Source organism: Solanum dulcamara, chromosome 7 (assembly GCF_947179165.1).
Source record: "Solanum dulcamara chromosome 7, daSolDulc1.2, whole genome shotgun sequence".
Lineage (NCBI taxonomy): Eukaryota > Viridiplantae > Streptophyta > Magnoliopsida > Solanales > Solanaceae > Solanum > Solanum dulcamara.
In genome coordinates this window covers 77,904,066-77,957,474 of record NC_077243.1, presented here as the reverse complement: position 1 = coordinate 77,957,474, position 53,409 = coordinate 77,904,066, and the positions used below count along the sequence as shown (strand labels likewise).

Genomic DNA, 53,409 nt, shown 5'->3' with positions numbered 1-53,409 from the left:
TGGAATTGAATAGTCAGTGTATATAGTTAAACTATATTCAACTTTTTGAGTATATTATAATGCATAATAAGTGTATAAATAAGATATATTGTATAGTTAGTGTATATATTTTTTTAATGATTTTTGACTATTTTTATGAAAATAAAAAATATAACTATTTTATTATAAACTAATTATTTTATTATATATATTTTAAACTATTTTTTTTTCTAAAATAAAACCATGTTTTTAGCTTGGAAACTTTTTGTCCTTTTTCCTTTGTGGTAAACAAAATTTATCTTTGAAAGTAAAATAAAAATAAAAATTACTATCTTGAATAAGAATTTTGCAGTGATTAAACCCCATCAATCGGCATCATTGTACCGCTTCCATCCTCCGCGAACCACCGTGGCCATCGCCTCTTTCTTACCGGCGTCAAACTCAATGCCATCTTCCGGTGCGGCGGTTGATCCATTTATAAAGAGTTCATCATCGATACCTAATCCCGATGTTGAAGAGGATGAGGACGACGAATACGAAGAAATTGAGGTCGAAGAGGAGATTGAAGTTGAAGAAGAAATAGAGGTAGAAGAAGAAGAAGAGGTAGAGGAGGAGGAAGATGTACAAGGTGAAGGATCAATTTCATTAGTGCTTTGTGTTATCGATTCTAGTATGCTGATATCTATGTTGTTAATCATTATTATTTTGAAGAATTAAAAGATCAAAAAACACAATTAAAGTATTTCGATTTCTTTGAGTTAGAACTATTAGTTGTGCGAGTTTATAACCTGAGCTATCACCAAAATGTTTAAGTGAACAACTGATAATTGAGGTGTTTTCCATAAACATTTGGTGATAGTTCAGTTAGGAAACTTACACATTATAGTTCAGGTATGAATCTCAAAAAATCAGAATGCTTTAGGTGTGTTTTTGACCTTCACTCTTATTTAAAATAACATTTGGGTATATGCTTTCTTGCTATTCTTAATAGTCTGTATGCTTTTTGCTTGCCTGCTACTTCATTAGAAGAGGTAGAAGAAGAGGAGGAGGAGGAGGAGGAGGAGGAGGAGGAGGAGGAGGAGGAGGAGGAAGAAGAAGAAGAAGAAGAAGTACAAGGTGAAGGATCAATTTTACTGAATGTCGATGATAAAAAAGGTTAGTGCTTTGTATTATCAATTCCAGTATGCTGATATTTAAGTTGTTAGTCATTATTATGTGAATTTCTTTTAAAAAACAATACTGGGTATCTACTTTTTTGCTATTTTAATTGTGTTTATGCGTCTTTGCTTTACTTCCCTGCTATTTCATTAGAAGAGGTAGAAGAAGATGAGGGGGAGGAGGAGGAAGAAGAAGAAATACAAGGTGAAGAAGAAAAAGGTCAAGGATCAAGTCTACTCAATGTAGATGATCAAATAGTTTAGTTCTTTTGTGTTATCTGCTGATACTTAAGTTTTTAATCATTATTTTTTTTTTGAAATAATACTTGGCTATCTACTTTCTTGCTTTTTTTAATTGTTTTGCTACTTTCTTGTAGAAGAGGAGGAGAAAGCAGGAGAGGAAGAGGAAGTTCAATATGAAGAAGGGAAAGTTCAAGGATCAAGTCTGCTCAATGTAGATCATCAAAAAGGTCAGCTCTTTGTGTTATAAACTCCAGTATGCTGATATTTAAGCTGTTAATCATTGTTATGTGAATTCCTTTTTTGAAATAATATTTGGGTATCTACTTTCTTACTATTTTAAATTGTTTTTATGTCTTGTTGCTTTGCTTGCCTGCTATTTTGCCGAGTAGCTAACTTTCATTGTCTTTCTGGTTGTTTTTCATTTCAAGTCATTGTAATTTTGTTAGAAAAAATGGAACATTCATATCCTTAGGGAGAGAAAAGCGTGTCTTCTACTTTGACGTCTTATTGGGATTGCTATTTAAGCTCTCATTCAAGCTTATTATTTTTCATACCTTCCCCATTTTGATTTGTGCCCTTTTTTTGGTGTGTGTGTATGTGTGTACGCGCGCCTGAAGGAGACTTAGAGAGCCAATGACAAAAAACGTGCAATAAGAATATGCATTATTTTCCTTTTTTATGAAACAAATCAATTTACATTTAAAACTTGCCTTTCTTGTGACTAGTCTCTGATCTACTGTCGTTCTATTTAATGCCATTACCCCTGCCACATATTTCTCTTTTTTTGAGACAAGGGTAACTTTGCATTCACAAAAACTCATCATCCAAGAAATGACGAGGAAGAATCTTACACCCACCAAAAGTGTGGGAATTCCTCCAAGAGGACTGCAAAAGTATGAGAACTTTACAAGTTACCTATGAAATCAACTAGTGCTACTATGTCCTGCTCCCCCCCCCCCCCCCCCCACAAACTCTTGTTTACACCAAAAATACAGTAAGCGAGGACTCTGACTCTTTATCTTCTGAGTGTTGCTACTCTTGCCTTCAAAACATTTGGTATTCCGTTCCTTTCATAGTGTCCACCAGATACATGCTCAAAGAGTCATCCACCAGGTTTCCTTTGACCCTCTACTGCCAATTCCTTTCCAACTGTTAAGCAGCTCAATAGTGGACTTTGGCATCACCCAACTAACTCCAAGAATACTGAGGGCATTTTGCAGTGCAGGAACAGATGACAGTTGCTCTCCACTTCTTGATTACACACAAAACTTCTTGAACAGGTTTGCATTCCTTTTCCTTGTAGCACTTCATGAGTTAGACATGCTCTCCTATTTGCCAACCATAACAAGAGGCTTTCAGGGGGCTTGTGACCTTCTAGATTTGTTTCCAAGGCCAAAAGCCTGTAGTGGATTGACTGTTATTCTTCTTCCAGTAGCAAGGTTTAACTGTAAAAATCCCTTTGTTGTGGAGCAACCAAAAAGGTTTGTCAGCTCCATTAAGTATTCCAGGAAACATATTCAACAATTGAAGGAGTTTTGCAATCTCTGAAACTTCCCAGTTTATGAGAAAACCAAATTTCATCCTTGGGTACTCCAAACTTGTGACACTGAAGCATAATTTGTGAACTTAGGACATATAATTGAGGAAACAGAGTTCTCTAATTGTTTTCCCCTATCTGGAGTTCATTCCAAAAATCTGTTCTTACTCCATTACCCACTTTAAAGGAGATTTTAATATAGAATTGTGGCCACAAGCTTCTGATGGACTTTCAAACACAACCACCAAAAGTACCTTAAACCTCCTCAGTTGACCATTGGTTTAGCAAAACATATTTCTCAGCAATAAATCTTCTCCATAGAGCCCTGTCATCTGTGCAAAATCTCCAGAGCCACTTCTGCATTAGGGACTCATTCTGAATATTAAGGTTTTAACCCTAACTCCCCCTGTTTCCTGCTGAGTGTGAGGGTATCCCATTTAACCAGATTGTACCCTCACAAAAAAGATCTCCTTAATCTGTTAATCTGCTTCTCTATACTCTTGGGAATCGGGAACAAGCTCATCATATAAATAGGGAGGGCATCCATTTCAGATTTGATGAGTGTCAACCTACCTCCCAAAGATAGATATTGGCTCTTCCACCTTGATCGTTTTCTGCCACTTCTTTCCAAGACTTACTCCATACCTCAATCTCTTTGTTTTTGGCTCCCAAAGGTAAACCAAGATATTTGGTTAGAAGGGGAGCCATCTGGCATCCAAGAGTATCCGCTAGCAGTTGCAAGTTGTCCACCTGATTGATTGGGTGGATAAAGCTCTTACGCCAATTAACATGCAATCCAAAAATGCCTTCAAAAATAGTTAGGATAGCTCTAAGGTGTCTGATCTGAGATATATCTGCATCAAAAAAAAACTAGTGAGTCATCAACATATAGTAGGTGAATCACAAAAACCCTTGATCCACCCATTCCTCTTTGCCATTCTGATCATGTGGTTTAAACCCTCCATGGCTAAAATAAAAAGAGAAGGTGACATGGGATCTCCCTGTCTGAAGCCCTTTTGTGACGGGAAAAACCCTTCACTACTACCATTTATGATGAGGGAGAATTTCATAGTGAATATACAATAACTGATCCAGTTAATCCATTTGGTACCAAAACCCATATCTTTTAGGACTTTAAGAAGGAAGGACCAATTCACATGGTTATAAGCCTTCTCAATGTCCAACTTGCACAAAATTCCTGGGGTCTTCTGTCTCACCCTAGAATCCACCAAATTTGGCTAGCAGAATTGCATCCATAATTTGTCTGTACTTCAGAAAAGCCATCTGACGTTCATCCACTAGCTTTCCTATGTTAGTTTTTAACCTTTTAGTGATAAGCTTGGAGATGATCTTGTAGACTCCTCCTATCAGACTAATTGGCCTAAAATTCGTAAGCTCTTCTACTCCTGCCTTCTTTGGTATGAGTGCTATGAAAGTGGCATTTAGTGGCTTCTCAAAAAACATAGCTCCTGCTGCTACCAATTCCTCCCAACATTCAAGTTTCTCACTTCTAATGTGAGGAGCATAAACTCCAGTGAGAAACCATGAGAAAAAGTTTTGAGCAGACTCTAATTTTAGGGTGATAGAGTAGTGCCCTATTTCAACCAAAGGACCGCTCTAGATCTTGCTATTCCACATTATCAGAATTCCCCCTGCTTCCTTCAGCTTTAATGAATTCACATCTCATCCACCTGCTTGGCCAAAGCATTCTAGCAATGCCCTCTACATCTTTGTGGTTTTTAATTTCTTGAAAGCAATAGACATATGCTTTCCACTTTTGTAATGAACTCTTAACAAGATTCTTGTGGGAATTATTGTTAAGTCCCTTTTCATTCCAGGTAATAAGATTTACTTTCATTTAAAAGTTACTCAAAGCTCTACCCCTATTCCCGACTCCATCAACTTCTTCATTAAGGCTAGATCGAAGATTATTTAGCTTGTTTTTCCCAATTCCCTCGTTCTTGGCGTTGTAACAGCTTTCCCTTGTTCATTCTTATCTAGAATAGCCTTCCTCTCATCTATCCTCATGAGCAAGTCTAATGTTTCTTTTTTCGAACCCTACAAAAGCTACCCGATACGTGTTGCTCAACTCCAAGATATGGGAGTTCACCCAATTAGAGGCATCCGTTTGTGATTCTCTTTGTCCCCCATCGTTAAAGTGGCCACTGGTTCAACATCGTGCACCCGTTGTAATTGCATGTTGTTCCCTACTATTTCCGACTCTGTCGGCCCCTCGCAGTTATCTCTGTTCTCTGAATGATCAACCTTATCTATGATTTCGATGGTCTTTGTATTGTCCCCTGTTTGCATAGGAGGAATCTCCAGTATCATAGTTTCTTTATTCATACTTGTAGTCGTTACTTATCTGTCCTCCGACTCCCAACCCCTACATGCCTCTAGAAACTTGGATGCTGGAGCTTTGATCTCCATCAGACATTTGGAGGGCTGGTCATATGTATAGAACCAATTTCGGGATTGGTCACAGTATGAAAGATCTTTGAAATCCTTGATAGTCTGGAAAGGGAACCCGAATCTAGGCATACTAGCAGGGCTTGACTAGAATCGTAGAAAGAAGCTGGGAGAAAGACCCAAGTGCAAGCATTGAGTCAAAAGCCCATTGAATCTTCCTAAGTTATGGAAGTAAATTGTTAGGGAGGGAACTTCTCCTTTGATCCTCGTATGATGTTTCTTTATCATTTGAAGCACCCACATGATCCTCACATGCCTTTAGTGATTCAGTTGAAGGGCTAGGAATAGCCACTGGGTGTTTTTCTTTAGCCGAATCATTTGAGCTTCTATAGTTTTGAATATATTTAAAAGCACCGGCCCGGGTTCCTCTTAAATGATTGAACCCCCATGTCTCTCCAGTGTGGCTGCATTGTTGAAATGTGTCTGCCATATTTGTTGAAATTTCTTGCTCAAAAGGTTTCAGAGAAATCTTCTCTCTTTTTCCATCTTCTCACTGAGTTTCCTTTAGTTAAGGAGGCTTCTTTCAGTCTTTGGACTATCCACATGATAGTTTTCTTGGTAAACTGAGTCCTAGTAATGGAGTTTCTGCTTCTCTCAGTCCAGTCATACCAATCCGCAGCAGTCCTTGATAGTCTTGCAAGATCATAAGACTTGAAGCCCACAACAAAATAAATGTTGTTTTCCACCAGAAAATAGAGGAAATGGGTGTCTATAGAAGGGGGAGAGAGAGGGAGGGAGAAGAGAAGAAAGAGGGGTTGAGATCACCAAAGGGGGAAGGAAGTTTCAGAGAAGACCTAGGTCATTACCTCGATGAAAAAGGTTTTACTTTCTCTCTCTTACTTTTTGCATGTTTCACACCCCTGTCACATATTTCTTTGCTTCCTTGTCTACAAAGCTGCAATCTATTATCGTTATCTACTTTGTTCTCTCTGTTTTTTCTTCTCTGCCATATTCGTGATAACTTATCCAATTACAACTTTAACTGCCGATGCATCTATTTATCAAATCTCATCGGCATGATGTTAGACTCTTAAGTTTTAACATAAGGAGCGGGAATCTGGAGTGCGTTCGGGAAAGAAGTGAAAGAAAGCCGACAAGGTGGAAGAGTCGAGATTTATCCTTGGGAGGTAGACTACAACAACAACAACAACCCAGTGAAATCCCATAACGTGGGGTCTGGGGAGGGTAAAGTGTATGCAGACCTGTCTCCTACCAAGGTAGAACAGTTGTTTCCGAAAGACCTTCGGCTCAGTAAAATCATAAAAAAAGTTAGATAGGATAAGAAGTAAAAGGCGTTATGGCAAAGCAAAATAACGAAATCAACCCGGATAAAATAAAGCAAATCAAAGTACAGAAAGTAATAGATAATAACAGAAATCAGGCCATAAGGAATTATAGTGCGCTAATACGCCTACTAAAAAGGAAGAATAACGAGACTATGAACTAGCCTTCTACCCTAATGTGGGTCCTCCACACCCTCCTATCTAAGGTCATGTCCTCGGTAAGTTGTAATTGCGCCATGTCGTGTCTAATCACCTCTCCCCAATATTTCTTCGGCCTACCCCTACCCCTTCTGAAACCATCCATGTCCAACCTCTCACACCTCCGCACTGGGGCATCTGTCTCTCCTCTTCACGTGCCCAAACCATCTCAGTCGCATTTCCTGCATCTTGTCTTCCATCGAGGCCACTCCTACCTTGTCCCGAATAGCCTCATTTCTAATCCTGTCGCTCTTGGTATGCCCACACATCCATCTCAACATTCTCATTTCAGCAACTTTCATCTTTTGAACGTGCGATACTTTAACTGACCAACACTCCGCCCCATATAACATAGCCGGTCTAACCACCACTTTGTAGAACTTGCCCTTAAGTTGTGGTGGCACCTTCTTGTCACGTAGCATACCGAAAGCGAGCCTCCATTTCATCCACCCTGCCCCAATACGATGTGTGACATCATCGTCAATCTCCCTGCTGCCTTGCATAATAGACCCAAGGTACTTGAAACTACTTTTCTTTAGGATGGCCTGGTCACTATGCCTAACTTCTGTGTCAACCTCATGCGGTGTCTCACTAAACTTGTACTCTAAGTACTCTGTCTTGGTCCTACTCAACTTAAACCCTTTAGACTCCAAGGTCTGTCTCCAATCCTCCAGCTTAGTGTTAACTCCGCTACGAGTCTCATCGATCAAGACTATGTCGTCCGCGAAAAGCATACACCATGGCACCTCACCTTGAATTTATTGCGTCAATCCATCCATCAGCAAGGCAAATAAAAACGGACTAAGAGCTGATCCTTGATGCAACCCCATCACAACTGGAAAGTGCTTTGAGTCGCCTCCGACTGTCCTTACCCTGGTTTTGGCACCCTCATACATGTCCTTGATCACCCTAATGTATGCCACAGGTACACCTTTAGCCTCCAAACATCTCCATAGTATCTCTCGTGGCACTTTATCGTAGGCCTTTTCTAGGTCGATAAATACAATATGCAGTCCCTCTTCCTCTCCTTATACTGCTCCACCAGTCTCCTCATAAGATAGATGGCTTCTGTAGTTGAACGTCCCGGCATAAATCTGAACTGGCTCTCTGAAATAGACACGTCTCTTCTTACCCTCATCTCCACCACTCTTTCCCACACTTTCATAGTATGGCTTAGAAGCTTGATATCTCTATAATTGTTGCAACTCTGGATATCCCCCTTATTTTTGTATAGAGGGATCATTACGCTCGACCTCCATTCTTCGGGTATCGTTGCCGTCTTAAGGATGACATTAAATAACCTAGTCAGCCACTCCAAACCTACCGAGCTCGCGCTTTTCCAAAATTCCACAAGAACTTCGTCAGGTCCGGTCGCTCTTCCCCAGCTCATCCTACGAACAACAACCTTAATCTCCTCGACTGTAATACTCCCGCAACACCCAAAATCGTGACGTCTCCCTGTATGTTCCAAATCTCCCAACACAATCTCTCTTTCCCCTTCTTCATTCAAGAGTTTATGAAAGTATGACTGCCATCTCTGTTTAATGAGGGTCTCGTCTACCAATACTTTTCCATGCTCGTCCTTAATGCACTTCACTTGATCCACATCGCGTGCCCTTCTCTCCCGCGCCCTGGCTAGTCTGAACAATTTCCTATCCCCGCCTTTCTCTTTTAATTCAGCGTAAAGACGTTCAAAAGCTGCCGTTTTTGCCGTCAAAACCGTCGACTTCGCCTCCTTCCTCGCTATCTTATAAAGTTCCCCATTCGTCCACTTCTCTACCTCATCCTTGCTTTCTATCAACTTCGCATACGCCATCTTCTTTGCTTCCACCTTCCCTTGCACTTCTCCATTCCACCATCAGTCCCCTCGATGCCGACCACGACTACCTGTCAAGACTCCCAACACTTCCTTTGCTACAACCCTAATACAACTAGCTGTCCTATCCCACATACTGTTCGCATCCCCGCTACTATCCCAGGCCCCCATATCCTTCAATTTGTCTCCCATCTCCAGGGCACTAGCCGTGGTCAAACTCCCCCATCTGATCCTAGGTCGTTCATCCCTGACCCTCCTCTTCCTCGTCATCTTGATCCCTAAATCCATCACCAAGAGCTTATGTCGGGTTGTAAGGTTGTCGATCAGAATGACCTTACAGTCTTTGCACAGACCTTTGTCATCCTTCCTAAGGAGTAAATAATCTATCTGAGTCTTAGTCACCGAACTACGGAAGGTTACTAAGTGGTCCTCCTTCTTTGGGAAACTCGAATTGGCTATCACCAACGTAAAAGCTCTTGCGAAATCCAAAAGTGAAACTACTCCTCCATTTCTGTCCCCGAAGCCAAAGCCTTCATGCACATGATCGTACCCTCCCGCAATAGACCCAATGTGCCCATTGAAATCCCCTCCTACAAAAAGCTTCTCAGTAGGCGGTATGCCTCCTACTAACTCGTCCAAATCCTCCCAAAAGTGCCTCTTATTCTTCTCGCTTAAGCCCGCTTGCGGCGCATAAGCACTAATAATGTTCAACGTGATCCCTTCAACGACCACCTTAATCGACATCATCCTATCAGTGACTCTCCTAACCTCCACCACCTGGTCCCTTAAATCATTGTCTACTAAAATGCCTACCCCATTCCTATACTTCGATCTACCAGAGAACCAAAGCTTATACCCGTCTACCTCTTTAGCTTTAGAGCCTACCCATTTGGTCTCTTGGCCACAAGCTATATTAATCTGAGAGCAGTAATCACAACGACAAGGGCAGAAGCAAAGTGTAAATCTTGAGATCAGATAGGCCGGGGGTTGCGCCGATGGATTTTCACGAAGAAGAAGAAAGATAGATCTTTCCTATTATATTGATTATCTCAAGCAATAAATACTGTAAATAATATTATATACTATTTCTTTGCTCAATTTCTACTCCAGATCCTGCCAACAACACTGAGGCTGAGGGAATAAACAGGAAGCTGGAAGTATAATGCTACCAAGTCCCAAGATTCAGAGAAAGCAAAAAGCTCCGTCCGGAGCCTCGTCGGAGAGAGACAGAGATCTCTAGTAATATACCCTTAGCGCGAGATGAAGAATTCACCGTTGTTACGCGGAGGATCGGAGATGAGAACCTGCCAAGACTGTGGTGGGAGAGAGAGTAAATCAATAATGGATGCCCTCCCCACTTATATGATGAGTTTGTTCCTTAATCCTTATACCAAGTAGAATTGAGTAAAATTCAACAAACTGAGGATAATTTTCTTACGGGCTACGACAAGGTAACAAGGAGAAACTCGGTTACAATCTGGTTAAATGAGATTAGGTGACACTCAACAAAAGCCAAGGAGGTCTGGGTATAAAGAAGCTAAGTTTACAAAATACCAGTCTGCTACAAAAATGGCTATGGAGATTCTGTAGTAAGGATATCACATTATGGTGGAAAACTATTAATAGACTTTGGCCTCCTTTCAACACCAATTTGTCCTTTAAAATTGGCGATGTTATGAAAACAAGCTTCTTGAATGAGCATTGGATTAGTGAAGAGAAGTTGAAGACCCTTTTCCTAGACTTATACATCTCAAGTTTGCAACAAAATGCCATTGTTTCTCATGGAGCCCCCAAGGATGGGACCTAATCGTCAGAATGGCCCTTGAATGACTGGGAGGTTGATAGAGTAGTAGGTCTTTTACATGTATTGAATACATTCCCATGTATCTCCATACATCCAAATAAGCCAATCTTGAAGCTACACAATGAGGGGGTTCTCACTAGAGAATGAATAACAATCAGACATTGACAATAGTTTGTCCTTGGAAGTCGATTTGAAAGGTTAATATTCCACTCCAAGTTTTCTGTTTCACATGGTTGGTGATCACTTGTGGGATTTCACTGGGTATGTTGTTGTATGGTTGGTGATCAGGAGAGCCTGTCCAACCCATGAAGTGCTACAAAGAAGAGGTGTACAAATTTGCTTAAGGTGTTATATGTGTGGACAAGAGGCAGAGTTTAATGGCCACTTATTCATACACTGTAAAACAACTATAAGTCTGTGGAACATGATGTTATGTATACAAGGGGTGAACTAGGCAATGCCCAAGACTATTTTTGAAGTGCGGAATACTGGGAAGGAGTTGGGAGAACCGGGTCCAAGGAAGACTGGTGGAAGAGTATTCCAACTTGCATCTGGTGGACACTATGGAAGGAAAGAAATGGAAGATGTTTTGAAGGGAAAGTCAGTAGTTTCCAGAAGATCAAGATGAAATGTCTCAAGTCTTCTCTAATTTTGGTGTAAACAAGATATGGCGGGGGAAGTAGAAAGTTTAGTGGATTTCATAGGGCATCAGTAAAGTTCTGTTTAGGATTTTTTTCCTGATGATACCCCATGGGTTGTAAGTCCCACCTCAGCAGTTTACAACCCACCTCGGCAGTTTATGTGATGAGTTTCTTGTATGAATATACAATTACCTTTCTAAAAGAAAAAATGCTAGACAGATATGGGAAAGGTCATTTGTTCCTATTGTTTAACTTGGTCACTATGTTACTCAAGATAATATAGATCAGTTCTTACCTTAGAATGTCAAATTGTCTGCTCTATAGCATCTTAAATACATAAAGAAATATGTGGAATACACTACAATTAGATCTTTTGTGAGTTTATGAATAATCCAAGGTTTCAAGATAATATAGGTACATATGTTTGGAGGAGGGTAGAGGGGTTGGTTCATTTTTACTGAGTTTTGAACCGTGCGTCACTGACACTTGAAAATTCGTCGGTTATTAAAAAAGAAAAAGCATAAATACGCACGTAAGGGACAACCTAACCAAAATATTGATGATCATTTTACCATTTCGTGCCGTCCATTTGTCCATCATAATGGAATAACCAAACTTAGGCCATTGTACTTTATGCTCATAAACAATTTTATCCACTTTCTTCACCTCTTTTTTAGGTGAGTAACTCTTACTTCATGGAAGGTAAGAGGCTTCATTACGGGGGCATGTTGTCCTACTGCTTCAATGAATTTATCAAATGATTTGTAATTAGCACAATTAAAAAGGGAGCCCCGTATCGTACATCCATAATGCAAAAGCACTTACCGCGCCGTAAAATTTTCTTGCTTTCATCAAATCCCGCTCCCTTTTCAAAGCCTCCCTTTTGTTGTGATTTTTGTGAAAAGTAGATATTAAGAGGACATTTCGTCATATTCCGCCCCCTGGATGATGCACTTCCACTTGAAGACATCTTTTGAGTTTTTGAGGGAGGCGTCATTTCACCATATTCATCCATATCATCATCAATATTAACCACAGGTGGTTCTTGCTACCTCACCTGAAATTTCGGATCACACGCGACTTTATTTTGCACATAAGCCCTTATTTCTTCTCTAATTTCTGCCGGACAACTTGGACATATTTTTACATTTTTGTTTCCACCCATCAATTGTTGCTTGTGTCGAGTAATACCACCATTATAAGTAACTTTACAAAACCTACATATAACTAAATCTTTTGTTGGTCCTTGCATACCATAATTCCATCCAATATCCTCCTTTTTGCTAGTATCAGACGCCATTGAAATCACTATCTATGGACAAATTATTAATACTATATTAATTAGTATAAAACTAAGTTGAGTAGGGCAGAAATAAATATAGAAGAATTCAATTTTTTTTTAATAAAAAATATAGGCAGATCAGCAGCTCCAGTGACCAGTCTCCAGGAAAAAAAAGACAGAGCTTAATAGAGAGTCTAAAACAGAGCATTTAAAAAACACCGTTGTGCTCTGCTCACTGCTTATGAAAGAAGAAGAGAAGAAGAAGAAAGAAGAAGAGAAGAAGAAGAAAGAAGAAGAGAAGAAGAAGAAAAAAGAAGAAGCTGACTGCTCGAAGCCGAAAAGAACTGAAGAAGAAAGAAGAAACACGAACTGAAGAAGAAAGAATAAGCTTACTTGTGAAGTGCGAACTGGAGAAGGGGTCGCGTGTTGGAGAAGAGGGTTGCGCTGCAACTGGAGAGAATAAAGGCAGTGTAGATCGCGGAAAACCCAAAACTCCAAATAAACCCTAATATTTCTTTTTAATTATTAAATCAGGGCTTTTTTTAAAAAATAAATAAAAAAGGCGGCGCCTATAGCGCCTCTCCTAGTCACTCGCATGTCGCCATTTTTGCGCCATTTCTCGCCTTTTTGATTCTCGCCTCGCCTTGCCTGTAATAGGCGAGAGTGCTTTGCCTCGCCTCGCCTCGCTTCGCCTTTGGTGAATGGCGAGCACCCTTGAGAACACTGGTACTTGTATACCTTGTTTTTTTACTTGACATCAGTAAAATAATTAATTTATAAAAGAAATTCAGAATATAAGAAAGGACTCTAAAGCATGGGAACATAGACGTGATCATGCACAACTTGAAATTGAGAATAAGCACACATTTTAAATTAGGGAATATAACACCATTAGTATGATATTTTTATTTTTTTGTTTAATTTAACATGTAGCTTGAATTGATATTTATAAAACAACAAATTTTGAAAAACACATTTCATCTTAGCAATGTTATAAGGTGGTATACTTCTCATAAAAATATAGGGGCTACCAAACAATCTAATATAGGAAACAATCTGCACATTTTGTATGAATTCAGGAAGGCTGATCTGTAATTCGAGGATACAAGTCTGAGGAGAAAACAGGATCTTCATCAACAGTCCAAATATATTATTATATTTGGGTCTTTTAATACAAAGGTCGATTCACTCAACAACAACATACCCAGATTAATATCACTCGTCTGCTGAATTCAGTAGAAATTTCTTTTAACCTTACGTGTGTGTTGAAGAGTCTTTATCTCAAGGTGTAGGGTTGATCCAGGAAAAAAGTAGTCTAGAATCTTCTTAAAGTGTGTTTTGTGCTGATGTTCTCATTTTGGGATGCACTAAGTTTCCTGTGTCCTTTGTCGATCTGTTAGGATTTCACAACTTCTTTTTCTGTTTAGACTGACTTCCTAGGGAAATCATCATGGAGGTTCTGCCACAAAGAGCTTGGTTGTGTTTTATGGTGGAGACATTTACATTGGCAAGAATCTTTATTGATATATTTCTTCCTTGTAGATGGTACCCAAGTTCTGGAGCCTTTGGCGCTTGAACAGCTCTTAAGATCAGGCTTTTCCACTCAACAAGAACCTGTAGCAAATTTACCACAGCATACCCCTTTGATTGAAGGTGCTAATGACAGTTGCAGAATTTCTGATTCAGATGGAACAAGAGAGAGGATAGATGGTGAGAACTCTTATTATATCATATGGGAACAGTGGTTAGTTTTGAAAGAAAGATATTTGTGTATGGTATTCTGCAGACTCACAGAGATCATTTGGAGCTCTTGCAGGGAAAAGAACCCACATAGATTCTGATGTTCAAGCTTCTGGATTTGAGAATGGTGAAACAAATACAGAGGGAATCCAGTCTTTCGGTCAAGAACTGGATGCTGAAACATTGACTGATGTTTCTGGCAAGGTGGCTATTGGTGTTCAGTTTACTGAAGGAGGTGATCAAGAAGCTGTGGGCGATTTAAAGCAAACATCACCAAGGTTTTAGTTATACTGCCGATTCCTTGTTCGATATTTTTTGTTGTAGTTGGAAGTTGTGGTTTTATGCTGCTTTTGAATGCCTCTTACTGGAAGTTCTTTTCTATATAGTTTAAGTAGAACCAAGTTTGATAGTATCTAGTCTTTCCAGGTTGGATGTTCTCAAGACAGGGCAAAGAAGTTCGTCCCCTAATGCTGATTCTAGGGGCGGAAGCAAAAGATTAGCAATGAGATGTGAGTTTTTTGCCAGGGGTTGGTGCATCAAAGGGAACTCTTGTAGATTTCTTCACATAAAGGATCATGTGACTAGCCATGATAAGGATGGTGTTCTAGATGAGACAATGATAAAAAGCAAACTGGCAGATGACAAAGGTAATCCTGAACCGTAGTGCTTTAGGATTTTGTTAGCGTGCTTTACTTTGATATTATGAACCCTTGCTTAACTTATTGAGACGAGGTTCCATATTCCCTATAGGTTTGGAAGAGAGTGGAAAAAGATCAGTGCTTGATGGTTCTTCTGATTCAGTACAATCAGCTGTTCAATCTGGAGAAAATCTGAAATTGAGAGGTGACGAGGAATTGCATATGGGTATGGATGGACCTTCGTCCACCCCAGACGTCAGAAGAGAGAGGCTTGGATGTAAACCGTACTTGGCTGGTTATAGCACCTCTTCTTCACCATTACTCAAAGATGGCTCCTTACATAAGAATATCCTCCCTGATGGAAAGCTTAGCTCAGTCCTGTTGTCTGAGAGTTACCAAAATACTGCAGTTTCCCCTTACACCTCAAGTTTGGACGATATGAATCATAAGAGGAACTGGTCTGTGTTTGAAAATCATGGTTTGCGAGTCTTTAATGACTCTGTAGATAGGTTGTCTCATCATTGTTCTTCTTCTCGGAACATAGATGCCCTTGATGATCAGAAGCTTTTGGATTGTAGCCAAGAGTATTCTTCTTCTAGATCCACCTCTTTGCAACATAAGTCTTCAGCATTTCCTAGTTCCAAAACTGAACTTTCTCGGATTGATTTATCACGGGACACACGATACTCATCTGATTATAGAACTATGGCGCCTTTTGACGATTGGGAGCCATCTGTTCCTTTTCGACCATCATTCTTGCTTAGTCAAATGATCGGATTTCCTGCAAGTCTATATGATCCTATTCGTGATAGTATTGATCAAAGTAATCTAGGAGATGGGCCCTCAAAATTGTCTACCTCTGGAAAAGGAGAGGCTGTAGTAACCAAACATATGCAGGCAAATACTGATCCAGTTTCAACAGGAACCTTGGGTCCAGAACAGAGCTCCAATAAAGTTCCAATTTCTGGTAATATCTACCATAGGGATATGTTGCCTGACAACCTGTCTGAGAAAGATTTGTCTACTAATGAAACAGATACAGCAGATACAGCAGTTGCTCATCAGGAAAACAATACCTCTTCAAAAGAAGAGAAGTATTCAAGATCTGCTAACCCCAGAGGTGCCACAAAAGCAGATAATCAATTATCTACTGAACTACCGCGCAGCAGGACGAGAAAAAAGACACATACAGAATCTGAGAAGCTCAGACATGTAACTGAAATTGATAGTGACTGGAAGACAGACAGATCTGTGAACAAAGAGTCTAGAGTTTTGAAGCATTTTCATGCCGCTCTTGTGGAATTTGTTAAAGAGCTATTAAGGCCAATTTGGAGTGAAGGCCTCATGAGTAAGGATGCTTACAAGATGATAGTCAAGAAGACAATTGATAAAGTTGTCAACTCTTTGCATCCCAATCAAATTCCTGGTACGGCAGAATCAATCAGACAGTATCTTGATTTATCTCGGCAAAAAATTGCTAAGCTCATTGAGGTGAGTCATGCTTCGAAAATAATACCTATGCTTTAAAGAGTAGTGTCCATGTGAAGTCTGTTCATCCCTAATTTGACAAGTAATTTGTGTTTGCAGGCGTACGTGGAAAAATATGGAAAATCTTGAATCTATTAAATCAATTATGCTAAGCATATTGCCAAAAATAGTGAATTGGTGAATCACAATTTTGTGACCCTTATTTGATACTTCTAAGGGGTAGAATGAAGACTTGGAAACCATTTATTGTGTACGGATTTTGTCTGTTTAGATAGGAACTTTTCTGCTACCTTTATGGGTTGAAAGAATTTTTCTGTTGTGTTTACTGCTTTATAGCACTTGTGTCCATAACTGAAGTCAACTATGGTATTGTAACTTCTCATTGGGGTTAGCAATGGCCGTTCCTAATTCCTAAATAGGATTTTGTGGTTCAGGTTGTTAGAGTATTGAGTGTTGTTAGTTTAGATGTTAAAATTGTTTAAGGTTTTAAGCTAGATGTTGTTCGCGTCGGACAAATATTATATTTGTATGCGTTTGGCACCCACAAATAGATGTCATTTATTGATCCAATTATCAAGTCATCAATATATCTGCTCCTTTTCTCTTGTTCTCTGATTACATATGTTTCAATAACTTCTGTTTTCATTCTTCTGTCACGCGAGTATCATGGTCTATTCCATTGGCTTTTACTTCGAGATGGTTTCAACCTAAGAAAATACACTAAAATATGTATAAAAAAAACCCTTACCTTCTGCCTATGACGCTTACCTTCTGCCTATGACGCTTACCTTCTGCCTATGGCGCTAATCAATATTCAAATAGTACTTCTCTAATGGGGACTTGGGCCAATGAAAAGGTTATGTGACTTCGGTTGTGCATAGCTTATGAAAATGTAATATGATGTAGATAGATTTTTTTCAGTTACCTCTCAGGCTAGAGTAGGTAGGAACTGAGTTTTTGGAAGGTTCCTGGATATGGAAATTTCAAAAAAACTTGCAAGGATCCTGATGTAATCACTGCACGATTGTTTATAAAATGCTCATTTATCAAAAATGAAAATGTAGAGAACTTAGCCTATAATTTTGGCTCGAGATGAGTTTAATTGGAGAAACATGATCCATGGAGATCCATATAGCCGGGCCCAACTGATTTTTGGGATTGAGGCATATTAGTACATGTTGTAGTAGGAATAGTTTGACACTTTCTGTAGGTTGATGTTATCAAAGGCTAAAAGTGAAAAAAATTCCCACTGTAGTTTCCTTGTTGTTGGAGCTTTAAGTGCAAAGCCAAAAATGTGTAACTTCAAGGCTCAAGTGCGTCTCAACTGAGCCTCCGTTAACACCTATTTTGATATTGAGTATAAAGTGTTTTGACATTTTGTCTTTTTGTATTTGTATGCGTAACTATGTATACACAAGTTGATGGAGCTTATAGCATTTGGCTAGGCTATCCTACATTGTTGAGTGAGGAATTTGTTGAGAGTTGAGACCATAGCCATATGCTTAGGCATTGACTTATGAATTTGGAAATTATCTTATGATGTATGCCAAAAAGAGAAAGAAGAGAGAAAGTACTGGAGAAATAGACAGAGAAAGCGATTGGAGAAAGAAATATAGAGAAAATGAATAAGAAAGAAATGGAGAGATATCAATTTATCAAATATTATTCATCAAGTTAAGTGTATAGCAAACAAAGTTTGTAAGGATCCTATCCATAAATTAGGAACTTTGAATTTGGAATTTTATGACTAGTATAGAAAAACACCAATAGATAAAATCTTATATCTCGCTAAAAGACGAGAGAAAATTTCATCTTAAAGACAAGATTGTCTTTATTTTATGTTTCAACTATTAGATAAACCTAAAAAATATCCAGATGATCTATATTGTTCTCCTATGGTGATTGGAAAACAACACATGACATTATTGCTTTTGCAACTCTTCGAAGATTTGAACCACTAAATGTTGTAGTTGAGATTAGAAGATGAAGTTCATATGGAGTTGATATTCTGGAGGAACTTACAAGATTGGGAGGTCACATAGTTCCAGACTTTGATGGAGTTGCTTAAAAAAACAAAGTATGTCACAGGGCAACCATGGCGTACTTTTGGTTAAGTCTTATTATGGGAATCTTTTGAATAGGAAGGAGTCTATGTTTCGGTGTGGATCACAAGATATGGAAAAATAGACTCCTTCCATATCTTGCAGTGTGGATCTTAACAGGCTATTTTTTTTTTGTTATTATTTCTTCTTGTAGACATTACACTACTTCTCTTATTAACTCCTATGCTTTTTTCATTGTTTTCTTCTTCTTTTACTTGGGTTTTTGATGCCCTTGAGCTGAGGTTTTTTTTAAAACAATCTCTCTACCTCAATGAGGTAGTGGTAAGGTCTGCGTATACTCTGCCCTCCCTAGACCCCACGTAGTGGGATTTTACTGGGTATATCCCCAAAGTACTGAGAAAGTTGTGCTTTTTCTACTTAGTTGTGAAAGGGGTAATATTGATGGCCGAGAACTGAAGGAAGAGGAGGCTTAAATGCATCGGTTGGTGTTAAATGTGCAAAAATTTGGGTGAAGATGCCAATTTCCTCCTTTTACATTGCCCGGTGGCGTTTAGTTTGTGGTGGGAATTACTGCATTGGTTTGGTCTTCGATGGGTGATGCAGGCATGGCCAAAGTAGTACTCTTTGGCTGGACCTTTCGAGGGCGGAATAGAAGACACAGGGCGTGGGATGTGGCTCCATCAGCACTTATGTGGATTATTTGGAGAGCACAATATAAGAGCTTTTAACAGTATAGTGAAGGACTATGTAAACCTAAAAAATAGCTTTGTATCCTTGATTTCTTTTTGGTGCACCCATGAGGTTACATTAGGTATAGAAGATCAGGTGTTGCTCCTAGAAAGTCATATTTTTTGTTAGATTTTTGCTTTTTGGTATACTTCTTGTATGTAGGTATTTTATGCCCTTTGTTTATAAAAAAATTATTACTTGACTAAAGAAAATGTTGTAGTTGATTCTTCATTGAAGCAAGTTAGTTTAAACAATCACCAACGTAATATGACTGAGATATTCAACCACTTGATGAGTACTCTAAGAGTGGAGCAGGATTATAAATCGAAACTATGAAACCAAAATCGATGTAGTAACCTGCCAGTCCTGTAGATTCCCTCTAATTCCAAGTCCAATAAACTCCTCTTGTAATCCTAGATGTTTTGTACTACAATCTCCTTTTACTTTTAGATGCACCTTCATAGGGTGGAAGAGAAGACACCAAGCGTGGGTTGTTGCTCCACTAGCAATTGTATGGACTGTATGGTGAGAGAAATAGGAGAATTTTTATAGCATACATCTAAGGAATAACCTTTTATCCCTGATTTCCTTTTGGTGCACCTATGAGGTCCTTACAGGTATAGAAGATTGGGTTTACTTCTTGTACGCGGGTGTTTTATGCCCTTTGTATACTACTCTGTCCTTTGTTTATAAAATCTTATTACTTGATAAAAAAATAATTTCCTTTTGGCATGAAATAACAACATACCCGATGTAATCTCACAAGTGGAGGGTGGTGTGTACGACTGTATGCATACCTTACCCCTACCTTGTGAAGGTAGAGAGGTTGTTTATGGTAAACCTTCGACTCAAATAAAGCATTTCAAAGCATGTATGAAAAGGGAATACATTACAAAGAAGTCATGATGAAATTAATGAAGAAAAGAACAAATGCAACAACAAATAATACGATGTGCCAACAACAAATTAGAGAACGCTCAACTACCTACTAACCTTCTATCCTAATCCTCGACCTCCATATCCTCCTAATTAAGGTTATGTCTTCGGTAAGCTGCAGGTGTGCCATGTCTTGTCTAATCACCTCTCTTCGATGCTTCTTTGGCCTTACTCTACCTCATCTCAGACTCGCCATGCCATTTTTTCTACATCCGCCTATGACTACATTTCTTATTCATAGTTTTCAGACATCATGTTTAGTTCCTCTTATTCATAATGTCGTCATATAACTGTGTTTTTGTGTCTATTATGCGTTTCCTGCACTTTATATATTTCAAAATGTTAATTTATTACGCGCTTTTCTTCATTAAAACCATGATTTAACTGCGCTTTGTGCTTAGGTTTAAAGCCAACTGTAACAAGGAGATGCAACTTAAATGTAAGTGACCCTCTCTCGCTCTAAGGCTAGAAACTAAAAGAAGCGATTTTCCTGTTAATAATTATTTTGATATCACTGACTTGAGTGCGTGTTCTCTTAACAGTTTCAGTAGCAGATTGAAAATGAGAAGTACTCTGTGTTAGTTGAGATAATTGGAAACACTGTTGCCTGCAAAGTGCTCAGAGTATCACACTAAGGACTCTGTCTACTTCTGCTTTCAGTGTCTCTGCAGCTTCTTTCGTGTTCTTCTCTTTTATCTGTTTCCACATCACCTATGTTCTATTCTCAAGCCTCGTGAATCCTCCTCTTCTTCATCTATTTTACTCATCTCTTCTATATGCTCAAATGCTCAGTTTTTAATTTTACAACAGTTTTGGGAAGCCCATACATAGAACTTACCTGCTGGAATCTATTGCCTAGTTGGTGATTTTGAAACTTAGAAGCTGTCACGGTCCGATTTCTAGTCGATCCATGGCCGATGCTTTAACTTGACATACCAAACCATCTCACCTGTTCTGCTCTGTTCTGGTCTAACATGGCATCCATTCATTACTTTCAAAAAGGCTTAATACATAGTTTACCCCCAAGTTTTTTTGTTTATTTGAAAATGGTAATGTTGTATTCTTCAGCATATCGATATGCTGGTGACCTTCAAAAAACAGAGGGGAACAAAAGAAGAGAAAAAAAATACTTACAAGGATCCTAATAATTCTACAATTTGTTTTGTTTCCTCTAAACCTTTCTCTTTACACCAAAAATAAAAAGATACAATACAATTTTACCCCCGAGGTTTTACCCAAAATTCCCTTACACACTCCTTGATCACGGGAGTGATTACATAGAAAATCTTTCAAAAATGTGTCTCATACGCCCTTTTTAGCTATGTGGCACTTGCGTGGTCTACACACGAGGTGAGTGATGCAAAAAACTGGTATCTGAAGCTTTAATGTGGACAAACTGTTTAATTTTTTCTTGAATTATTTCTCGTTTTCCCCATCCCTTATTCTCCATCTTCCCTACCTTTTACCCCTCTGGCTTCTACAATTTCACCCTATTCCTCCTTAAAAGTCATCTAGAACTCTTACTACACTTGGGGTTTGACATAACTCTGATGAAAAAAATCATTGATGGGTAAGAAATTGAGGTAGAGAAAAGTGGTTCATGGTGACTAAAAACGGTGGCGAAGATGCAATGGTTTTAGGTTAATTTTTTGTGCGATTATGGCACTGAGGGCAGACTGGTGGTTGGTGAGATATGGCGGTGATTGCTGCAGTGAGAGCAGCCTGGCCATGGTAGCAATAAAGGCTGATTGCAGCTTGCATCATGTAAAGCTCATTATAGAATTCTTCACTTTGAATCATAAAACAAGTTTTAGATGAACTTCAGAGACTTAAGATTTCACGGATTCTTAGACCTGCAAGATGACTCAAGATGACGATTCGTAGAAGTTATTACGACTTTGTATGATCCATAGCGGGTTCTTAGTATTAAGGGTCCGCACAAGCGAAATTAGGCGATTTCGCCATATTTTCGTGTGTGTTAGACCATGTATATTTTTGGGTCGGTTCTGTTCGGTTTACAAATTTCGGTTCAATTTTTTCAATTTTCGGTTTGTGAAAATGTTAATTCAAACCAAACTAAAATAAATTCGGTTCGGTTCTATATATATGTATGTATGTATGGATATATTTCTTAGATGAGCTCCTTGTAGTAGGATGGGGTTTTGGCTTCGAGCCCGGAGTTTCAACCACTTTCTCCTTCCCTTTGCTTGATATAGGATCTATTTTTGCCTCATTTGAAGTTCGGAGTAAAAAGTTATGCCCATTTTACTGAGCATTGTCTGTGTTGGGCCGTCGTTCCCTTGATGGTCAGTTATGTGAGGTTTACGGAGCATGCATGTATGGAGACTTACAGAGGTGGAGATAGGAGATCCCGTCGTCAGCGCAACAGAGGTAGCACCTCAAGCCAAAAACACCTAAAAATAAGCTAATCCAAACATCGAACAGTTAGTGCCAGCAAGTCATAAATGATTGGGGGTCTGTATAAGAATGCTCTAAAAGACAAAAAGAATGCATTATCACAACTAAGATGGTTCAGACATGAAAAGTTGAGATGCACACATGCCTCAATGGGGAGGTGTGAGAGGATGGCTATGGTGGGTCTTACAAAGATCTAGATGTAGACCGAAGAAGTATTGGAGATATGGCCGTCTCCTATGGTCCATAAAAACTTCTACGGGCTGTAGAATCCACTCGTATAAGGGTCTCAGCACTTAGAAATTTTGCTAAGTCCCGATGGGTTCTACGAGTCCTCCCTATGACCCGTAGAACCTTCTACAGGCAGTAGGTGGGTAAAGATGTCCCCGATTTTGAGTACACTCCACGAAGCAATGCTTAATTACACAAGATTGACACTCTTTTGAAAGTCGAAACTCAACCCACTGTGAAAAAGCAGCTGAGTACAGACTCAATGGAATAGACAAAACAACCAACGGAGGTCGTCTCATCAAAATGTTGACCAAAGTCAACACTTACAAAAAAACCTCAACTAAAATGCCAAAGGCCACGAACTCATCTCGAAAGCCATGACCATAACTCTAACCCTATAATTAATTATGTTGTCCATAACCTATCAAATTAAAGGTGTATGAGTCTTTTTTCCAACGCCATCGAGTTTGCCTTATTTGGAGTTCGGAGTAAAATGTTATTTCCATTAACCATTGCTGGTTGATCTTGGGTGCATTTATGCACCCAAAATAACCCATGTTCATAGTAGAGTTTGAGAGCGAATTCCGATAGTTTAGTTCGTTTTTAGAATATTTGTTTTGAGTATTTAACTTGATTGAGCATATGAGCATACTATATATTCTGGGAGTAGTATTTAGTACCGATTTGGGTAAGAGTAGAGGCAACTTCAACTCCATAAACTACGTAGCCAGCGTAGGATAGAGACATGAGGTAACGGTTCTTCACCATCACCCTTTTCAGTTGCTGGTAGTCAATGCACATCCTCATAGTCTCTCCCTTCTTCACAAACAGAATAGGAGCACCCCATGGTGACACACTCGGACAATATATATATATATATATATATAACATGTAAACTTTAACTTAAAATATTTTGGATAATGCTTGCTTGTCTGCTCCAATCAAACACACATTAACATTTAAGACATCCAATCAAACATATTAACATTTAATGCGTTTAACAAGCACCCTTCAGTTGCTGGTAGTCAATGCACATCCTCATAGTCTCTCCCTTCTTCACAAACAGAATAGGAGCACCCCATGGTGACACACTCGGACAATATATATATATATATAACATGTAAACTTTAACTTAAAATATTTTGGATAATGCTTGCTTGTCTGCTCCAATCAAACACACATTAACATTTAAGACATCCAATCAAACATATTAACATTTAATGCGTTTAACAAGCACCTTTAGGGTATATGCTATTTATGACAAAAGAACCTTGATAAAGACATGTTGTAACTCACCTCAAGGACCTCTCTTTCAAGCAAAGTTAGCTTCAAAGTCGATTAATAGCCGTCAAACACTTGGAATCTACATTGAATATCATCACAAAGTCAACAAGTACTACCACCATTAGTGGCTACTATTAGGGTTCACGAGTTCTCAACTTCCAACCTTCAACATATCTCATAAATACATGGAATTCTTAGTACTTTAGTTGGTTAGCTACCTGAACTTTCACCTTGTTAATGAGGGTTCGATTTCGCACCTTGTAATCCCCTCTCTTATTTCCCTACCCCCAATTTATTTATTTAAAAAAACATATCTCATAAATGCTCTTAACCCTCACAAATATTTTTATTAGATGAATTGGAAGTGGTGGAATTACTAAAATAGATTAAATCTTGAAGATCAAATTTTGGCGTGTTCTTGATCTATTTGAAGATTTAATCAGAATGTGGTTGGGGTTGGGTGGGAGGGGAGGGGTTCAGCTTGATGCGGGGAGGCATGAGTGCAATTTAATCTTATATTCGTTTCCAGTGATAAGGCCTTCTTTCTTATTGAAAGAAAATCTATGGATTACAAGGCTGATCATGTTAATACTGAGTTGTGAGTTCTGATAAACGGGTAAAGTTTGTGTACACACTACCCTTCCTAGACCCCACCCGTGGGATTGCATTGGGTTTGTTGTTGTAGTAGTAGTAGTGAGTTGTTATTAAGTCAAAATGCCCCAAAATCTCACCTTAGTTGAATGGAAATGATGCCTTGGTCGAATGGGGTGGTAGAGAAATCATATCTATAAAAATGTGTTCATAACCCTCTCTCCTCGACCCTAGGCTGTTTTATAGTCCCGAACCTGATGGACATGCGTGCTGGCAGGGGCCCGGGCTTGCCCATGCACACTAAATCCCACTGTGCTGTTTCTGGATGCATGCCTTGCTCTGTCCGCACACGTGGAAGACTCTTACAAACAACCTTTAGTAAAATGCTCATAACTTTAGTAGGATGACCAAATGACCAACGATTTGATGTGTTGGAAACTAGACTTACAGTGCTTTAATTTGATTCCTTATCCAAAGCCTTATTCACTATAAGTTGGAAGAGATGAACGTTTGAAGTTAGGCCTTGTGTTATTTTGTTAGGATTTTTGGCCCCTTCTGTACTTTTCAACTTCCCTTGCTCCTTAGGCTTACATTAGTCACCAAATCACTTACATTTCATGCCAATAACCTACCAACCATGATTTCATCATTTTGATACTCTAGAACTATTCTCAGAGCTGCCAGCTGTAGTTGAATGAAGTTTAATTCAATCTTTTATAAATGGCAAAGCTAAAAAGCTCTGTTATTTTGATTATTCTCCTTCACCTTTTTCGTCTTCTCAATGTTTTAATAACGCAAAGCCAAAAACAAGTTGCATTTTCTAAACTGCAGTTGAGCAAAACGTATCAAAGAAAAAGGAAAGCGGCCTTGAGTCAAATGGTGGTCCTTAAGTGCAAATGAGCGGAGCTTTATGTAGAAAGAGTTCATAAATTCCCTTTGGGGGGATGGGTTCTGTGACTGCTCATGGGAAATTTTACAGATGAGTTGCAAGAACATATGACTGTCTAAGCCTTCATGTTCACGAGGCGACAATGACTTGTAAATTTGCATCATGATTTTGTTCGTCTTAAAGATCCTTTCTGATTTCCAACTCATTACCTTGAAGATTCTGTGTATAGTTTACAATTATACTATCCTCTTTATTAATATCTTGGCAGTCTGTTGCCTCTGCAAATAACATGAGTAATATTTGTGTGTATTACTCTGAACACTAATTGTAGTATGTGAGGTATCCAAAATATGGTGAAATTGTGGTATACTGCGGATTATGGTGTTTGGTACTACTTTATGGGCTACACTGGGCATGTTGTTGGTACTACTCTGTGGGGTTTGACATCTTTATGTGGTGGATGGGTTTGGAGGTCCTTACTGCATGTTACTCTATTATTAGCAACATAGTGCTTTTGTTGTATGTGCACCTGAATTTCGTTCCTATCGATATTATAGTAGATGAGGTAATCATTTCATGGGTTAACAAATAATATGTGCTATAGCTCTGAGCGGGCAAATCTGAAAAATGCAATTTTCTGAAGAGTTTATAGAGAAGACCAGAGACTCAATCCAGGAATCGACCATGGAACAACACATCCCCAAAACAAGACCACAATGACTCCATTCAGGAATAAAATGAATTCTCTCTCAGTTACTTGTGGCATACCCTTTGCTAAGATATGTGTTTGGGCCATTTGGTATCACTACTTTCAATAGGAAATCCATTTTTAAGTTGTTAACGTCATGTTCTGAGTTGTAAACTGATTCATTTTGAGTTTTTGAATGGTGGTATAGTGTTGGACACACCAAATCATAAGCTGCGGGAACTCCTTCAAATACCAATGTGGAATACAGTATGCTGGATTCTCCTAGGGAGAATTCTTGTTTAAAATTGTGTTACTTGTCTACTTCATATCACATATAGTTCTGACTTTACTTTTATTTCATTCTAGCAGGAATAAGTATAGAGGCAGTCGTCTCGAGGGTGCTTAACTTCCTCCTCGTGCCATAAATTTAGTCCATGACTACCTTTTGTACACATCCAATGTACGTTCACGCTTGGATCAAACCCCACTCGGCATCTTAAATAATTAGTCTTGGACAGTTTATTTGTGATTATGTATAGCCAAAAATGAGCTGGCCCTCAAATCGGGTCAAGTTATACTTGTTCAAGTTGACTCAATAGTGATATGATCAGCTAAGCCTTATTTGCCCCCCGGAGCAACTGTTCATGGCCATTATGGGGAAACCATTTACGAAGGAGATATATTGGTTACATTTCTATATTAGAAAAATCAAGATCTAGTGATATAACGCAGGATCTTCTAAAAGTAGAACAGGTGTTAGAAGTGTGTTTGATTGATTCAATATCCATGAATCTAGAAAAGAGGGTTGAGGGTTGGAACAACTAGGATTGTTCCATCTCAATTGAAAAAAGCAAATAACGTTTCAAGAACATATCTAGTTCTGCTTTCATGTTGCTTTTGTATTGTTTTTCCTTTTTTACCCTTCTTTGTGTCTGATTCCGTGTTATTTATTGCAATTTCTTTTTTCTGCTTTAAGAGTTATTTGTCATGCTCAATATTAAATTAGGAAAAATTACATGATAAGACCATTCTTAAGACAACTAAAAATTTTCATGGTTTAATCCATGGAATTCAATTATCAATTTTAAACTATTAATGTTTTAAGGTTTATTATTATGAGTTTAAACGATTCGAGTTGAGTTAAACTATACGATACCAAAGTTTGGTTAAGCTCAATTTGTTCTTCGACTCAACCCGGTACTATTATAAGTTCGATTCGATGTACTATTATAAATTTGATTTTATACCAAGTAGGAATAAAATCCGTATCTTCCAGCACACCAAGCTTGAAAAAAGACAATCTTTAACCCTTTGTCATGATCCAAAAAATTAGGAAAAATCAAATTTATCAACATCAATACAAATCAAATGATGATGATGCTCTATTCTTGTGATGTACTTTTTTCATTTTTTTTTTGACGGATTAACAAAAATGTTACATAAATTAAAATAAATAAAGTATTGTCAAATTCACCAAAAAAGAAGTAGAGATAAATGAAATATATTAAAGCAATTCAATTTAGTATGATTTAAGTAATTTAATCGAAGATATATGTGTGTGAATGAATCATAACCAAATTGTAGAAATATATATATGTAAATATATAATGTATTTATTAGTTCTTGTATTTTTTTCAAATCTATTTTGTAAACATTTTTTCTAAATATATGTCTATTGAAAATAATCTCTCTAACTTGTATAAGATAAAGGCAAGGTTAGTGTGCATCCACTCTTCTTAGATCTCGCTTTTGAAATTATATTAGGTTATATTATTGTTATTATGTATCTATTAATTTGATATAAATAGATAAATTTTGAGAGAATCCCAAGTAAATCCCAAATGAAGCCAAGTGTTCCATTATTATAAAGCTAAAGAAAAGGACAATATTATAATCTGACAACTGCAACTTGTTTAACAACCCATAACCTACTCATCCCTCTTTGGTGGGTCCCACATTCATCCTTATCCAAATTTGCTTTCCTCTATCCACTCCCAATTTTGCTCTTTCCCTAATCCCTTTTTACTAAATATTTTTCTTTTTCACTTTTTTTTAAAAAAATTATTCATAAATTTTAATTTTAATATGTATGAAAGTATATTTACCTTTCAATTATTCGAAATGTGGACTTTGGATTCTTTTATTTATATTTTTTAGAATTATTAATCGTTTCATTATTTACAATTACAACAACAATGGCAATATATTTATTAAATTTTATATAAATTTAAGTGTTTATTTGTACATATCTAAAGTTAAATTTTTTTTTTATCACTTACGGTCAAGTTAAACGTAATCAATTATATGTTATGTTAAAATTATCATGTCTCTATATTTAAAGGTAAACAATATATTTCTTTAAAATAAAAAGTTATCAATTATAAAAAGGATTAAAAATATTCTTCTTTTTAAATTTTATGTCAAATATTGTAAATCATACTCTTCTATTTATATACATAATAAACGCTATTCATTATCGACTTATCCGACTAATTCAGATCATCGCGTAATAACTAAAGATTAGGCGATATATTAGTACCTAAGCTCTATAAATTTAACCCAATTTTTTTTTTCCATTTATTGTTTTGTTATTATTATTTTATTATCAATAATAATAAGAGTTAAAAAATATTCAAACAAAAAGGATGGTTCTAGATGGTTGGGATGATGTTATGGCTGGGCCCCACCCTACTAAGAGATTCCTAAAGGGCCTCTCTATCAACACTTCTGGTAATTTCTTTTTACCTCCATAATTGTCACGCATTTAATTTGATTATATATTCAAAATATTGTTAAATCAAAAGTTTTGAATTTGAGCTTTAAATATATATATTTTTAATTGGAAGCGTTATTTTCAGAAATAAATTTATATGTAAAATTTTTATTGGGAGCGTTATCGTCTAGCTGGTTATTAGATCAAGGAAGGGTGTGTTTGATCTGTATTCCAATTTGTTCATGTTCGATTCATTATAATTTAAAAATATATTTAAGTTCCCAGGATAAAAATTCAGTGGATATTAAAAAATGTTATGTAAACTTTTTAATGGGGTTTGATAATGAAAATTGTGTGTATTTTTTTAAAAATAATTTTTATTTATAAAATTAAAAATAAATTTGAAATTGAATTGTGTTTGATTAAGAATACAACAACAACAATAACTCAGTGAAATTTCATAACATGGACTCTGAAGAGGGTAAAGTGTACGCAGATCTTACTCCTACCAAGGTAGGACGATTATTTTCAAAAGACCCTCGGCTCAAAAAAAGCATTAAAAAAGGTTAGATAAGGCTAAGAAGTTCAAAGGTATATGATGTTTGGTTAAGAATATAAATTGAAGTTATTTTTGAATTTTTATAGATAATTTAAAGTGAAAAAAAATAAAAATAATTTTTTTGATATTTTTCGAATTCCTAAAAATTTCAAAATATAACTTCAAATTGAATTTTATGATCAAACATTAAACTTCAAAAAAAATAATATAAAAAAATCATTGCCAAATGCTCCCATAATATCTTATAAATTTCAGTAAGCATAATTATATAGCATCCATAAGTTTTGACCTCAATTTATATTTATGGTCTCTAATTTTGGATGTGCATAAATACATATTTAAATTTATATAAAATTGAACAAATCAACACATTCATTTTTACGTGGTATTCTGCATGATAATTTTGTATTTTACGTGATGTTTTACATGTATTGTGACATATAGGATGCGAGTGTTACTTATTCAAGTTTATATAAATCTAAGCGTTTACTTGTACACATCTAAAATTGAAGGGTATAAATATCAGCTGAAATCAAATAAATGAACATATTTATGTATGATGTCGAATTTTTATATTGATGGAAGTTAAAAAATAAGGACAAATTTTTAAATGCCGTGGCTTCATAACAATGAATACTTCCTCGGTTTTTTATTATTTAGTGCATATTTTAATTGGAGGTATATTTTATTAAATTAATTTTATTTATAATATTTTGAAATTTTAAATTTGATTACTAAGTGTAGTAAGAGAAAAAAAATTATTTTAACAATTTTAGTTTATTTGTCCTATTTTGACTTGACACGTTATTTAAAAAATAAATCTTGTGGTCATAAATTAAAAATATGTCAAAATATACTAAAATATTTTTTACCTTATAAATTTTAAACATGTCATATAAAATAAATCACTAAAAAAACACAATTCTTTCTAAAATAAATTAAAAAAACTAAATAAATAAAATAACTTAATTTGCCATAAATTTACTTCATTCATATTGGAAATAGAAATAATCCATTTGGAAAAAGTAATTTATTTAAAAATAAGTCCATAAGTATAAGATATTTATATGATTTACACATATACACCAAAACTCTCCTATTTATTTATAATTCTACACAAACAACCATTCTTACATTACACATTGAAGAAAAATAGTAGTGAAGAAAGATGGTGTTAATTGAAAAGCTTTGGGATGATGTTATGGCTGGACCTCAACCTGATAAAGGCCTTGGCAAACTTCGAAAGTCCATTACTCTAATCCAAACTCATGGTACCCTTTTTATAACATATGATCCCCCCCCCCCCCCCCCCCCCCCCCTTTTTTTTTGTTGTTGTTATATTTATGCACTTAATTAGAATACTCTTGTTTATGATAATAATATATCAGTGTTATTTCATAAGTGGGATTTAAGAAGGATGATAATTTATTGTTATTTTGATAGATAAAAAGATTGTTTTTGATAGATCGATGATAAGGCTTAGATGTGTGATATGATAAGGATAAACATTAGAACATTTTATTTAAAATAACGATGCATCAGCATTATTTCATAAATGAGATCCGAGAAGGATGATTTTTTAATGTTATTTTGATAGATAAAGAGCATAAAACAATGGCAAGGCTTAGATGCATGTGTGATATGATAAGGATAAACATTAGAACATTTTGTTTTAAATAACGATATATCTGTGTTATTTCACAAATGAGGTTTGAGAAGGATGATATTTTATTGTTATTTTGATAGATAAAGAGACTGTTCTTGATAGTTGATTCTTAGGAAATGTCGAATCAAACCATTTGTCCTTATTTCAACAAAAGAAGCACGGGCTTCTTCGCAAGAAGAACTTCGATCACAAGGCTTAGATGTGTGATATGATAAGGATAAACATTAAAATTCTTTGATTAAAATAATGATATATAAGTGTTATTGCACAAGTGATATCCTAGAAGAATAATGTGTACATAGATTTTATTTTTATCTTGTATAGGTAGAAAGCCCGTTTTCGATAGATTCACAGTTGGATGGATATGTGCGATATGACAAGGCAAAGGAGAAGCATTAGCACACTCTACTTCTTGAGGTTATTTCTCATTTTTTCTGAGGAATGGAATTCAAGATCTAGAATTAGTGAGCAGAGATTAATTCGAGATTTAAATTTTTATATTGAGAACTAAGTTTACAGTTTTAAATATTTATAATTTTTCATGAAAAATATAATAAATATATATGGTATGACGAAAAGCTACTGAGTATTTTTAATAATGGATCCATACCTAAAGCTTTGAATTCTCCATGTAGTGAGTTCAAGGATTGATATGTTTTTCCTTTTATAACTATAATGTCTACATTGACTAATTTCATAAAATATTTGCTACCTTCAATTAATTACATTTGTTAGACAACTCTATCCATCAACATTTCAACTTATAAATTCAATTTAACCAATAGAATAAGTAATATTAATTGGATATGCTTCTGATTTAGTTATGAAGCGGGTGGGAATTGCATAGTTGGACGGATCTTATACTAAGTACACGTTCAATATCAACACAAAACATATACATATATATATGAAAAATCTCAATAAAATTAACGTAGTATCAAGGATGTGTTTGTTACGATGGAAAAAATTAAGTGCAACTATTCAACATTCTCTAAAATTTAGAAGCTATTTCAAATCTACTGTTGGAAAAAAAATTAAGCATGTTTTGTTTGTCTTAATTTTTTTTTTTTTTGTGAATTTTTCTTAAATTACGTCTATAGCTAGTGTGACTTGGGTCATCTCAACCCCTTAGTGGCCTTGTTATAGAAAGAACATTAGTGTTATCCAATATAAAGATTGTAAATGTTTTTGAATTAGGAGATATAAACTTGTGTTGTTTCTCTTAGTTACTATAAATTTATTTATTTTCTTTTTATGGTTTTAGGTGGGGAAGGAGGAGAAGGATCAAACAAGAGCTACCAAAGGTCTTTGTCTATGTCGGGCTTGGGGAGCCCAGGGACACCAGGAACTCCGGTGACTCCAAACACTCACTCCCCATCTGCTGCGCGTAAAGACAATGTGTGGAGGAGCGTGTTCAATCCAGGTAGGAACATTGCCACCAAGAGAATTGGTGCTGAAGTCTTTGACAAACCTTCTCACCCCAATGCGCCCACTGTTTATGACTGGTACGTCCTTTTACCCACCCCCATTCAACAACAGTTTGTCAGTTGTGTGAGGTTTTTTTTTATTTCACATATAGGTGAAGTTTTAATCTTATTCATATACTTCGATCACACACAATTATTGTAAGTTGTGTAAAATACATAGTAAATATTTTTTGATAAAATGATATAGAATACATAAGAATATAAACAAGATGAATTTATGTTTGATGTAATGATGATTTATTTTTAAATCATGATAATATAAAGTTGATTCATAACAATTGGTAATTTTTTGTGACGAGTTTGATACGATAACTTAAAAAATAGAGTAATAATTTACTATATATAATGTAAAAGTTTTAGCACAAAAATCGTAGAGAGATTATCAAAAAAAACCTTATAATGTAGTGGTATTAATGAGTAGGAACTAAGTTGAAAGGGATTTCAATCGAATCTTGTTACGAAGAAATCATATCGTGCAATTTAAATAGAACAAAAATGATTTTTTTCGTGTACAATTACACTATTGATTTCAAATATTGGTTTAGGTCAATGTTTAAATCGCATTATGATACTTTATGATATTCTTAGATGTATATATTTTAAAAATTATTCTAGCATTTATGATTCGTTTTATATATGTCTTTTTTAACCTATCAACTTATAGACGCTCTCAACGTTGTTTTCTTAATTTAATGGCAGGCTCTACAGTGGGGATACCCGATCCAAGCATCAGTGAGAAAAGAAAAAATAAAAGATTTTGGATCGTGACGAAGCGGTACTTGAATAATGTTGCATGTAAATAACATATTTTCCTTTTAATGTACGAGTTGCTGTGCTACAGAAACATGGAGATTAATAAGTGGATGTTAATCCTATGTTTTCTGTTAATGCATTGTTATAAGTATTAATTAACTATTACTTATTAATATATATGTAATTAGGTTATGAAAGCTAACTTGAGCATATTCAGTGGCTTTCTAGCTACTGCTACTACTATTATATCCATTAGTAGTAGACTAGTAGTACTATATCATAATTAAAAAAACTATGATGTTTTGTTATGTATTTTGGAATAATAATAAGTTTGATGTGTTTATTGTTAATTTCATGTTCTAAGTGATTATCTATTTTTGTTTATATTTGAAATTTTTTGAAGGTTGTATTTAAAATTTGATGGATAATTAGTTGTCTGCTTTTTTGGTTTGTGTATTAGTACATATTTGATTAACAGATTTAGATTGATCTAAAATTTAGTGAATCTATCATAAATAGTTTGGTGACTAATATCCATCACTTTGTCATGACTAACGTCATTTATTTTAGCATTGGTGTTGTGATACACAAATTTATTAGTTTGATGTTTTTCGTATATATTAATACATGTTGATTTTTATTGAATTTGATTGACAAATTTCGATTGATCTGAAATTTGATAGGTTCATTAAAAACGTTCTGATATTCTTGTTGACAAACTTTGATTATCATAAAATTTGATTGGTCTATTGAACATGGTTCGGAGATTATATAAATATGAAGGCTTTTTTAAATACCCTACATTTAAATAAGGTCAAATATATCTTTAGTTTCTATTTTTTTTAAAAAAAAGAAGAAAAAAAGACAAGTTGTTGGTTTGTTTAATGACCCAAACAAAAAAATAAAAAAAATAGAATTGAGCTAAGATCCCACATCAGGCTGCACTCTGCAGCAACTAAGAAAAGAAAACAAAAGGGGATTAGGGGCAGGGGTTCTGCGCAGCAACCAAATAAGAAAAAAAAAGTTTTGAATAGATAAAGATAAAGAAGAAAGAGCGAAACGGTGATTTTCGTTTGGGACGCAGAAGGAGAAAGAGATTATCGGAGGTTTTGTTATCGGATTCAAGGTAAATCTTTGTTTCTTTCCTTCTTCTATAGCTTCATCGATAAATCAACAGAAGATGAAAATTTATCAGAAGGGATAGTTAGATACTAATTATGATTAGGAAAGGTAGTCTTATATTTTTGCAGTTAAGGCACTAAAATTAATCTAGTCCTAATCTAATATTAATTCCCTAGAAACTCCATATTATCATAAGGAGCTTAAGTCCATACATCAGTATTTTGGTGAGTTTCGAATGATCTCTTCCAAATCGAAAGGTTCTAGTTTGATTTTTTTAAAAAAATCCCTCCTCAAGATTATTAGCCTAGATAAGTCATTTTGGGTATTAAAATCTAATTCCTAAAGAGTATAATTGGAAATTAAGGGTGAACATAGAACTAACGTGTGATCGATATAATGTGATTATAGATTGACCGAAAGAATTCGTACAAATTACCCTAGCGATGAGATTGATAATTCAGCATGAGTACTGTCAATCGTAATCTTACCACAATTTGTGTTTTATAACTTTCATGATTTATACATGATTTATAAAGTGAATGTGTTATCAAATGTTTCGAATTTGCATGTGAGACAAGTCTTTTACTTGATATGATACCAAAATTGTTATTTGAGATGAACTTGCTATTATAAGACATGTTTATTGAAAACTGAGACATGATTTTCGTTATGAGAAGAATTTAATATTTGCTTGAAAAATAGTATTTTGACATGTGTTTTCCGTTAAAATCTTATAGAATATGTTTTGATAAGAACTTAAATGCCTTGTACTATTTTGGAAATTCTTCTACCGTTTATAAAGAAAAGTAATAATAGGAGTAGACCTTGATGGATACCGTGGCTAACGGTCGGTTCATTAGACCTGGTGCACCTTGTATTTACTAATTACCGATATAACCCTCGCTAGTGGAAAGGTAGAACTAACATACCGTTACCGATATCCCTCGAAAAAAGAATCTTCTAATATGAATATTAAACTCCTTTATGAGGGGTCACACCGATTGCATGATTCATTCTTGGAAACCTCCTCCCAATTATAATATTTGATATAAAAGTGTTTTACTGAGTTTATTATCATATGCTTACAAAATTAATTTGGTTTACATGAGATAGATGAGATTTGATATTGTTATTGTTTTTCTGAAAAGATAATTATTTCATGATTTTGATCATCATACTCGTATGTTTTCTGACTTGTCCCTCATTAAAATAGTTGTGGTTAAGTGTTATTACTCACTGAGTTAGCGTCTCACTCCCCGCTAATTTTTTTTATAAAGAATTCAGGTGGCATTGGCGAGGATTTCACCAACTAAAGAGCGCAAATTGATAGTAACTGGTGAGTCCCGCATTGCTTCACGTGGCAAGAAGTTATTGGGTCGTTTTTGGTTCCTTTTATTTTAAAAAACTCTTAGAGTCGCTCCATTTGTCCTTTCTCTAGGAGAGTCATGATTATTCATTCGTATTACAGTAATGTGACTAGTGTTAACTTATTTTTCATATTTGAAGATGAACTGGTATTATTACCTAGCGGTTGGTTTATTGATGGATATGATGCCCTGTTTTAGTGTCATTGTTAGTTGTGGCTGATTTTTGAGACAGGAAAACTCAGGATAGGCGCAAAAACAGAGGAAACTCGTCCCAATTTTCTGTAGAATTTTGGTAAGGCTTGCTTTGGGATTCTCCCCCTTAGCACCCGTCATGATCCTAAATTGGGTTGTGACAAAGTTGGTATCAGAGTTTAGGTTATTCCTATGACTTATGGAGTACACATTAATAGTAGAATCTCAATTATAGTTATATTGCCGGCCATTGCTATAATCGTGATTCTGCGAGGACGTGATAGGATGTATCTTGTCTTTCTTTCTTATTCCTACTTATGTGTGTGACCTTAAAGATAATGAGATGAATCTAACATCATTTGCTTTGTTAACCAGATGGCTCGAACTTGATTATCTAATGACAAAGCTACCACAGGTGCTCCTCAAGCACCTAATATTACCTCGACTAGGCATCCCACTTCCTCAGCTAGGGGAAAGGGCAGAGCTTGTAGAATAGGTCGAGGTAGGGGTCATAGTGCCACCACTACTAAGATTTCAAGAGAAGTCACTCCTGAAATAAGTGCTAGCCTGCCTTCACTATCACATGAAAATGCTACTCCTGAGGCACTCACCTCCATGTAGAGGGTCATCGAAAGCTTGGTCGATAGAAAGGACAGACAGGAGAGGGTTGGTCAGGTACAACTTCAGGCACTTGCTCAGACAAAAGCGCCACTTCAGGCGCCTACACAAACTTACACTTTTGGAAATAAAGAAGTATCCTTGCAAGAGTTCTTGAAGTTGAAATCACTAAGGTTCACAGGTTCTGATAGTTCAGTTGATCCTTAAGGTTTCTTAGATGGGACATTTAAGGCTTTACGGGGCTAGGATGTTCTAGTAAGAGAGTTGTGGAGATTGCGGCTTACAAACTTGAGGACATGGCCAACACATGGTATGTGATTGTATTGCTGGGCAGCACCACTGAAATGGGATGAGTTCACTAGGTTGTTCATGGATCATTTTCTTCCTGACAATTAGAGGCAAAAATATGCAACTCAGTTTAAGAGGTTGGTACAGACTCCGGATATGGATGTGTCAACCTATAACACCAAATTCTGCAAACTGGCTAGATATGCTCCTTATTTAGTACCTAATGACATAGCTAGAGTTCAGAGGTTCATGGGTGGATTGGTTAGTCGTTTATTCAATGCAGTAGACCTAAATATGAGTACGTTGACCTACTCGGGTGTAGTTGACCTTGCTAGAAAGATTGAAAACAAGTTTCATGAAGAGCGAGAAGCCTTTGATGCACGTAAGAAGGCCAAGATAAGAGGGTTCTTTCAGCAACGATCGTAGTGCAAGTAACAAAACAGGTTGTCAGAGAAGACAACAACATGGCTCTTAGGCAAGAACGGATACAGTTTCACAGTCCACATACCGACCAAATCATAAACAGGGTACTCAGGAACCACCATCATCACAGGGACATCAAAATTTTGGGAAAATGTATGCCACTACTCCATCTTGTACTACCTGCGGCAGATCACATGTAGGCCAGTGCCGTGTTTGACAAGAGGGTATTTTTGGTGTGGTTCGTTGAAGCATTATCTTAAGGAATGTCCTCTACCTTTGAAAATTTCCACCCAAACTCCTGCTCAGATAGCTGCACCTACTCAGACTACTCGTAATGCTTCAGGAAGTAGGGGTCGAGGTACTGGTGATCATGTTTCTGGAAATCAAGGACAGGGAAATGGTGGTAGAGGCCAGACAAGAGTTTTTGCACTCACTAGGCAGGATATTCAAACTTCAAATGCAGTAGTTACAAGTATTCTTTCAGTTTGTTCATTTGATGCACATGCTTTAATTGAGCTTGGATCTACCCATTCCTATGTGTCATCATACTTTGCTTTGAAGTTTGCTAGACAGCCGGAGTGGTTGAATCATCCTTTTTTTGTTGCTACTTCTGTGGGGGATTCTCTGTTAGTTGAATATGTGTATCGTGATTGCCAAATTAGAGTTGAGGGTAGGGATACTCTAGCTAACCTAATTATGCTTGATATGATTAACTTCGATGCTGATGGGCATGGATTGATTGTCTCCTAACTATACTATAGTCGATTGTCATGCGAAGATAGTCAGGTTTGAAATACCCAACGAGTCTATATTTATATTTAAAGAGGGTCAAGTACCAGAGGTTAGTAAAATTATATCTCTTATGAAGGCTCAGAGATTACTAAAGAAAGGCTACATGGGCCTTTTAGCTATAGTAAGGGACACCAAAGAGGGAACACTTGGTTTGGAGAAGATACAAGTGGTAACTGAGTTTTTTGATGTATTTCTTGAGGATTTGCCAAGATTACCTCCGGTACGAGAGATAGACTTTAGTGTCAATTTGGCCCCTGACATATTGCCAATATCTATCCCTCCATTTCGTATGGCACTAATAGAGCTGAAGGAACTGAAACAACAGGTGCGGGACTTACTCGATAAGAGTTTTATCCGATCGAGTATATCTTCATGAGGCGCGCCAATATTATTCATAAAGAAGAAAAATGGGTCCCTAAAAATATGCATCGACTACAGACAACTAAACAAGGTAATAATATGAAATAAGTATCCCTTACCTCGTATAGATGACTTGTTTGACCAATTACAGGGAGCTGTCCACTTTTCCAAGATTGATCTTCAGTTTGGCTATCATCAGCTCAGAATCAGGGAGGAACATATTTCCAAGACAGAAGATATGGGCACTATAAGTTCCTTGTGATGCCTTTCCGGTTAACCAATGCTCCAGCTGCATTTATGGACCTAATGAATAGGGTATTCAGGTCGTTTCTAGACAGGTTTTTGATAGTATTCATTGATGACATATTGATATACTATCGTAGTCAAGAAGAATATGAGAAGCATCTGCAAACAGTGTTATAAATCTTACGAGAACATAAAATTTATGATAAGTTCTCAAAACGTGAATTCTGGCTAGACTCAGTAACATTTTTTGGGCATGTAATATCCAGAGATGGAATCAAAGTGGATTCCAAAAAGACAGAAGTTGTACAAAAATGGACTAGACCTGCTTCACCTACAGAGATTCATAGCTTTTTGGGCTTGGCAAGTTACTATAGACGTTTTGTGTAGGATTTCTCCAGAATAGCAGTCCTATTGACCAAGCTAACAAAAAAAAATGTGAAGTTCCATTGGACAAATGAATATGAGCAAAGCTTTCAGAAACTCAAAACATGCTTGACAACAGCACTAATATTAGCCTTACTATTGGGTTTTGGAGGATTCACTGTACATTGTGATGCTTCGAGAGTGGAATTAGGATGTGTTCTTATGCAAAATGATCGTGTTATTGCCTATGCTTCTCGGCAGTTGAAGAAGCATGAATAGAACTATCCTACATATGATTTGGAGATAGACACGGTGATTTTTGCTCTTAAAATTTGGAGGCATTATTTATAAGGCGAGACATGCGAGATATATACCGAACATAAGAGCTTAAAGTATATTTTTCAGCAGAGAGATCTAAACCTTCGACAACGTCTATGGATGGAGTTACTCAAGGATTATGATTGTGTTATTTTATATCATCCTAGCAAAGTCAATGTTGTGGCGGATGCATTGAGTAGGAAATCTATGGGTAGTTTAGCACATATAGCTCCTAAAAAGAGACAGTTGGCGAAGGATATGCAAAAACTCGAAGGCTCAGGTGTCAGATTCAGCATGGGAAATTCAGAGATATTACTATCTTGTGTGCAAGCCAAATCTTCATTAGTAGAGCGCATTATGTCTATTCAATATGAGGATGGGCAGCTTTGCAAATATCGAGATGAGGTCATAGAAGAAAAAAGTAAAAAGATGATTGTTGATTGTGACTATGTGCTTCGACTAGGTAATCGATTATGTGTACCATACTTGGGTGGGCTAAGACGAGTTATTCTCGAGGAAGCTCACAAATACAAAAATATTGTACACCCTGATTCCACTAAAATGTATCATGACCTGAAATAAGTGTATTGGTGGGAAGGTATGAAGAAAGATATTGCTAACTTTGTTTCTAGTTGTTTGACTTGTCAACAGGTTAAAGCAGAGCATCAACGACCTGCAGGATTACTACAGGAAATCCAGATTCCAGAGTGGAAATGGAAAAGAGTTACTATGGATTTTGTGGTTAGTCTACCACGAACCGTTAGAGGTTATGACTCTATATGGGTGATTATAGACTGACTAAAAAAATCAACACATTTCTTTCGTGTAAAGACTATATTTAGTAGAGTGAAATATTCTCAGATATTTATGAATGAAATTGTTCGACTTCATGGGGTTCCAATATCCATTATCTTTGATAGAGGGTCATAATTCACTTCACACTTTTGGAGATCCTTCCAAGAGGCGTTGGGTACTCGAGTAGATCTTAGTACTGCTTTCCATCCACAAACAGACGGACAGTCTGAGCTAACTATACAAATCTTGGAGGATATGTTGAGAGCTTGCATTCTTTATTTTGGAGAAAGTTGGGATACTTACTTGCCTTTAGCTGAATTTGCCTATAACAATAGCTTTCAGTCAAGTATTCAGATGGCACCGTATGAGGCCTTGTATGGTAGGCGATGTCATTCTCCTATATGGTGATTTGAAGTTAGAGAGGATAATGTTTTGGGACCAGACTTGGTACAAGAAGCTATAGACAAGGTCCAGTTGATAAGACAGAGATTACTCACAGCTCAAAGTAGACAAAAGTCTTATGCGGATAAAAAGAGAAAAGATCTAGTGTTCACAGTTGGAGACAAAGTTTTTATATGAGTTTCTCCTATGAAAGGGGTGATGCATTTTGGAAAAAGAGGAAAATTAAGCCCGCGGTATATAGGACCATATGAGATACTTGATCGGGTAGGAGGAGTGGCATATCATTTGGAACTTCCTTCTAATATGTCTTTCATCCATCCAGTGTTTCATGTCTCATTGTTAAGGAAATATATAGCGACTCCTCTCATGTTCTTGAGGCACCGACTGTTGGAATTGATGATAATTTAATATATGAAGAAGAACCAGTAGCTATTGTCGATAGACAAGTAAGAAGGTTAAGATCAAAAGAAATTGTGTCAATAAAGGTCTTATGAAAAAATCACACCGTTAAAGAAGTTACTTGGGAATCAGAGGATGACATGCAAGTCAAGTATCCTAACTTGTTTCAGCCCTCAGGTATTCACTTGTTTAAATTTGGAGACCGGATTCTTTAAAGTGGGGAGAATGTAATACCCTACATTTAAATAAGGTTAAATATGTCTTTTATTTTCTATTTTTTTAAAAAAAAGAAGAAAAAAAGACAAGTTGTTGGTTTGTTTAATGACCCAAACAAAAAAATAAAAAGAAAAGAAAAGAAAAGAAAAAAAAAGAATTGGGCTAAGATCCCACATCACCTACGGCTGCACTCTGCAGCAACTAAGAAAAGAAAACAAAAGGGGATTAGGGGTAGAGATTCTGCGCAACAACCAAATAAGAAAAAAGAGTTTTGAATAGATAGAGATTGAGAAGAAAGAGCAAAAGGGTGATTTTCATTTGGGACGCAGAAGGAGAAAGAGATTATCGGAGGTTTTGTTATCAGATTCAAGGTAAATCTTTGTTTCTTTCCTTCTTCTATAGCTTCATCGATAAATCAACAGAAGATGAAAATTTATCAGAAGGGATAGTTAGATACTAATTATGATTAGGAAAGGTAGTCTTATATTTTTGCAGTTAAGGCACTAAAATTAATCTAGTCCTAATCTAATATTAATTCCCTAGAAACTCCATATTATCATAAGGAGCTTAAGTCCATACATCAGTATTTTGGTGAGTTTCGAATGATCTCTTCCAAATCGAAAGGTTCGAGTTTGATTTTTTTTAAAAAATCCCTCCTCAAGATTATTAACCTAGATAAGTCATTTTGGGTATTAAAATCTAATTCCTAAAGAGTATAATTGGAAATTAAGGGTGAACATAAAACTAACGTGTGATCGATATAATGTGATTATAGATTGACCGAAAGAATTCGTACAAATTACCCTAGCGATGAGATTGATAATTCAGCATGAGTACTGTCAATCGTAATCTTACCACAATTTGTGTTTTATAACTTTCATGATTTATACATGATTTATAAAGTGAATGTGTTATCAAATGTTTCGAATTTGCATGTGAGACAAGTCTTTTACTTGATATGATACCAAAATTGTTATTTGAGATGAACTTGCTATTATAAGACATGTTTATTGAAAACTGAGACATGATTTTCGTTATGAGAAGGATTTAATATTTGCTTGAAAAATAGTATTTTGACATGTGTTTTCCGTTAAAATCTCATAGAATATGTTTTGATAAGAACTTAAATGCCTTGTACTATTTTGGAAATTCTACTACCGTTTATAAATAAAAGTAATAATGGGAGTAGACCTTGATGGATCCCGTAGCTAACGGCCGGTTCATTAGACCTGGTGCACCTTGTATTTACTGATTACAGATATAGCCTTCGCTAGTGGGAAGGTAGAACTAGTATACCACTACCGATATCCCTCGAAAAAGGGATCTTCTAATATGAATATTAAACTCCTTTATGAGGGGTCACACCGATTGCATGATTCATTCTTGGAAACCTCCTCCCAATTATAATATTTGATATAAAAGTGTTTTACTGAGTTTATTATCATATGCTTACAGTATTGATTTTGTTTACATGAGATAGATGAGATTTGATATTGTTATCGTTTTTCTGAAAAGATAATTATTTCATGATTTTGATCATCGTACTCGCATGTTTTCTGACTCGTCCCTCATTAAAACGGTTGTGGTTAAGTGTTATTACTCACTGAGCTAGCGTCTCACTCCTTACTAATTTTTTTTTACAGAGAATTCAGGTTGCATTGGCGAAGATTTCACCAACTAAAGAGCGCAAATTGATAGTATCTGGTGAGCCCTGCATTGCTTCGCCTGGCAATAAGGTATTGGGTCATTTTTGGTTCCTTTTCTTTTAAAAAACTCTTAGAGTCGCTCCATTTGTCCTTTCTCTAGTAGAGTCATGATTATTCATTCGTATTACAGTAATGTGACTAGTGTTAACTTATTTTTCGTATTTGGAGATGAACTGGTATTATTGTCTAGCGGTTGGTTTATTGATGGATATGATGCCTTGTTTTAGTGTCATTGTTAGTTGTGGCTGATTTCTTAGACAGAAAAATTCAGGATAGGCCCAAAAATAGAAGAAACTCTGCATGATTTTCTGTAGAATTTTGGTAAGGCTTGCTTTGGGATTCTCCCCCTTAGCATCGGTCATGATCCTAAATTGGATCGTGACATTTTTAAATTAGAATTACCAATTATTTAACTGATTGAATGTACATTCAAATTGAAGCACATAGAGATAAAGCTACTAATACACATCTAAAAATTGCCAAATGTAGATTATATGCAACTACACTTACGTTTCATAATTTTTTAAAATTATAGCTATGTATCGTTTATCATAAATATAATCTAAATGTTTATCACGTCACATAATTTTTTCAAAACTTATCAGGCCCAGATGTGCACGTTCCATTGTGGGCCGGCCGCCGGCATCAGATTTTGGGCCGTTGCAAATTGGGCCGTGTTCTTTGGTTGGAAAAAAGAGAGATTTCCAACGGGAAAATAACTTGGGGAATATATTATCGGGAAAATACTACATTGATCATAATTTATGTGATAATGTTTAAATTGACACAAAATTTAAGAGAAAAAAGAAGGTTTAAAATTTGTGGACTAAAATATTCTTTGATCATTTGTGTGACTATAAATCATTTTATTAAGGGTAAAAAGGAAAATTTTAAAGTTAAATTATTTCTAATTATAGAACGATGACATTCTTCTTAGGAAGTGTGCCACATAAACTGAGAAAAATAAAATATAAGTTTAGAAATAGTTTTATTTTAAGTATAACTTACATAAATTACATAGTCTAAAGGGCTAATTGCCATTTTCCCTTATCCTTTTTCAATTTACAAAAATTCCTTAAAAACGGGATAATTCAGATATATTAATTCAGTATCCGGATACATTAATTAGGGTTTTATGTATCAGCAAGTAACATTTAAAGCATGATACATTGAACATAGAGATAATTTACGAATCAGAATTAATGTATCCGGATTACTGAATTAATATATCCAAATAGAAAGAAGAGATTTTTGAAATGAATAGGAGTAATGAAAAATATAGTAAATAAAGGAGTGTATTTAGGTAATTTTTTTTAATTTTTATCCCTCCAATATAACTCCAAATAAATTGGAGCCTTTTGAATTTGCAAAAAAATAATTACTTACACAGGCTTTAGACTTGATAGGAGTAACATTTTTCACTTAAATTTCTTAACTAAAATGTTAAACTCAAAATGTATCTATTAGCCACCCCTTATAATGTTGTCCTTATTTATGATTTTTTTTTCGTGTACGTCTCTTTTGACAAAATATTTAGAAAAAAAGTAATAATAACTACAATAAATAGAACGATAATTGAAGTATAAAAGACAAGAAAGATTAATGGAATTTGAAGAACAACAAATTATATGATAAATATTACGTATAACTATTAGTATGGAAGAATAAGCAAGACAATACCTTTTGAAACTTTTGAATTAAAAAAACACACCTTAGTGCATTAATCTAAATGAAGATTAATTGTTATACTAAACAAATAGACTTTAGTTTGCATATTTGGATAGGACATTATTAATCAAGTAGGTCAACATGAAGTTTGTTTTCTTTCACATTCATGAAGTGTAAAGTATGTGGTTAAAATAAAGTTAGAGCAAAACAACTAATTCATGGCAATCATTAATTAGATGAGATTACTCTAAACTAGATTAATTTAGCAACTCAGGAAAAAAGGATTGAATTAGACAAGTAACTAATTTGTATGTGACATAAAAAGAATGACTTGTACTAAGAAAAATCAAAATCAAAATTCTCATTTGTTAATTTTGATGTACAAAGTTATTCGAATTTAAAATTTATGGTGGTGAAAGTTAAAAGGTAAAACCAATAGGTTTGAACATCACAATTATAAAAGAAGACAATAAATAAATAATTTTTTCAACTTTGTGATTTAGAGTGAATTTATCCCTTGTTAAAAAAATAATGCATATATATCCTTGTCGTCTAACAATATGCATATGTACTTTTTTTGTTGATGGATTGAACTAAAATAATAATTCTAGAACTTTTTTTTAATTCCAAGAAATATCACATAACTTTAAAAAATTACCGCATACATTTTGTTTTTTACCCTTCCAGACGTGATCCAACTTAAAAAATATTCTCTTTTATTCAAATCCGATCCAAATTTATTTATGACTGAATAAAAGAGGAATTCAATTTTTCTTTCATTTGGATCAGGTCTAGAGGGGTAAAGAAAAATGAGTGAAGTAATTTTTTAAGGTTATGCGATATTTTTGAAATTACAAAAATTAATATTAATAATCAAAGATATAACTACTCTAAATCGCAAAAGTCGAGGGATACAACGAGTTAAAAATATATTAACTAACTATTATCGTACAAGAAGCGAGAAAATCTATATCATCAGTTTAACAACCGAAAAATCAAACATTATAATCAATTCTGTTTTTATTTTTTTGTTTATCTTTTGTCAATATGTGTTTTGTTTTAGAATCTCTCTAAAACATTCTTTCAATTACAATAATTTAAACATATAAAACCACTTGTTAAAATTGTCCATTTTGTCATATTTTTGGGTACCTTGTGATAATTCTCTAAACAAATTAGTAAAATGATGACAAGGAAGAATTATTTATACACATTCTCTTGGACATCACCTAATTGTATTTTATTGCTTAAAGAATATTACATGTAAATTATTTCTTAATTTAGGGCTTATTTCTAAAAGAAGAAGCCAAATGTTATTGTAACAATTTTGGCTTATATTAATAATTTATGTTGCTAAAACTTTTCGAAAATATTATCGCACTCATATTAAATTCTTTAAAATATATTACTTTTAAAGGATCTAATGCACATTAATCAATATTTTAAAGAGTCTAAGCAGTGTAGGTAGGGGTGTACATGGACCGGGTTGGTTCGGATTTTTTACAAACCAAACCAAACCAGTTGTGTCGGGTTATTAAATCTATAAACCAAACCAAACCAATAAAAGTCGGGTTTTTCGATATCAATTTTTCTCGGGTTTTTCGGATTTTTTCGGGTTTCTCGGGTTTTTTGGCTTTTTTTGGATTTTTTCGGGTTTCTCATAGTATCTAATAAAAAACACAGAGCAGTGCTTCTTAAAAAGAGTTCTAGTACAAAATATCAACATATAAGATGGAGGCACAACACTGTTTGAAGTTTTAACTTTATAATATAACTTTATAAGATAAGTTTTTTTTGTATATTATTTATGGGCTACCCCAGTCCAAATCTAAATGTAAGAAAGAAAACAAAAATTATGAAAAAATTTTAAAAAATATTTATAAATTACATTTTAATAAATATTTTTATGTATAACATAATTTAAAAGTAGTATATCTATAATCGGGTCGGTTTGGGTTCGGTTTGTTTTTTTTTAGTTAAAACCAAACCAACCCTATAATGATCGGGTTTTTTTTTCAAACACCAAACCAAGTCAAACCAAACCACTAGTCGGTTTTTTTTTCCGGTTTGGTTCGGTTTATCGGTTTGGTGCGGTTTATCGGTTTGTCCTGTACACCCCTAAGTGTAGGTAGGGGTGCTCATGGTTCGGTTTGGATCGATTTTTAATTAAAAAATAACCAAACCAATTGAGTCGGTTTTTTAAATTGTCAAATCAAACCAAACCAAACGATATCGGTTTTTACTATTCGGTTTTTGTCGGTTTTTATCGGTTTTTTCGGTTTTTTCGGTTTTTGTCGGTTTTTAAAATACCTTGAAGTCACTATTTGAATAAATAAAAAATAAATTTCAAAAGTATTTTCTTATTATAAATTTCATTGTAGCCAGTAGCTACTAGCCAAGATTGACGCATACATGTTTAATAATAGAGAATGACTCACCTAAAGATTTACTATTTGTAATTGTGAGTAGCTTTTCTGTGTATGAAGTCTATATTTTATTTATTTTTACTTTATTTAGTATAATTCAAAAGAATGACTCAAGATCAAAAATATAAAAAATCAATATAAATTGTATTTTTTTCATAAAAAAATTAAAATACACACATATATATATACAAATTTAATTTTTAAAATATGTATATATAAAGTCGGTTTGGTTCGGTTTTTTCGGTTTTTTTTAGACTTGAAACCAAAACCAAACCAAATATAGTTGGTTTTTAAATTTAAAAACCAAACCAAATCAAACCAAATAAATGTCGGGTTTTTTTCCGGTTTGGTTTGGTTATCGGTTTGGTTCGGTTTTTTGATTTTTCGTGTTCAGCCCTAAGTGTAGGTAATACTTCAAGCTTAGATCTACTCACTCTATAGCTTATTGAAGCCATATTCATCAACGGGTTATAAGCTTTTTTATATATTGATCCATTTTTTTTAATACAATGTCGAAGTCATTACTTTTATTTTATGTTAGAATTATATTATGTTATTCATGCTTCAATCGACAAATATGAATGTCGAGAGGGTGTTATCCCCCAATGATTATGGAATACAAGATTGGCGATCTCCTTGAATAAATAGTTTGAAAAATTCTCCAAAAAATTAATTTTTAAGGATGGTTAAGTCATTAAGTTAATCTCAATATTACAACTCAACTTGAAAATATTTTTTAAAGAAAAATCACGCAACAACGAAGTCGAAAACTCAACTTTTAAGTTATCTGCAATAGCATTAAACTTTCTAGGAATACGTATAAACATATGAGACATGAAGAAATATTCCATATGTCTTCACAATAGCTATATTCACATTCCAAATAGCCTTCACATTTTTCTTTAATATATCTACTATACCTTTTGTTTGAGAGAAGATATAAAGTTGTCTCCATTCATATTATATCACTTTTTCAGTTTTTCAAATTGCAAACATTTTAACAGTCATAAACTTTCCAACAAACTGAATAGGGATTCCCCATTTTACCATAATAGAGTTCAACATCTATATACGAAGAGACATTTGCTTATTAGATATTGATTTTATATTAAGATAACTAAAACTCAGAATTCAGGTCAAAGAATTTGAATTTAATTGAATTTTAATATAAGTATCAAATATCAGGTGAAAAAAAGGGTCAAAGGACCACTAGTCAATAATCAGACATATGGCTTAAGACTTTTTGGTTCGAATCTTATCATTGTTTAACCTTTAATGTCCCTTCTTAATTAACAATTCCGATATTCTAGATTCGTCCCTTGTTTGAATTGGGTTAAATGGGCCGGCTTCGATCCAATTGATAGACATACGATAAAAGTGAAAGCAAATAATTGATTATACATGATTTTCTAAAGTGTAATTTATAGAAATATCACTAGTTTAGGAGTTAATTACTAAAATACACGTTAGTTTGTAATATTATGAATCTTATCAAATTTTGAACTTTGGATACATATATCTGGCGCGTCCAGATACATGTATATCATATACATGAGTCAGAATTATGTGTTATTTGTTTTAGATACATTGCATTCAAGTGGATTGATATGTATCTGAGATATATATACAAATCTCGCTCTCCTCCCTTCTAGCTCGCTCGCCACTCTCCTATCTTGCTCGCGTATCTGGTATCCCAGATACATGTTAGATTTATGTATCTGGTGTGACTTGCATATATTTGAGATATATAGACAAATCTCGCTTGCCTCTCTTCGATTCTCGCCCGCCTCTCTCCCTATTTCAACTCATCTGGTAGCAAAAAACATGTATCTAGGTGTATTTAATTTAAAATTTGGTATGAAATTATTAAGTAGTAAGACAATATATAATTATTTTATATTATAAAAAAAAATAGTAAATATAATACAAATATTCGTGTAATTAGGTAGTTTATCCTTTTCTAAAATATGAAAACTATGTTGGATTAACTATTTTTTAGTAAACACGACGACTAGAATTATTCGAAAGAAATACAATTTATGAGATCATTCTCACTTTATTAAATCACTAAGCTATAATAATTATAATTTGAAATAAACACTCAAATACAAGTAAGTATTTATCCTAGTTTGTATTAATCTAAATCTAAACAATGGAAGATGGCTTCCCCTTTTTTTTTTTGGTTATGCTTTAAACTATAGAATATCTCTCTCTTTTTTTCCTAGGAAATCTCAAGAATATTCATATGTCACGTGCTTGCTTTCTTTCTTTCTGTCATCATCTTTGATTAAAAAGAATGTCTTTCCATAATGTTCTTTTGCCAGACATTATTATTTAATAATGATCCAAGTTTGTCCCATACCAAACCAAACACTTCACGTGAAATTAAAAAATAAATAATGATAGAGTTTAGCTTTTTTTATATTATTAAATATTCTAAAAGATAATTACACGATATCAAAGTGGAAGTATTATATAAATATACTAATAGGAATATAACCTTTTCTTAAATATAAATTAATTTCATAATGCAAATAGAATTTCATTGAGGATTTTATACACTATTAATGTATATTGTTTTAACTCGTAAATACAAGTTTGTAGTAATATTTATCTAGCTACCAATTACTTCCTAATTTCTTTTTATGTGAGATTCTTTCTTTATAAGTTTATTCTAAAAAGAATATAATGATGCCTTTTTATATTTGAAAACTTTTAAATAATTATTTTACACCGTAATATATTCTAGTGTAATTTCACAAATAAGGTCTGAAAAGAGTTATATGTACACAATATTATCCCTACTCTGTGAAGGTATATAAACTGTTTTCGATAATTTTACACTATCTCTACATGGAGCTTAAACTCACTAATAAATACAAACTTAGTGGCTTAATCTCTCTCTAAATGTTTATTTAGCTCTTTATATGCTTACTCTTTGTTTCAAACAAATTCCTTCTTAATCAAGAAGAAAAAACATGCTACGAGAAAGTGATGAGAAGAAAATGGTACACAATTTTTCTTGACCTCAATATTTGTTTCTTAGCTTTTGGAAGAGAATATTAATTCATGATTTCATTCAACACTTTTTTTTTCTTGTTTGTTTCCTCTCATTTTTTTTCAGAAAAGCAACTTCATGATCATGGAGAAACAAATTATCCAAGATCAACCACAACCACAACAAGAAACCCTAAAATGCCCTCGTTGTGATTCATCAAATACCAAGTTTTGTTACTACAACAATTATAGTTTGTCTCAGCCAAGACATTTTTGCAAATCTTGTAAAAGGTATTGGACTAGAGGTGGAACCCTAAGAAATGTCCCTTTGGGTGGTACCTCTAGGAAAAACAAAAAAATCAAGAAACCAAAATTTGTTACATCTTCTACAAATCTTGGTCCTAATTTTCATGAACCCCAAGTTGTTGTTGATCATACTAATCCTTTGTTTAATTATGGATTACCCACTAACCCTTTTGATCTAAACATCCAATTTCCAAGATTGTTCAATTTTTCTAGGGTTTCCAATAATGAAAATCTTGGATTAGGGTTTTCTAACGGATTTAAGAAGATCCAAGATGCTGTGACTAGTACTAACTCTAGTTCTTCACTTCTATCAAGTTACCCTACTTTAATTAGATCTTCTTTAATATCTAGCTCAAATTCAAATTTGGCCTCCCTTATAACTCCTAGCCTTCATCAACAAAACTTCATTACCAACAATAATGACAAGTTTCAAGATTCTAATTACCATGAGCTAAACAATGATAATCCTTTTCTTTCTTGGGCTGGTGATTATGTTGATCCTTCAAATTTAGGGTCTTCACTCCCTTCTCTCATCTAAGGTAAGAAAAATATTTGTTACTCTTTTTTACTGAAAAATATTTGTATCTCTTTTTTACTATCTCCCTCCTATTTTAATAGTAACATTGGTCATCCCTAGGTATATAATTTTTGATTTGGTTTTCTCTCTTCCCTTCTCCAGTCTTGGAGCAACGATAATTTATCTTCGTCCGATCGATATCACGAGATCGAAAGATAGATCTTGCCTCAATTACACCCCTTTGGAGTGCAATCCCTTCTCAAACTCTACTTGAATATGAGATGTTTTATGCATCGATCTTCCATTTTTTCTTTCTTTCTTTCTTTCTTTCTTTCTTTCTTTCTTTCTTTCTTTCTTTCTTTGCTTCTTTCAAATGTCAAGGTTGATGGAAAGATTTACCCAAAGTAAGAAGAGAAACGACATGACTTAACATGGATGATCATGGTGTCTGAGTCAACTTGGGGTATATTCGACTATTCTATCGAATATCTGTTACTCTTCATCAATACAGTCATCGGTAAATTCTATATATCAAAATTCAGATGGTTGGCAAAATATCATACAACATGATCTTTGAATCTTGGTCACCCACATGGTGATGGGATCGGAGTTTAGTTCATTGTTTACTATATGTATATAGTATATATCATAGAGGAATAGTTACCCTTGATTATTTTTTTCTAATACATTTTCTAGTTTATATAGGGGCAAAAGATTGGGTATAGGGAGATCTTGTTTTGCAATTTGACTATCAATTTATTATAAAGTTGGTCATGCTTATTTCTTGTATATTTTGTTCATTGTTTATGCTAGTTTTATCATTCATGTTAAATTAATGAATTTAGTTAGCTTTCATGTTATCCCTAGCTATTTTACTATGTAAAAGCCCTAGTTCCTTAATCAACAGACTAAGATTCGAGCCTTGAGATTGTAAAATTGTGTTAGAGAGCGTTTTCCTAAGCCCTAATTTCTTGGCATGCTTCAATTCATAAAATTGAGAACAGATTTCAAGACTTTTTCAATATATTACAGTTAGTTTACTATAACATTTTTTTTTAAAAAAAATACATGTACTAATATACACTAAAAGCTTCGATAATTATGAATTCACATTTCGAAATCCTAAAATTTGAAAAAAAAATAAAAATTATGTCAGTCATGGTGAAGCCCATGCCATTTGGGATGAACCCTCCAAAATTTTAGTGCAAATAGAATTGGACGAAGATTTGTCAAAAAGTACTAGTGTGAATTTCGACAATAAATATCCCCCAAATTAAAATTCATACATAAAAAATTGAGAAAATCATAAATTTCTATTTCGTGATCCCTAAATGCTAAACACAGTGGTGTGGATCTTCAAGAGGCCATGAGTATAATTTACTAGGTCATTACGGATGATCCTAAAAAAATTGGACTAAATAAACCTGGTCAGTCATATTTCAAAATATTCATGGACTCACATACAAATTTGAGAAAATCTTAAATTCATGTTTCGTGATGGACTAATAATCACAAAAAATTTAGAAAATTTTGAATTCCAATTTTGTGACCCTTAAACTCTAAAAATAGTGGAGTGAATCATCTAGAGGCTATAGGTATCGTTTCCCTAGGTCATTGAGGATAGACACACAAAATTTAAATTCAAACAGAATCGATCAGTCATATTTCCAAAAATATTATGGACTTAATACACACTAAAATTGAGAAAATTCAAAATTCTTATTTCATAACCCTAAATGCTAAAAAAGAGGGCGGATCCTGTAACGGTTATGGGTATGGTTCACTAAGTCATTACGGATGATTTCAAAAAAATTGGGATCAAACAGAGCCGACCAGTCATATTCCCCCCCCCCCCCCAAATCATGAATTAATACACGCGAAACAGAAAAAAATTGAAATTCGTATTTTGTCACCCCATAAAATATTGAAGTGGATCATGTATAGGTTATGAGTATGGTTCACTAGTTCATTACAAATGGTCCGAAAAAGATTGGGATCAAACGGAGCCGATCAGTCATATTTTTAAAAATTCATGAATTTAATACACGAAAAATTAATTTTTTTTGAATTCCTATTATGTGACTTCTAAATGATAAAATAATGTGTGAATCCACACCATTTTTTTAGATTTAAGAGATACATAACATGAATTCAAGATTTTCTTTGTTTTACGTATTCGTTAGTCCATGAATATTTGACAATATAACTAACCGTCTTTGTTTGATCTAGTGAATGAAATCCATATCTTCCATAGGATCTATGCCATTTTTTTTAGCATTTAGGGGTCAAGAAAAGGGATTTTTTTTTCAATTTTTCGTGTATATTAGCCTATAAATATTTTTTAAATATGAATGTTTGAAATTTTTTGACTCCAAATTATGTTGGACCTTCAGTAATTACCCAGTGAATGATATTCATATCTTCTATAGGATCCACACCACATATTTAGTGTTTAGTGATCAGGAAACATGCATTCATGATTTTTCTCAATTTTTCATGTGTGTTATCTCATGAATATTTTGGTGATATAATTTTCGGTCAATTTTTTTTGAAACCTTAGGGGACCCTATGTAAGTATCCGGGGGAGTAGTACGTGTAGCATCGGCATC

General features: G+C 34.9%; 3 protein-coding genes across 3 annotated transcripts; all 3 read left to right on the top strand.

The window, feature by feature from the left end:
• Window positions 1–305: 305 nt before the first annotated feature.
• On the top strand, window positions 306–16,860 carry LOC129895123 (protein FRIGIDA-ESSENTIAL 1-like). Its single transcript, XM_055970779.1, has 9 exons — window positions 306–607; window positions 1,006–1,134; window positions 1,291–1,356; window positions 1,514–1,606; window positions 13,952–14,119; window positions 14,226–14,427; window positions 14,576–14,796; window positions 14,900–16,278; window positions 16,375–16,860. The coding sequence occupies exons 1-9, from the start codon at window positions 424–426 to the stop codon at window positions 16,402–16,404; spliced, it is 2,472 nt and encodes an 823-aa protein (XP_055826754.1). The 5' UTR covers window positions 306–423; the 3' UTR covers window positions 16,405–16,860.
• Window positions 16,861–30,495: 13,635 nt separating this feature from the next.
• LOC129895250 (dormancy-associated protein 1-like) lies at window positions 30,496–33,629 on the top strand. Its single transcript, XM_055970935.1, has 3 exons — window positions 30,496–30,644; window positions 32,304–32,544; window positions 33,226–33,629. The coding sequence occupies exons 1-3, from the start codon at window positions 30,542–30,544 to the stop codon at window positions 33,260–33,262; spliced, it is 381 nt and encodes a 126-aa protein (XP_055826910.1). The 5' UTR covers window positions 30,496–30,541; the 3' UTR covers window positions 33,263–33,629.
• A 717-nt stretch (window positions 33,630–34,346) lies between these two features.
• On the top strand, window positions 34,347–51,664 carry LOC129896227 (dof zinc finger protein DOF1.4-like). The gene is made up of 3 exons (XM_055972083.1): window positions 34,347–34,405; window positions 42,824–42,916; window positions 50,105–51,664. Exon 3 carries the CDS (start codon window positions 50,117–50,119, stop codon window positions 50,819–50,821), a length of 705 nt encoding a protein of 234 aa, XP_055828058.1. The 5' UTR covers window positions 34,347–34,405; window positions 42,824–42,916; window positions 50,105–50,116; the 3' UTR covers window positions 50,822–51,664.
• Window positions 51,665–53,409: the final 1,745 nt, after the last annotated feature.

Bases quoted from the DNA above. Each gene is read 5' to 3' on its own strand.
- LOC129895123 (XM_055970779.1), top strand. From the start codon at position 424: ATGCCATCTTCCGGTGCGGCGGTTGATCCATTTATAAAGAGTTCATCA. The intron at 1,135-1,290 runs GTTAGTGCTTTG...CTATTTCATTAG, and splicing joins GAATGTCGATGATAAAAAAG to AAGAGGTAGAAGAAGATGAG. The intron at 16,279-16,374 runs GTGAGTCATGCT...TTGTGTTTGCAG, and splicing joins AAATTGCTAAGCTCATTGAG to GCGTACGTGGAAAAATATGG.
- LOC129895250 (XM_055970935.1), top strand. From the start codon at position 30,542: ATGGTGTTAATTGAAAAGCTTTGGGATGATGTTATGGCTGGACCTCAA. The intron at 30,645-32,303 runs GTACCCTTTTTA...TTATGGTTTTAG, and splicing joins TACTCTAATCCAAACTCATG to GTGGGGAAGGAGGAGAAGGA. The intron at 32,545-33,225 runs GTACGTCCTTTT...ATTTAATGGCAG, and splicing joins GCGCCCACTGTTTATGACTG to GCTCTACAGTGGGGATACCC.
- LOC129896227 (XM_055972083.1), top strand. From the start codon at position 50,117: ATGATCATGGAGAAACAAATTATCCAAGATCAACCACAACCACAACAA.